This window comes from Ranitomeya variabilis, chromosome 7 (assembly GCF_051348905.1).
Source record: "Ranitomeya variabilis isolate aRanVar5 chromosome 7, aRanVar5.hap1, whole genome shotgun sequence".
NCBI lineage: Eukaryota > Metazoa > Chordata > Amphibia > Anura > Dendrobatidae > Ranitomeya > Ranitomeya variabilis.
This window is the reverse complement of record NC_135238.1, coordinates 160356326-160426987: the sequence shown is the minus strand read 5'-3', so window position 1 is coordinate 160426987 and position 70662 is coordinate 160356326. Positions and strand designations below refer to the sequence as shown.

Here is a 70662-nt window from a genome sequence, read left to right as displayed (position 1 = left end):
AGGGGCCTAACCTCTCTAACTCGCAGCTCTCTCTTTCTGACTACAACCTACTTATATTCTCTACCTTCTCTCCTTGTCCACAATCCTCACTCCACAAACTTGCACACCTTTGCAGAAATATCAAACACCTCGATCCACAGTTACTCTCTGAATCCCTTCTACCTCTTATAGACATAAGTTCCTTACACAATGTGGATGCCGCTGACGCTTTATGTAACACCACAATAGCTGTTGCTCTTGAATCGGTCCAAAACCCACTTCTCCACCATTACAGAAGATCGACTCTCCCCTCTACTCTCAAGATCGCATCTCATAACCTGTGCACTTGACCCAATTCCATCCCACTTCTTCCCAAACCTCACCACAGTCTTCATCCCAACCCTAACCCATCTCTTCAACCTATCACTAACAACTAGTGTCTTCCCCTCATGCTTCAAACATGCCTCAATCACACCCATCCTTAAAAACCCTCTCTTTACATTTTCACAAGGGGAAATGCCACCAAAATTTGTCCCACAATTTCTGCTGAATGTAGAAATACCTCATATGTGGCTGTACAGTACTGCCTAGCCACGCGGCAAGACTCAGGAGGGACGGAGCGCTACTTGCCTCCTGGAGCACAAATTTTCCTAGAATAGTTTGCGGACTGAATATACAGAGCCCCTACGTGCTAGTAGAGCAAAATCCCCCGTCAAGTGACCCCATTTTGGAAATTATAACCCTTTGAGAATTTATCTACAGGTGTAGTGACGATTTTGACTCCATGTGTGTTTTCCAGAAACAAGCAGCAGGGCATGTTGCTGATTGAAAATTGCGAACTGCTGTTGTAGTGACTAGTGATGAGCAAATAGCATTGTTGCTCGGGTGATCTCCGAGTATTTTTTAGTGCTCGGGTGATTAAGTTTTCCTCACCTCAGCTGCATGATTTACAGCTGCTAGCCAGGCTGAATACATGTAAGGATTGCCTGTTTGTTAGGGAATTCCCATGTATTCAGGCTGTCTAACAAAACTATATCAATGCGGTATCCAAGTAATCGTACTAAAGTTGTCATCAATTTTACAATACGAGGAATGTTATAAAAATACCTCACAAAAAAAATTCCTGAATTACTGGCATTTGCGCATCTTGCCTCCCAAAAATCAGAATAGAAAGAAATGTAAAAATATCATCTTCCCGAAAATGGTACCAATAAAAATTTCAACTCGTACTGCAAAAAACAAGCCCTTACAGGACTCTGATGGCAGAATAAGGAAAAATTATAGCTCTCAAAATATGGCGATGCAAAAACTTGATTTTGCAAAAAAAAAGCATCTTTTAGTGTGTGACAGCAGCCAGACATAAAAACTGATATAAATCTGGCATCGCTGTAATCACACCGACCCAAAGAATAAAGTAATCTAATCACTTATACTGCACCAGGAATGGCATAAAAAAACAATACTTCACCTGCTGTTGATTTATTCATTCTGCCTCCCAAAGATCGCAGTAAGGCTCGCCTCACATCCTGCGCTCTGCGCTTACACCGGGGTTTCCATGTAAATCTCTGAAATACGTTATTCAGATAGAAGCCCCAAAGAAAGATTCCCTATAATGAGGCAGATGGAGGCACTGTGGACGCTGTCTGGCCTACGATCTGGTGGTGTCCATCTTTTAAGGCGTACATAAAAGTGCCATCGGTCAGTTTTGTGCACCTCTGAAAAGAAGGACAACAGTGAACAGAAGCTAGATGGAGACAAGAGTAACTCTGCTGCCTCCTTATAGTGAATGGATCTCTCAGGGGTTTCATCTGAATCACATAACTCAGAGATTTAGATAGAGACCCAGATCTAAGTGCTCAGTGTAGAGCACCAGATAAATGTGATGCCAAATGTTATGTTAAATGTTTCTAACAAAAGCTTCAAATCAATCCACAAAAAAGCAAGTCCCCACTCAAGTCCATCGTTTGTCAATGGAAATATAAGTTATATAAATATATAGTTTTGTTTTGTGTTTATTTTTGCAAAAAAAAGTATTTTAGTGAGTGACAGCAGCCAAACATAAATACAATTCTTCACCTGCTGTTGATTTGTTCATTCTGCCTCCCAAAGATCCCAGTCAGGGTATGTGCACACGTTGCGGATTCTTCTGCGGATTTTTCCGCAGCGGTTTTTGAAAATCCGCAGTGAAAAACCGCTGCGGTTTTCACTGCGGATTTTCATGCGGTTTCTTCTGCGGATTCTTCTGCGGGTTTTCAACTGCACTTTCCTATTGGTGCATGTTGAAAACCGCTGCGGAATCCGCAGAAAGAAGTGACATGCTCCTTTTTTTCCGCAGCGGTTCCGCAATGAATTTTCCGCATCGTGGGCACAGCGGTTTTTGTTTTCCATAGGGTAACATTGTACTGTACCCTGCATGGAAAACTGCTGCGGATGCGCAGCGTCGAATCCGCTGCGGATCCGCAGCAAAAACCGCAAAGTGTGCACGAAGCCTCAGGCTTGGCTCACATTTATCCTGCCCTGAGCTCTTACACTAGGGTTTCCGTGTAAATCTGTGAAATATATGATTCAGATGGAACCCCCAACATAAGATTCCCTATAATGAGGCAGATGGAAGCGCGGTCCGCCACAGTTTTGTGCACTCCTGAAAATAAGCACAAGGCTGAACAGAGGCCAGACGCAGTCCAGATTAACTCTGCTGCCTTATTACAGTGAACAGATCCCCTGGGGTTTTATCTGAATAGCGTCACTCTGAGATTTAGAAGGAAACCCAAAAGTAAGTGCTCAGCGTAGAAATGTGAACCCAATCGTTATGTAAAATGTTTCCAATAAAATCTTCAACTCAATCCACAAAAAAATCCCCAATCGGGCGTCATCTGTTAACAGAAATATAGGGGTTTCCACCTTAATGGTAACACAAAAGTTCTGCAGAAGCGCAATGGCTCCCCTCAAAAGAAATCCAGCGAATTCTGCGCTCCGAAATCTAAATTCCCCTCCCTTCTGAGTCCCAGTGTGCCTAAACCACATTTAGAGTCCATGTTTGGCATTCTTGTAGCGATGAAAGCCAGGATCACACACAGTGAGATACGGCCGAGTCTCGCAGGTTAAAACCAAGCTCTGGCACCGGCACTCCAGAGCGGAGCGTGCGGCCGCATAGCAATACATGGAGCCGCACGCTCCGCCCTGGAGTGCCGGTGCCAGAGCTTGTTTTCAACCTGCGAGACTCGGCCGTATCTCGCTGTAGTGCGACTCCGGCCATATACGGGTTGTATGTTTTTAGAAACACGAGCTGGGCATAATGTACTGGGTACTACAACGTAATGAGGGTAAAAAATGCTCACTACACCCCTAGATGAATTCCTCAAGAAGTATAGTTTCCAAAATGGGTCACTTGTGGTGGTTTCTCCTGTTTTGGCATGTCAGGGCTCATCAAACGTGACATGACATCTCTATAGAATTCAATTGGCACTCCTTCACTTCTGAGTTCTGCCATGCGTCCAAACAGTAGTTTTCCACCACATATGGGAAGGTATTAGTGTACTCAGAATCGTACAACAGATTTCAGGTTCCATTTTCTCCTGTTACCTTTGTAAAAAGAATTTGAGGCTAAAGCAACATTTTTACTATTCAATATAAAATTCTGTGAAGCACCTGAGGGTTCAAGGTGCTCACCACACATCTAGATACGTTTTTTGAGGGGTCATGTTTCTAAAATGCAGTCACTTGTGTGGGGGGTTTCCACTATTTAGGAACATCAGGGGCTATGCAAACGCAACATGGCATCTGCTATCCCAGCCAGTTTTGCGCTCCAAAAGTCAAATGGTGCTCCTTCCCTTCTGAGCCCTGACATGCACCCAAATAGTAGGTTTCCCCCACATATGGAATATCTGTGTACCTAGAAGAAATTGCACAACAAATTGTGCAGTTCTTTTTCTCCTCTTATCCTTTTGAAAATGAAAAATTTGCGATGAAAGCAATATTTTTGTGGGAAAAAGTAAAGTTTTAATTCTTTCCTTGTACGTTGCTTTAATTCTGTTAAAGCCCCTAAAGGGTTAACAAACTTCTTGAATGTCGTTTTGAGCATTTTCAGGGGTGTAGTTTTTAAAATGTCCCTTTTGGGTGTTTTCTGTCACAAAGTCCCCTCAATTCACATCTAATGGGATGAGGTCCCTAAAAAAAAATTGGTTTTGGAAATTTTATTAGAAAAATGAGAAATTGCTGATAAACTTACTTTTGTTTTACATCCTAACAAAAAAATGGTGTTTAAAAAATGATGTAGATGTGAAGTAGACATGTAGTAAATGTCATTTTTTAAATGTTTTGTGTGGTATAACTATCTGGTTTTGAGGGCATAAAAATTCAAAGTTTAAAAATTACAAAATTATCAAATTTTGTGTTTTTTTTCACATTTTCAACATTTTCATAAAAAACACAAAATTTACAGCATATCATCAAAAAACATTCTCAGAATTACTGGGATACATTGAAGCATCCAGAGTTATTATCACATAAAGTGACAGTGGTCAGAATTGAAAACAAATTGGCCCGGTCAGGAAAGTGAAAACAGGCTGGGGGTGAAGAGGTTACAAATTGAAGGAGGTAAACTGAACCTTTTTTTTTTTTCTATTGATACTTCACACTGGTTAGTTAAATCGGATGCGGACAAGACCTCAAAGGCCAAATCTAATCTGCAAATAGAGATGAGAATTGAGTATAAGGGTACCGTCACACAGTGCCATTTTGATCGCTACGACGGTACGATTCGTGACGTTCTAGCGATATCGTTACGATATCGCAGTGTCTGACACGCAGCAGCGATCAGGGACCCTGCTGAGAATCGTACGTCGTAGCAGATCGTTGGAACTTTCTTTCGTCGCTTGATCACCCGCTGACATCGCTGGATCGTTGTGTGTGACAGCGATCCAGCGATGTGTTCGCTTGTAACCAGGGTAAACATCGGGTAACTAAGCGCAGGGCCGCGCTTAGTAACCCGATGTTTACCCTGGTTACCAGCGTAAACGTAAAAAAAACAAACAGTACATACTTACATTCCGGTGTCTGTCCTCCGGCGTCTCAGCTTCTCTGCACTGTGAGCGCCTGCCGGCCGGAAAGCGAGCACAGCGGTGACGCGGTGACGTCACCGCTCTGCTTTCCGGCTATGGTGCTTACACAGTGGAGAGAAGCAGAACGCCGGGGGACAGACACCGGAATGTAAGTATGTACTGTTTGGTTTTTTTACGTTTACGCTGGTAACCAGGGTAAACATCGGGTTACTAAGCGCAGCCCTGCGCTTAGTAACCCGATGTTTACCCTGGTTACCCGGGGACTTCGGCATCGCTCCAGCGCCGTGATTGCACCGTGTGACCGCAGTCTACGACGCTGGAGCGATAATCATACGACGCTGCGACGTCACGGATCGTGCGATCAAAATTGCACTGTGTGACAGTACCCTAAGACATGCACAGAGTTTAAAGGAAGAGAGATGGGCAGAACCGTTCAGAACACGGATAGGTGAATTAATCCATTTAACTATAAAAGTCAATGTGCAACGCTCGAATGAGAAAACCAGATGTGTGAATGTAGCTTAAAGGGGTATTCTCAAGTTTGGAAGTTGTCTATAGACTAATTCCCTGATTGCTCGGGATCCAACCGCTTATACCCCTGCTGATAAAGAGAACCGGGGCTCTGAACTGCCCAGTGTGGTGGTCGATCGTATACACCACTGCTACATTCATACTTACGGCTAGCTCCTGTGGTCCCATTAAGAATGAATAGAGTAGTGGCAGTGCACACGAAGAACAGCCACCCCATTTACTCCCAATTCTTGGGATCGGTGAGGAACCCAGCAGTTGGGAAGTTATTCCCTATTTATATCCAACTTCCACAATGTGAGAATATCCCTTTAAGGCTGATCCTGATTTAGTGCATAGCTTCCCGAAGATATTTGAATAGCTTAACAGCTCCTCCTAGTGGATGAACTGAAAATATACACATTTTACACTGCAACTCTCCAGAGTTATGAGTGACACTTGTTTCTTGGATATAGTTGATGGTAGAAAATTTCTTCTATTACAAAACTCTACAGATCTATCTCAGCACAATATTCGGGGGTGCGGGTTATGTCTTTTCTTCTGCTGATAGGCAGGTATTTTGGTTTCGGGCAACAAAACAGTAAAGGCGCTGCAATGCTTTTCTTTGTTTTTGTACTTTTACATAATCAACTTGGTGACCATTTTGCCGATGGCTTTTCCTATTGTATCTTGGAAAGTTCATCGATCCCATTCTTGAACATATTTCCTCTTGTTCGTACTAGCTGACGTAACCTCATCCTCAATGGCCAATCCTTCCCAAATATGGGACTAGAGATGAGCGTCCAGTGTGGCCCTCCATGGCTTCACGTCGACATCCGGGGTACCTCTGATTCCTGCTAGGCCCTGTGACCTCATGATGTACATGGCAGGGCTTAGAAGAGCCCATGGCTGCCCCGGAGGACCAGATGGGTTGCCACATTAGGGAGAACAAATACAATTGCTCAGTGTGGCCACTGTCTTGGAGACATAGTCATGCCATCCGCCCTGTACTCAGTGTGGTAATGGCCAAAGTTCTTCCTCTTAGTAATGCTTATAGAGGCCCATTTCAGACAAGCGTATGATACAGACGTGACGTTCGAGTAATAATCAGACAGGAACTCAATAGGGCTTCTCAGATGAGACTTGCCCATTCAAGTCTATGGTTGCAGAAGAGAAAATCAGATTCCGCCCAGATCATTTGTATTTTACCCAACTTTTTACAGATACATTTCCATTATTAACCTAAGAAACTATTTTGATCATGTAGTTTTAAATGTGTAGCAGGAAAAGATTTTTCATATACTTGTCTATACCCGACCTAAGGCCAAGTTCACACGTCGCAGATATGTGGTGTGGATTCCATGCTGCAAATCCACAGCGATTTTCAGTACAATCCAAGTAAAGTGTTCTTACAAAATCCCATTTACCCATTACTGGGAAAAAAATGTGCATGAAAATAAAAGCATGGGATAGCTTCATATCTGCAGCCTGCTCATTATTTTGAGGATTGTTGTTGATCATTTTACCCTGTATAATTCTTAGTAAATGGAGTAGGGTGAAAGCCGCAGTTAAATCTGCAACAGAAATATGCAAGTATAATTGAATTTTTCTACATGTGAACACGGGCTTAAAGCAGATTTCAGGTACTTCAATATTGATGCAAAAAATGAAAGAAAAGTCAGCTCACCTGAATACGGGCTACTCCACATCCGACCCCACACGGAAAAGAGCTGAGCAACTAGTCCAAGCTAATCCACATACGAAAGGTAATCCAGCAGGGAACATGTACTTCCATTAAAATGTTGCTATAATGCAATATGCTGTGATGTGTATTGATGTTCATTCCATTTTTGTGGTACACCATAGTAACATTTTTTTATATATGGATTAATACATTTTGCATCTTAATAGAAGTACATGTTCCCCGCTGGATCACCTTTGATATGTGGATCTTCATATTGATGGTCTATCCTTAGGAGGTTATCAACATCAGATCGAGTCCTCACCCCCGCCTATCAGCTGTCCTCGTGCCATCCAGATGTGCTTCGTTACGGCGTGAATAGCCTTCATTCACAAAATAGAAGTGGAAGGGGAGCATCCGGCCGCAGACACTATACGAATGACGAACTGTGCAGCTCCAAAACTGATTGCTTCCCACCAATCAGCGGTCTGGTCCTGGTGCCGGCGCTATGTAGAGTGCCGCACCTCCACTGATCTGAGGTTGATGACCTATCCTAAAGAAAGGGGTGTTATCAGTGAGCGATATGTATTTCAGGAGAACAGATAGTCAGCCATTACATGTTTCACATTGAAAAGGCACCTTTCATTTAAAATAAGCTCTGGAGGCAGATTCTCAGAGAGATCTATGTCCGGACCATAGTTCCGAACAGCTCATTTTCATGTAAGAAAAAGATGGATTTCTCTGAAATAAGACTTCAGATCTCAGGTTTAATTTTATTCAGCTTTCTATGATCTCCATGTAGGAGGGTTGATTTTACTGTTAGGGTATGTTTCCACGTTCAGGCTTGCTTCAGGCTTTGGTCAGGATTTTATGCAGGTAAAATCCTGACCAAAACTGCCCCTGAGGTCACTGGCAGGTCACCTGCGGTGTACCTGCGTGTTTTGCTCATAGTAGCAACATGCTGCATTTAGAAAAAACGCACCACACATGCGTTTTCGCGGCAAAAACGCATGCGTTTTTTAACGCATAGTGGAGTCTGGATTTCATGAAATCCCATCCACTATGCTGTAACATCTGGACGCTGCGTTTTTGACGCTGCGGAAAAACGCAGCGTCAAAAACGCAGCGTTTCCTGAACGTGGAAACATACCCTTAGATGTCCTTTAAATGCCGTGTAGAATGATGGGGAGCATGTCCTTGGGCTGCTCTGTATAATTGTCCTATAAGCCAAGCCCCTTGGTAAAGATCATAAGAAATTAGCATCATATAAAAGTACCATATCTCAGGAACCGCAGCAGGGATCAAGAAAGCGCAAAATCCATCCACTTATGACAGGTTCAGCCAATTGTTAAAAAAAAATAAAAATTCAGGTTCGGGATTCAGAACAGAACCCGAACATGGATCCCATTCACTTGAATGGGGGGCCCGGACGTCCATTGTTTGCCATGCTGTCATGTGCATGACTGCACGGAAAACACTACTTCCGATCGGCGGTAAAATCATTACCAGAGGTCAGACAGCCATGGTTCCCATGATGTCAAATGACAGCGTGAGCCTGCAGCTGTGATTGCAGGTATCAAGTTTACCTCTGGTCACTGGCATCAGCTGATGGGACTACTGCTCCCATCAGCCGGCGCCTGCTGTCGCTAATAACAGTGAGCAATCGGTGCCTGCGCTCAAAACAATAAAAAAAATAACCCAGTGTGGGTTCCTCTGTATTTTTGATAACCAGCAAGGCAAAACTGACAGCTAGGGGCTGCTGGTAATCAATATTAGGAGGAATCCACACGCTTTTTTTTTTTAAATTCTTTAATTAAATAATACGGTGTATGTCCCCCCAGTTTTGAAAACCAGCCTTGCTAAAGCAGATAACAGGGGGCTGGTATTCTCAGGCTGGTAAATGGGGGTTCATATTTGTGGGGTTGATGTCACCTTTATACAAAAGGTATTGCCTGGTGACGACAAGCTCACTGCATGGCCTCCCTCCGGTGAGATCACCGCTAACACAGTGAGAAAAGGTTTCACGGTGTAGAAGTGAGTTCACCGGGATAATTTCACTCTGAACTCGCCTCTGCACTGAGACTTTCTCACTGTGTTAGCGGTGATCTCACTGGAGGGAGGTCATCGCAGTTTATTGGGCCGGCTGGGAACACAGCCTCAGTGTTTGCACATGACAGAGCGACAAACACCTTGGGCCGAACCCAAACAGTAACACGGACTTCCTGGTGAAGTCTGTTTGGTGTCCGTGCCAAAAAGTAGGTGTTCGGTGTGGACGCCAAACTTTACTATTCGGGTTCACCCATCTCTAGTAATGAGTTCACATATAGCAGGAAAGTACATGATGTAAAATCCCTTTCAGTTTTGGGATATTGTGTTGTGTTTGGTTGTGAGGGATCTGCAATAAATACACTGGTCATGATCTTAAAGGGGTTCGGTCGGCACAGATTGACTGTTCATACCAAGTCTCATCGCTTGATGCTTCATGGCGGAGCCAATCACTTCTAAACACCTTCCCACCTGCTTGTTGACCCTCAATGTCCACCCACTCTTATTTGATTGACAGCTCTGGTTTCATAGAGCCAGAGAAGGGTGAAGATAAATGGAAACCAAGCAGGTGGGAAGGGGTATGTAATTGGTTTCGCTGTGAAGCACCGAACAGCAGGACTTAGTTTCAACGGTCATTCTGTGCTTACAGAGTCCCTTTAACCCACACGTTAATGACCGGGCCAATTTTTACAATTCTAACCAAAGTCAATTTATGAGGTAATAACTCTGGAATGCTTAAACGAATCCCAGTGATTTTGAGATTGTTTTCTCGTGACATATTGTACTTCATGATAGTGGTAAAGTTTCTTTGATATAACTTGAGTTTATTTGTGAAAAAAAACGGAAATTTGGGTGAAAATATTAAAAATTTCACAATAGTGCTATATAATATGATGACTGCAATATATTAAGACAATAAACTTTGATTGGAGGAGGAGTGCTTCTTTAATATCAAATTGTTACGTTTTGGACAACTGCTTTAAGTTCATCTCAATCCATCAAGAGCTAGGGAGTTGGCCCAATATGCTAGTTGGAAAACAGATAACCTGAGCTAATTAACAAGGTGGCTCTTTTAGTTTTTGGTGCATGTATTCCCAAAATAATCTCACTGCGCCTGCACCAGACAGTACTACACAGCGCAAGCGCCGGATTTCATGCGAACACAGCGCGGAGGGGGCGGCGCCCAGCGCCCCTGAAGATTTGAGTGACTGCAGTGTGGCGTTTCAAGCAGGGGGGTGAGGACCTGCCTCCCTGGCGAAAGGCAGGTATTTTGGAGAATTTATAAAACACATTATTTTGGGAATACATGCACCAAAAACTAAAAGAGCCACCTTGTTAGAATGCAGCATTACTGCTGCACAAGGTGGCTCTTTTAGTTTATAACGGCTGGAGGGGGTGACAGAGTCCCTTTAAATGTTAAGTGTGAAAAAAAAGTGGAGACTGCACTACTGCAAGATTCTGCTGATCATACACCAGGATCTCCAAGCTTGATTAGCGTCATTGACAAACCTACACACGATAACAAGGCAGGAGGCAACTGGTCGGCAAAATCTGATTGTCCAAGCTCAGGCTTTGGACTTTTAACTTTGCGTGACTATATGTAACCTTTAAGAACATTAAAGACTGTTCAGGAACATCACAAGAAGGTAAGGCTATGTTCACATGTCCACTTAGAACAGATCCAGCAGTAATCAATTGGCAGAAAAATCGTGCAGACTACTTTCAACTAGATCAGTTTTTCTAACATTGAAGTCTATGGAGAACTGAGCTGATAAACATCCATCCGCTTTCTTCCATTTGTAACTGATCCAGTAAGCAAAAAAACAGATTTTTTCCAAATGAAAGAAAAACGGATGGCCATTTTACTGATACATTTTTCATAGACTTCAATGTAAAGAGCAAAAAAAAAAAAACCCGCATCCAGTTGAAGTCAGCTTTTTTTTAGCCAGACAAAAAAGTGGTGTCTGCACAACTTTTTTTTTCCCTCACAGGATTGCTGCTGGATCCATTCTGATGATTACTGGATATGTGAACATAGCCTAAATCCAATATTGGCGAGTGCAGGCATCCAAAGGGTTAACAGGTAGCAGGTAGCTTAGAATAAACCATTTTCAATGTACCCTTTGTAAAATATCTTGTGGTTCACCAAACCGATGTCTCCAATGTAGAAACCTTCAAAAACACAGATACATAATTTGACTACATTCTAAAGATAGGCACAAAACGCAAAGCCACGCTTCAGTTTCTCCTTGCTTTAATGTTACGTTAAAAATCAGTATTTTAGGATTCAAGTAAAACATTATCTGAAGGTGCAAATACAAAAGTTCCGTTCAGAGCACATTCGATCACTTTGTTGTTCTCCTTACGATGAGAGAATAATGTACACTTGTGTTGGTGAGGGAAGGGCGAGGAGGCTGAAAAATCGGTGTTTTCAGGATAAATACAAATGGATGGAAGGTAAAGTGCAAAGAGGTCCACAGTGTTTTGTTCTTCTGCAGAGGAGGAGGGGGCGACCACATGAAAGTAACAGAACAGCCATAGTGGGATGAGAAGTGCTGAGAGGCAGTAAGTGTCCTGATCGGCTGAGGCCAGTCATACACGCAGCGTCTAGGTTTTTATTTGTAAAACTGTACATACCATCAGCTGCTCAGAAACCTCATTAGTGCTGAATAGGCCATCAGCGTCATAACTGTCCAGGTCCAGCTACATGCAGATCGCGGATGATTTCCTTAAGTGCTTGCAGAATATTGCTTCAGACATGTAATTCTTGATGCAGACAGCAGAGCTCGGGGTGCACAGGTCTGTGTCCTCTAAAGACTCCAGATTGTGACAGCAGGTTATTAACAGTCAACTGGACATGCTTAGAGAAAAGCATAGAATACGTCACACCGTCAGTCGTCCGGCAAGGATCGTGACTAGAGTAGAAAACCAGCACTGGATTCCCGCAGAATTTTGCATTTCGGAAATTGAGCCGGTTTTCTTTTTAACTCTTTTTTACAGTTTTGTGGTTTTTTACTTTTAACACTATGATAAAAAGGAAAAAAAAAAAAAAACAAGAGCCAAATTCCCTCCAGCTGTAAAGATACAGAGGCGGCGTCCTAAACTGTGTTCACAAGAATTTGCGTAGAAAATGCATACTGGAGAGGCTTTATCTTGGTAGTCGTGGGATCAATTGCTGCAGCACCCGCTTCTTGGCTGTTGGTCCGATCCCTGCAGATTTACACCTCTATTACGGGCAGCATGAGTTGGGTTTTGGGCATCCGATTTGGGCATTTTCTTTGCTGCATGAGAAGAAAAAAAATATATAGTTAGGAAAAGGTTAAAAATATTTCTCGTACAAATATACTATAGGGCTGATCACACAGATAAACCCTGCCTCAAATCACATATATGGGATGTAGATGCAGATCTTTGAAAGCTAAATCCATCAACACCTTTATTATCTTCTATCTGTTGCAGCATTCGCAAGAGTGTTATCATTCATATGAAAATGAGCTGTTACAGAATCCGAGTGTGACAAAACACTTCCCAAGTCTCAGGCTAATGAGGTTATTTCCCCTCTCAGCACTAGTCCCTCAAGGGACTTATCAAGATGTTTGTTGAGCACCCAGAACCCCCAAGTGCTTCACATAAGTTTATAACGTTGAGCCGTGAAAATTAAAAATCAAATTTTATTCCACAAAAATCATCTTTTAGCACCAAATTTTTTTATTTTAACAAAAGGTAGCAGGAGAAAATGGACCCCAAAAATTGTTGTGCAATATCTCCTGAGTACGCCGATACCCCGTGTGTGGAGTAAACCACTGTTTGGGCGCATGGAAGAGCTCGGAAGGGAAGGAGCACCGTTTCAGGTTTTGAAAGCAAAACTGGCTGGAATTGAGAGCGGATGTTTGGAGAGCCCCTGATGTGTCTAAACAGTGGAAACCCCCCACAAGTGACACCATTTTGGAAACCAGACCCGTCAAAAAACTTATCTAGATGTGTGGTGAGCATCTTGAACCACCAAGTGCTTTACAGTAGTTTATAACAAGCTAAGAAAATTACAAACAAAAACATAAAAACACCTTTTTTCTCGCAACATTTTTCTTTCAGCCCCAAATTTTATTTTCTCAAGGGTAACTTTTTTGTGGATCCAGTTGAAGCTTTTATTGACATTTTTCATAACGTTTGGGATCACATTTATCCGGCGCTTTACGCTGAGCACTGACTTTGGGGTTTCCATCTAAACCTCTGAGTGACGTGACAGATGGAACCCCCGAGGGATCCAATCACTATAATGAGGCAGGAGAGTCACTCTTGACTCAGTCTGGCCTTTGTACAGCGGTGACCTTCCTTTCACAGGTGCAGAAAACTATGGTGGATTGCGTTTTTATGCCTCTCCAACATGTTTCACCTTGTGGTGTCATCAGGGGAATGAAGCTCCAAGTATAGCCTCATTTTCCTGATGATGAAGTATGGCGAAACATGTTGGGGTGGCTAATTGCTGCTAAATATTCTGATTGTGGGAACGTACCCCAAGACGCAGGTCTATATACTCATCACATCAGCGGTGTTAGAAGATGAAAAATAGTATCTTTTCCCATGACCTTTTAGTAGGCCTCGCTTCTCTCTAGTCCTACACAAGGGCATGTGTGACGTGATGCTCTCCTATCTGATGGTGGTATGTTAGAGATGAACATACCTTATGAAAGGATTGTGCTCGTGACGGTATATTCTGTGTATAATCGCAGAGTATAGTGAACCTGAAGAAGGAGCTAGCTCAGCTCTGAAACGCGTTGGATTTTTATTGGAATAAATATTTTACATTATGTTTCGTGAAGAGCATAACCTGCATGGACATCACTGGATGACACCCTGCCTCCTGGCATGCACTTGGGCATTCATTCATTTGGAAACTGGAATCATAGATGTAAAAACAAGCAGAATCACTCAACTTACCAATTGCTAGAAACAATTCGTTTACATTCATCGCGGTTTTTGCTGACGTTTCCATGAATAATAGTCCAGTGTCTTCAGCATATGTCTGCGCTTCCTGTTGGGAAAACGTATATAATTTTATTATGAGAAATGAAAGAGGAAGCACCAGGATAAATTCCCATATACAATCTATCCATAGGTGCTATATGGAGGATCACCGTGGGTCCAACCAGTGAGGCTCCTACCAAGCTTGAGAATGGGGGTCCCCTGTTTGAGTCAATTAGTAATGCATATTTACAACTACTGCTCCATTCATTGTCTGTCTAAGATAGCTACGGAGGGAGCTCTCCCATAGAAGTGGATGTACACTAAAGCTCTATTCAAATAGCCTCTTTACAGAAGACAAGGACAATAATGCCACTTTTTGGAGATAGACATCATAAAAGTACTGTATATACTCGAGTATAAGCCGACCCGAGTATAAGCCGACCCCCCTAATTTTGCCACAAAAACCTGGGAAAACGTAATTACTCGAGTATAAGCCTAGGGTGGAAAATGCAGCAGCTACCGGTAAATGTCAAAAATAAAAAATAGATACCAATAAAAGTAAAATTAATTGAGATATCAGTAGGTTAAGTGTTTTTGAATATCCATATTGAATCGGGAGCACCATATAATGCTCCATACAGTTCATGATGGGCCCCATATAATGCTCCATACAAAATAAGCCCCATATAATGCTCCATACAGTTTTTGATGGGCCCCATAAGGTGCTCCATATTAAAATATGCCCCATATAATGCTGCACAAATGTTGATTATGGCCCTATAAGATGCTCCATAGAGATATGTGCCCCATATAATGCTGCATATGGCCCCAAAAGATGCTCCATACAGATATTTGCCCCATACAATGCTGCACAAATGCTGGTTATGGCCCCATAAGATGCTCCATAGACACATTTTCCCCATATAAGGCTAGGGTCACATTGCGTTAGGGCAATCCGTTTAGCGCCAAGCGCTAGCGGATTGCGCTAACGCAATGTCTTTTTCGGGGTCGCGTTAAACGTCCCCACTAGCGCAGATCCCCGATCTGCGAGAGCGGGGAACGGACCTCGGGCGCGCCGCAGACGCTGCAAGCAGCGTCCGAGGCGCGCTACAAAAGAACGGCACATCGCTAGCGCGTGCTGAAAATGACACGCGCTAGCAATGCGCTTTAACATTGCGGGCAATGGGAGCGCTAACGGACGCGTTGCACGGCGTTAATTTCTCCGTGCAACGCTGTCCGTTAGCGCTCAGCCATAAACACAATGTGACCCTAGCCTAATGCTGCAGAAATGCTGCACATGGCCCCATAAGATGCTCCATAGAGATATTTGCCCCATGTGCTGTTACTGCGATTTAAAAAAAAAAAAAAAATCACATACTCCCCTCTCGTCGCTCTGGCCCCCGGCACTTGCTATTTTCACCTGTCCCACATTCCACCGTCGGCGCCGCTGTGTCTTCCGCATCCTCTGCACTGACTGTTCAGGCAGAGGGCGACGCACACACTAATCGCGTCATCGCGCCCCATGACCTGAATGTCACTGCAGAGGACGCAGAAGACACAGCAGCAACAATGGTGGAACGTGGGACAGGTGAATATGCCCCCGTTATACTTGCCTGCTCCTGGGGTGGTCCCTGCAGGTCCCTGGTTCTCCGGGCGCCGGCAGCTTCTTCCTGTATTGAGTGGTCACATGGTACCGCTCATTACTGTAATGAATATGTGGCTCCACCCCTATGGGAGTGGAGTCGGGTCCATATTCATTACTGTAATGAGCGGTACCATGTGACCACTCAATACAGGAAGAAGCTGTCAGCGCCTGGAGAACCAGGGATCTGCAGGGACTGCGCCAGGAGCAGGTGAGTATTATTAGACAGCTGCCGCTCTCCCTTCCCTGCCGACCCCTGGGAGTGACTCGAGTATAAGCCGAGAGGGGCAATTTCAGCCTGAAAAAATGGCCTGAAATTCTAGGCTTATACTCTAGTATATACTGACCCTTAAAGCGCCATTCCAATGTTGATGGGTTTTTTTAGCACTAGAGCGGCGCTTTAAATTTAAGTCCCCTACAACTGGTCCTGCGTCTTCCCCATTATCGGACACAGCTCTAGTTCTGCGATGCAAGTCTCTGAGAACCAAAACAAGGCCAGCACGAGGCTCTCATAGACTTACACTGAAAAGTGACCTCCGAGCTCCATGAAACACTGGAGCAGCCAGCAGGTAATTTTTCGCTGGAGGCAGAGGGGAGTGACACTAGAAAATGATGAAGGCAATGGCAGGCGAGTATCAGACAGGGGGCAGAGAAATTACATTTAAAGCGCCACTCCAGCGATGCAATGAAGAAAAAAAATGCTGGAAAGGGGCTTTAACAGCCTTGCCACACTATTTAGGATTTAAATCCAAACCAGAATATTCTGAAAAACTCAACTTGCAGGCAGTTGTAAGGAGGAGTCTCACCTCTCACAGGTTTGTTCACTGACAAGAACAAGAACCACCAGGTAGATATAAGCTCCACTTAGAGTAAATGGCCATAGAGGACAATACATGACACGGACATGCTTCCCTTGGATGGGCTCTTGGCATAACTGTGTGATATTTTGCCCATAGTATGTCTTTAAAGGGAACCTGTCAGCAGGATTGTGCACAGTAACCTGCAGACAGTGTCAGGTCGGCGCTGTTATACTGATTACAATGATACCTGGTGATGAAATCCGTCCTGTGGTTGTTGTTTAATCTTTATTTTCAGTTTTGAGTTAATGATGTGCCGCCATCTTGGAGGAGGAATTTTTTTCTTCTCCAGTAAGATGGCACCGCCGGAGCTTGCGCAGTAGCAGCTATCGGTCACAGCTAGACACCAATAGCAGCTACTGCGCGGGCGCAGCGGGTGACATTTTCAAATTGATTTTTTTTTTCCTTAGCTGAATAATGTGAATAGAATTGTATTATTGGCACATAAAACAAGCGATTATGCTGCAGAGCAGGAGCCATGACCGGCACCTGCCTGCAGAAGGGTTTTTTTTATTTATTTTTTTAAAATATGTACAGATATTCATTATGTAACCTAGGGGGCAGGACAGTGAGGGATCAGTGACCTATCAGCAGTCTGCATTATGGATACCTAATCAGAGCACCACATGGAGACCCCCACAGACTGCCCCGGGCATATCATTAACTCAAAACTGAAAATAAAGGTTAAACAACAACCACAGGACGGATTTCATCACCAGGTATCATTGTAATCAGTATAACAGCGCCAACCTGACAATGTCTGTAGGTTACTGTGCACAATCCTGCTTTTACTGGTTTCTTGGTTATTCAGACAAGAGTCATTGACAAAGTAACCTACCTCAAATTCCACCATCCGCTTCTCGGATAAATCGGACTTATTACCAGCCAACGCTATCACAATGTTAGGACTGGCTTGCCGTTGTAATTCTTTAACCCATGCTTTTGCCCGGTCAAACGTTTCCTAGAAATAAAGACAAAGATCTAAGAAATGATGGAAAAGGTATTAAGTAAATTGTATGATATTCACAATTCTGTGCTGTTGACCTATTACAGAACATCTCTCTCCATTCATTCTCCGCTGGCACGCGGTGGCACATAGATGCAGATCCCAAAGGTCGGACGCCCCATCTAGGGGACATGTATGGCATATCATGTTGTTATGAAACACCAGTCAGAGTTTGGGTCTGCAGATCATATTTCCTTCTTGAAGGAATCAGCTGCTTTGTAGACCTTGGTCAGACCAGCTCCATTATGTTAGTCAAGCACGATTTTTTTCATGGACCCATACACTTGCATTTCTAATTTAGATCTAATACTCGGATAAAAATCAGACGTGTTTCCAATTTTTTTTTTTCACTCTGTCCGAGGAAATTGAAAAAAAAAATAAAAAAATCAATAAATAAAATCAGACATGTGCGCAGCCCCATAGAATATCTTACAAGGTATGAGTGCGATCCTTGAAAAACCATGGATAGCACTCGCACGAGAAAATCAGTCATGTGCACAAGACCCAAGACTGCTAATTTCTTCATTGTTCTGGAGCTTCTATATAGTATTATCGACATTTGTTTGGTGTCCTATGATGTTTTTCCATGAACAAATAAATGTGACCTTTTATTATGCACTTCCATTGATTCAAGGCAGCATATCCTGTGGATATGTAATATATGGCCAAGACAGGAATACCTTGCTATAAATGCTTTGCTTTTAGAGTGCGCTGTACATAATAACACATTTTTACTCTATTTTCACTCCTTACTTTATCTAGGCATAAAACTGGATGGCAAGAATCATTTTATAAACAATACAATTTCATTGATTTGTGTGTTGTGACATGTGCAGAGGTCCTGTGCAGAGAGCACAGGACTATATTGTTCCCTTTCAGTAAAAAACAAACATACAAAAAAAAACAAACTAAAACTGCGCTTAACTCATCCTCCCAGGGTCCAGAACTGAGTCTCTGCTGATGCCTCTGGTGTCTGCAGAGCTGACAAGTCAACAAAGCCAAATTGGCGAGCTCCTTGTTCAAAGTTTTTTTTGTTTGTTTTTTTTTTTAAAGAGTTTGATTTTTTTAAAAAATTTTCAATAAATATGTGCTGCCAAAACCATCGCTACTAATATCGGTCCCTTATGAAAAATTTTTTAAAATTAGTTTGGTGACATGGCAATCTCCAACCCTTGAATGATTAAACTTTTTTTTTTGTTATTAATAACCAGGTTTCTATTGAGACACACAGTATTTAGGGAGTCACCAGCCACACCTGGCTCAAGAATAACCTCAACTGACTCCAGAAAAACAAAAGGATTATTATGTATCAAAGCAATAAACAGCCAGAACAGACAGAGGACCGCGATGGCTGCTGACTCACCGCTTCCACTTCCCATTAACTAGAAGCGTACGGTATTTACTTCAAGACAACGTTGTATTCTTAGGGCCCATTAGACAGCAAAGCAACTGGCGTTTGTTTTATGCCTTGTTTAGACACACTGACTGCACTTCCATGAACACAGAACAATCGTTAACACAAATGTTCTATGCACATAGACATAGATCATCGCGGTCTCGGCAGCCCACAGATCATCGGCAGCCCATAGATCATCGCGGTCTCGGCAGCCCATAGATCATCGCGGTCTCGGCAGCCCATAGATCATCGCGGTCTCGGCAGCCCATAGATCATCGCGGTCTCGGCAGCACATCTCATTTACACAGAAAGAGGTGTTGCCAAAAATGATGATTTTGGAAGACAGTTTAAAAATCATCTCATTTAACTAAGGAACATTTTGATTGTTCGTTGGTCGAATCCTGGCCTGTATAGACGAGCATTCCTACAAACTCTCATTATCAATTATCGGCCTTTAGAGTTGACAAACGCTTACAAATTCCATTGTATTTAATAGAAATGTATGAAATAAAATAATCCTTAAAAAAGAATAGGTAATACATAAATGATCGCTGGGGGGCCAATTTCTGAGACCCTTAATCCTGAGAAAAAAGGTCCCAAAGTCTACTGTGAATGGAGCAGTAGTGCACATGTGTGAGACTGATCCAGTCACTATTACGGAAATGGTAGTCATACGTTCCATAGATCCAGAGCAGTCACTCACATTGGAAACTTTGGGACCATCTTTCTCAAGATCAGAAGGTTCCCAACAATCATACATTTATCACCTAGCCTGTGCATAGCTGATAAATTTATATTATTGAGAAAACGGTTTTTAAAACACTCCCAAGAAACTATAGCCTAAATCTGTCAAAATTTGTGTGTGCTTTAAGTGCGTTAATATAGTCACCGACCACCATCTTCCCCAGCTTCCAGCACAGCTCTGCTCCTCTTCTAACTCACGTGATGGCTATTCCATCTTCCCAGATCACACTGGGGTCTTTTGTGAGAGCTAATGTAAGGCTATGGAGTCTTGTACTGAAGCTCCATAGGTTTACACTGGATAAGATACTTCCGAGTCACACATAGACCCCCCAGTAAGTCGGACCAGCTATCACGTGTCCCAGAAGAGGAGCGGGGCTGTGCTGGACATGGGAAGACTGCAATTGGTGAGTATATTACTGCACTTATAGTACATATACTCTACACCGGTTTAGGCAATCATTTTTGTGAGTATGCCGATTTAAACCTGTCCTTTATAGAAGATCTGCAGTCTCTTCAAAGACTTCTCTTTCCAATTTCAACTTTTTAGTGCTGCATGAACTTAAAACCGGTTTTTACGTACCGGTAATAGGATTTTACAGAGTCCACGACAGCACCCACAACGAGAGAGGGGATCCGCCCACCTTCCGGACAGGAACCTACAGGTTAAAAAAGGGCGGTCTCCCCTCGCCCTCCAGTTTGTGTTCCAGAGTACAAGGGATACCGCCAATGAATCAGTACATGACAATATTATCTTAAACATTACTAAATACCACCACCTCTAAAGAGTGATTTCTAAGGCACACCTTACAACAGAGTGCAGGAATAAGCAACTAAATACGGGGGGGAATGTATGGGTGCTGTCGTGGACTCTGTAAAATCCTATTACCGGTACGTAAAAACCGGTTTTCCTATCGCCACGACAGCACCCACAACGAGAGACTTTCAAAGACTATTAACTGGGAGGGACCACAGCACTAAGTACTGAACGGCCAAACTGCAAGCTGGAATTAGCAGATAGATCAAGGCGATAGTGTTTATAAAAGGTGGAAGGTGATGACCAAACTGCCGCCTTACATATCATTTCAATGGGGACATCTGCCTTCTCCGCCCAGGATGATGCTATGGCCCGAGTGGAGTGCGCCCTGATGCCTTCGGGTGGTGTTACTCCCCTGGCAGAGTAGGCAAGACATATCGCTTCTCTAATCCACCTAGCGATAGAGCTCTTCGTGACACTGGAACCTTTTTTCCGATTCTGGAAAGAAATAAACAGAGCCCTACTCTGTCTCCAGCTTTGTGTCCTATCCAGGTATTCTAATATTGTCCTCTTTACGTCTAGGGTATGATATTTTTTCTCTTCATCTGAACCCGGATTTTCATAGAAAGATGGTAAATAAATCTCCTGACTTCTATGAAATTTAGTTGCCACTTTGGCAAGTATGCAGGATCAGGTTTCAAGACAATCTTATCTTGGAGAATTATCAAGTAAGGAGGATCTACTGACAAAGCATGTATATCACTGACCCTCCTGGCAGATGTTAACGCTAAGAGTAGGGCTGTTTTCAATGTTAGATTTTTAATCGAAATAGATTCTAATGGTTCAAAGGGGGGTTCGGTCAACGCCTCAAGCACCAAGTTGAGGTCCCAAGGAGGTACCCTGGCAATATGGATTGGGTTAGAACGCTGACATGCCTTAATAAATCTAGCAACCCATCTATTACCAGCTATGTCACTGTTGTACAGAGCTCCTAAGGCTGATACATGAACCCTTAGAGTGTTGACCGCTAGACCCAACTCCCAGCCCTTCTGAAGGAATTCTAAAATGGCTGAGATCGGAGCATTATTTCCCAATGGTTTCTGGTAGAACATAAGGAATCTTTTCCAAATCTTTGAATAGATTTTTGTTGTAACCTCCTTCCTGCTTTTCAATAAGGTATTTACTAAAGCTTCGGAGAACCCCCTCTCCTTCAGAAGCTCCCTCTCAAGTTCCACGCTGTTAAGTGAAGAGTCTCCAAATCTGGATGACGGAATGGACCTTGAGAGAGGAGATCTGGAACCACTGGCAACACCCAAGGATCGGTGACAGACATTGCTTTGAGGAGAGAAAACCAAGGCCTCCTGGGCCAGAAGGGGGCGATTAAGATTATTCTGGCTCCTTCCTCCCGGATCTTCCTGAGAACTATCGGAATTAGACACATAGGAGGGAATGCATACGCTAGTCGGAAGTTCCAACGGACACGAAGGGAGTCTACTATGAGAGGTTGGTCTGCCCTGTGTAAGGATGCGAACCTCCTGGTCTTCTTGTTCTCCCTCGTAGCAAACAAATCTATTGTCGGTAATCCCCACAGATTGACTATCTGATTGAATATCTGCTGGTCTAGGGACCACTCTCCCCGACGAAGGGAATGGCGACTGAGGTAGTCTGCTTCTATATTGAGTTTCCCTTCTATGTGAACCGCTGTCAGAGATTGTAAGTGATCCTCGGCCAGAGACAATATCTGTGCTGCAGTGGTCATTAGAGAACGTGACCTTGTCCCTCCCTGATGATTGATGTAGGACACCACAGTCATATTGTCTGACTGTATTTGAACGTGCGAACTCTTCAGGGAAGGTAGCAGAGAAAGAAGAGCCTGGTTGACTGCTGTCAGCTCTCTTAGATTTGAGGAGTTCTGGGACTCTAGACTTGACCAACGCCCCTGGGTTAGAATGTCTCCCATATGGGCTCCCCAACCGAACGGACTGGCATCTGTCGTGACCACGTTGTCCGGGGTGATGGTCCAGAGGACTCCTTTTGACAAATTTACTGGATTGAGCCACCATCTGAGATCGTGAAGAGTGGCAGGCGATATACTGAACTTCCTGCTTAGAGCTCCCTGAAGATCTTTCTCTGCTTGAAGCACCTCGTATTGAAGCATTCGGGTGTGAGATTGAGCCCATCTCACCGCCGATATGCATGCCGTCAAAGAACCTAGAAGAGACATTGCGTCTCTTAAACTTAAGTTTGGAGCTTTCCTTACGGCCCTGATCTTCTGAATGATCCTTTGTTTCTTTTCTTCTGGTAGGAAGGATGACTGATTTTCTGAGTCTAAGAGAACTCCTAAGAATGCTTGATGTCTTGTGGGCTCTAGCCTTGACTTTTTCCAGTTGATTATCCACCCGAGACCCTGTAAGGATGATATTATGGCATTTACCCTAGATGTACACTGAGCGATAGAATTTCCAATTATTAAAAAATCGTCTAGATAGGGCACCACCAGGGTTTCTCTTTCCCTGACATGGGCCATTGCTTCTGACACAACCTTTGTAAAAATTCTAGGAGCCATGGATAGGCCAAAGGGCATTGCTAAGAACTGGAAATGCTTAATCTGATGGTTTACCCATACAGCCATCCTGAGGAATTGCCGATGATCCCGGTGAACTGGAAGATGGTAATACGCATCTTTTAGATCCAACACTGACATGTAGCACCTAGGAAACAAAAGCTTAGTTGTTGATCTGATGGATTCCATCTTAAAGGCGCGGTACTGAAGATATTCATTCAATCTGCGTAAATTTATAATAGTCCTAAAGGACCCATCAGGCTTAGAGATTAAGAACAGCGGAGAATAAAAGCCAGTCTTCTCCTGATCTCTTGGTACTTCTTCAATAACTCGCTTTGTCAGTAATTGTTGAATCTCTAACTCTAAGGCCTGTTGTTGGGCCGGAGTATCCAGTGATGTTACAATAAAACGATTTGGGGGAGTTTTCAAAAATTCTAATTTTAAACCTGCCCCGACTACCCCCATTATCCAGGCACTAGATGTTATCTTCTGCCATTCTGCTGAGAAGAACTTTAATCTTCCACCTACTGGCAGACCTGCTTTATCTGCGTCTCCGTCTTGAGAAAGATGAAGGGTTTTTATAGTATCCACCTTTCTTTTTCTGATCCGACGACTCCCAATCTCGATTATATGCCTGCTGGTCTGACTGGAACTTCCTGAAGGGCATGCGTCTCCGGAAGGCGTTCCTAAAAGTGGAATTAAATGCTTTAGGAAATCCCTTCTTTCTATCTTCTGCCTTTGCAAGTATGTCATCCAGCACCGGGCCGAACAGGTACTCACCCCTACACGGAATAGAGCACAACTTGGCTTTTGCCTGGGCATCTCCCTTCCAAGTCTTTAGCCAAAGCGCCCGTCGGGCTGCGTTTGAGAGCCCCGCCGATCTTGCAGCTAATTTCAGGGAGTCAATTGAGGCATCTGCGAGATAAGCCGCTCCTTCTCTGACCTGAGACAGGGAATTTAGTAACTTATCCCTAGGTGTTTTGGCTTTAAGCTGCTCTTCCAGCTGCGTCACCCAGACCATGATTGACCTTGCCGTACAGGTGCCTGCAATTGCAGGCTTAAAGGCTCCTGATGATGCTTCCCACACTTTCTTAAGGAGCATGTCCGCCTTTCTGTCTGAGGGATCCTTAAGGAGTCCTACATCCTCTAATGGTAGTGAGGCAGTTTTTGAAGTAGAGGCTACTGCCGCATCCACTTTCGGGATCTTCACCCACTGAGATAAGGTGTCATCCTCAAAGGGGTACCTTCTTTTTGCGGCCGAAGGTAAAAACCCCTTATCCAGTTTGTCCCATTCTCGTCTGACCAGATCTTTAATGGTCTCAACTACGGGAAAAGCTCTACGATTCCTCTGGTTCAGTCCTGCAAACATGATTTCCTGGGTGGTTTTTGGCTCTTTGCTCTCTGCCACCCCCATCGTTGTACGGACTGCTTTAATTAAAGTGTCCATATTTTCCATGGAGAAACAAGGCCTTCCTTCCTCATCCGAGGAGGCCGATGATGAAGTGTCCGAGCACTCGCCCTCTTGCAATGAAGGGCTGGAATCGGATATCACCTCCATGCTACTTTTCTCATGCCGCTTGGTTTTAAGGGATGATTTTATTTCCTCCCTAATTACTTCCCTTAAATCTGATACACGAAGGGGAGCTTCTTCCTCTAACGTGCGGCATATACACAACTGACATAACTTTTTTAGGTAGGTGTCAGGTAGTGGCTCCGTGCATAACGCACACTGCTTATGTTTAGACTTTGAGGTCTTTTTTCCCTATAAGAAAACATAGTACAGGGGACAATCTGTATCAGTCAATGGTTCAAATATAAAACTCACCACTGCTGATGAAACAATAAAGTACCGGTTTTTGAGGGGGTGAGGTACGACGTGACGTGCCAGGGTCCTGCTGCCCGCGTGCCACATCTCCAGTGTGCGATCTGCTGCTGCTCCTCTGCTCACCTAACGGTCGGTGTTCGGCGTCTCCTGTAGAAGACATGCTGCCGCACACTACTCACCAAGCGCTGCCTTCTTTTCAAAGGTCCCGCGCTCTTCCTCCCGGCCTCCTCCGGAAGTCGTTCCTCTACTTCCGGGTCATAAGCGCCGACATCTCTCAGGCGTCCTGCGCGCGTGGTCGACCCGGGGCGGCGCGCCTTCCCCCGGGAACGCCACCACGACCGCTCAGCTATTTTCCACCGAGCCGGTCCTTGCCAGACGAGGGGGGAGGCTGAAAACAGAACCTCCCCCGACGCTGCTTCCAGGCCCCCGACTCTGCCGTTCTCACCCAGACACCGCACAGAGGCTTGGCGGACCTGGGTAAGCAAAACCTGTAGGCTCCCGCCGTCCGGACAGGAACCCAAACTGGAGGGCGAGGGGAGACCGCCCTTTTTTAACCTGTAGGTTCCTGTCCGGAAGGTGGGCGGATCCCCTCTCTCGTTGTGGGTGCTGTCGTGGCGATAGGAAAACACTGAATACCATGTATACTCCGCCAGACACCACTGAACATTCTACACAAAGAATGAAACGCAAAGAGGACTGTGTACATTTGTAAATGTAATAGTTCACTTATATTATACGAGTCCCTATCTACAGCCTTTATAATACTCCAGAGCTATATTCACAATGCTTCAGAGCTGAAGTCTCCCAGCATTATTTGCAACTGCATGGCTGACATTTTTTGAAGGTCTATGCATCCTAAAAATATGTATTAATATTTTGAATGGTCTTAAAAGTCAGAAAATCTACTCCTGTGAAATTTTAGATCTTGTTTGCTTCCAATAAGCCAATGGTTGTACCACCATTTATGACAAATTATTTATTTATTTTTGCTTGCTTTTTTTTTTTTGGGGGGGGGGGGGGGGAGATAATTAATACAATTGGGTCCATGTCTTCACAAACCTTGCTAAAATCCATAAGCCAGATGCTGTATTACAAGACCTAAGTCAGGGTTGTTGATGGTTTCCTGTGACAATCAGCAGAACTGGACTATAATACAAGCCGTAACCAGGGAACGTATAAGTAAAGCCATGTATCTACAAATAGCTAACAATTTATCCAGAATGAACATACAGCACCAGCAGAGAAAACCGAGGAGGCAAATTAGCCACATTAGCCTAAAAGACGGCAGATCCTTACCGGTTTAGTGATGTCAAACACCACGATAGCGGCCTGCGCTCCTCTATAGTACATGGGTGCGAGACTGTGATACCGCTCCTGTCCGGCAGTGTCCCAGATTTCAAACTTCACTGTTGTATCGTCCAGACATACAGACTGAGCCAAGAAGGCAGCTGGTGACATGGGGAAAGGAAACATGGTCAACTCATTACTATGCCAAAGGAAAAAAAAATAAAGGGAACATGTCAGCAGGCTTTTGCCACCTTCTGTAATATTAGAGCAGCATAATGTAGGGACAGAGACACTGATTCCAGTAATGTATCACTTACTGGGCTACCTGCTGCTGCTTTACCAGCAGGAAATTATCACTAAAGGACTAGTAAACCTGATACCAGGTAGTCCAATTGCACCCCCAAAACTGTAGTTTTCTGCCTATGCACAATGTACACAGCAGTCTGGCAATCAGTGGTGGGGGTGGGATTATACACAGAGCTCAGCATTCAGTACTGCTACATCTGCAGCAGATAGAATCAATTTTATTAAAAATGCAACTTGCTGCCGAGTAAGTGATAGAATCAAGGTCTCTGGCTCTACATTATGCGGCATTAAGATGAGGTAGAATAAACCTGGTGACAGATTCCCTTCAAGTTAGTGATAGAATGAGAAATACACAATTAATTATTTAATTCAAAATTAACTCAAGCCCCAGATGTCAGAACTAAAAAAAGTTTTGCTCCCATCTCAGACAATGAACGCCTGGTAGATGCCATATCACCATACAGTGGGGAAAATATAAGTACCGTATTTGATATGCTGGCGATTTTTGCAAGTTTTCCCACCTACAAATAATGGAGAGTTCTGTAATTTTTATTATAGGTACACTTCACCTGTGAGACAGAATCTAAAAAAAAATCCAGTAAAATCACATTGTATGATATTTACATAATTAATTTGCATTTTATTGCATGAAATAAATATTTGATACAATAGAAAAACAGAACGTAATATTTGGTTTTGGGCAGTCGCTGGGCAACATTGAGTTTCAGCTCCCTCCAAACATTTTCTATTGGGTTCAGGCCTAGAGACTGGCTAGGCCACTCCATAACCTGGAAATGCTTCTTACGGAGCCATTCATTGGTTGCCCTGGCCGTATGTTCCAGGTCACTGTCATGCTGGAAGACCCAGTCACGACACATCTTCAATGCTCTTGCTGAGGGAAGGAGGTTGTTGGCCAAAATCTTACAATACATGACCCCATCCATTCTCCCTTCACTACGGTGCAGTCGTCCTGTCCCCTTTGCAGAAAAGCACCCCCAAAGTATGAAGTTCCCCCACCATGCTTCACGGTTGGGGTAGTGTTCTTGGAGTTGTACTCTTCCTTCCTTCCTTCATTTTTAATCACTTACCGTTTGCATTTAGGATTAATACAGGAATCATTAAAGAGGGTATTAAGGAACTGATAAAGCGCTAATACCTTCCAGGGATAAACTCTGGTGACATTAAAAAGTTGGTTGGGGACCCTGTGTCTTGGATGACTAGTAGTGATGAGCGAGTAAACTCGTTGCTCTGGTTTTTCCGAGCACGCTCGGGTGGTCTCCGAGTATTTGTAACTGCTCGGAGATTTAGTTTTTGTTGACGCAGTTGCATGATTTACAGCTATTAGCCAGCCTGAGTACATGTGGGGGTAGCCTGGGAATCCCCACATGTAATCAAGCTGTCTAGCAGCTGTAAATCATGCAGCTGAGGCAAACGAAAACTAAATCTCCGTGCATTTACAAATACTCAGAGGACACCCGAGCAACGAGTATACTCGCTCATCACTAATGACTAGTAAAAGAGGAAGGTCTCAGGCACGTATCCAGACTCTACTGGGCTGACAGGTATTTCCCTATACAGTCACATAGGGAGAAACATGTCAGTTAGGGGAGAAGCCACCAGGTACCGGCCTCTAGGGCCACAAATCCAAAATGCATAGTCCCCAGCCAGCTTTTCAAAGTGTTTTCTCTGAAACGAGGCAGCATTTCCAGGTAGGGATAGGGCAGGTGTCGCATCACCTTTAATGATTTCCTACGGTGTACGGCACAGCTTATGTTTACATGTTGCGGTTTTGGTGTGTTTCTTTATGCAAATTTTAAGCAGAGTTTAAGCTGCTTACAAAAAGCAGGTTCGGCTGTACCCATTGTTTCCGATGGGTGAAAAAACGCTGCAAATACGCTGAAAAAATGCTGAAAGAAGAAGTGACATGCTGCAGTTTTCAAAACGTAACTGTTTTATAAATCAGTCAGGAAAATAAAACCAATGTGTGCAAGAGATTTCTGAAAACTCAGAATTCTCTGATACTGTAAAATGCAGCTTAAAATTTGCCTTAAAAAAAAGGAAAAAAAAAAACAAAACAAAAAAAACCAGTATGTGCACATAGCCTAAAATGCTTTCAAACGTATTAGATTTACACACTTGCCATAGATTTCAAAGCAAATTACGTTTAACAGTGACTTGTCTGCGATTTGGTGGTGTTTCTACAGAATAATTGCAGCTCTAAAATAGCCATGCAACAGCAAGTCACACAACTGTTATACTGCCTGATGACGGCTGGCGGCTTCTCCTACCAACCAATCGGTGAAAAATGGACCGTGCACGTCACATCTTTTTTTGGGGGGATCCAATCACTTGAATGGGCGAGTTTGATCAGCATATCATAGGGTCCCCCTTTAAAATCTAACCAGCAAAGGCTAGGGAGACAGCTGCGGGCTCATATTTATAGCCTAGGAAGGGGCCATGAATATTGTCCCCTCCCAGACCAAAACATCAGCTCTCAGCCGCCCCAGAAAAGGTGCATCTATGAGATGCGCCAAATCTAGCGCTTAGCCTCGATCTTCCCACTTGCCCTGTAGAGGTGGCAAGTGGTTCATATTACATTTGTCTTGTCAGGTGACATCAAGCCCACAGGTTAGTAATGGAGAGGCGTCTATAAGACACCCCATTGTGATATTGTATAAAAACACAGACACCCAGAATAAAGTCCTTTATTTGAAATAATGACAGACTCCTTTAATGAACCTTAATTAACCCCTTTCTGACCTCGGACGGGATAGTACGTCCGAGGTCAGAAGCCCCGCTTTGATGTGGGCTCCGGCGGTGAGCCCGCATCAAAGCCAGGACATGTCAGCTGTTTTGAACAGCTGACATGTGCCCGTAATAGGCGCAGGCAGAATCGCGATCTGCCCGCGCCTATTAACTAGTTACATGCCGCTGTCAAATGCAGACAGCGGCATTTAACTACCGCTTCTGGCCGAGTGGCCGGAAATGAGCGCATCGCCGACCCCCGTCACATGATTGGAGGTCGGCGATGCTTCTCCATTGTAACCATAGAGGTCCTTGAGACCTCTATGGTTACTGATCGCCGGTAGCTGTGAGCGCGACACTGTGGTCGGCGCTCACAGCACACCTGATTTTCTGCTACACAGCAGCGAACATCAGATCGCTGCTATGTAGCAGAGGCGATCGGGTTGTGCCTGCTTCTAGCCTCCCATGGAGGCTATTGAAGCATGGCAAAAATAAAAGTAAAAAAAAGGTGAAAAAAATAAAAAAAATATAAAAGTTTAAATCACCCCCCCTTTCGCCCCATTCAAAATAAATCAATAAAAAAAATACCAAATCTACACGTTTGGTATCGCCGCGTTCAGAATCGCCCGATCTATCAATAAAAAAAAAGCATTAACCTGATCGCTAAACAGCGTAGCGATAAAAAAAATTTAAAACACCAGAATTACCTTTTTTTGGTCGCCGCGACATTGCATTAAAATGCAATAATGGGCGATCAAAAGAACGTATCTGCACCGAAATGGTATCATTAAAAAAGCCAGCTAGGCACGCAAAAAATAAGCCCTCAACCGACCCCAGATCATGAAAAATGGAGACGCTACGGATATCTGAAAATGGCGCAATTTTGTTATTTATTTTTTTTTAGCAAAGTTTGGAATTTTTTTTCACCACTTAGATAAAAAATAACCTAGTCATGTTAGGTGTCTATGAACTCGTAGTAACCTGTAGAATCATAATGGCAGGTCAGTTTTAGCATTTAGTGAACCTAGCAAAAAAGCCAAACAAAAAACAAGTGTGGGATTGCACTTTTTTTGCAATTTCACCGCACTTGGAATTTTTTTCCCGTTTTCTAGTACACGACATGCTAAAATCAATGATGTCGTTCAAAAGTACAACTCGTCCCGCAAAAAATAAGCCCTCACATGGCCATATGGACGGAGAAATAAAAAAGTTATGGCTCTGGGAAGGAGGGGAGCGAAAAACGAACACGGAAAAATGGAAAATCCCAAGGTCATGAAGGGGTTAAACCATACTTACCGAATGCCTAATCCACAGATGACAGCTTGGGAAACACCATAGGAAGTAAAATGCAAACAAACACTCAGAAAATCCGTAAACATTTTTATACCTGCGTTTTTGCTGTGGATTTGACTGACAATTGAAGTTCATGGGTGAAAAATGCTGCAGAAATGCACAAAATTGACATGCTGAAGAAAACAAAACAAAAAAAAAAAAAAACACTGCAAATACTCAAAGGAAATTTACTGATCATGTGCTCAACACTTCAGGACTGTCACTGAATAAGATCGCCAAGGATTCCATAGCGTTTTTGGCCCATTTCCGCGAGGAGAAAAAGCATAAAAAACACCGGATTACGTACCGGTAATGCTCTTTTATAGAGCCATGACAGCACCCACTGAGAGAGGGGATACGCCCCTAGGAACAGGAAACCCTACGGAGAGATAAAAGGGGCGGTCCCCCCTCGCTCCCAGTTTGGGTTACAGAGATTGCGAGGAACCGCCCACCAGTTTTAGTAGGTCATTCTATATTAACATTTTATCATAACTTAATTACGTATATTTACAAGAACCAATCACCCTTAATAGTGCTCATATGCAAACTAATATATATAAGGGAGGGAAGTGAAGGGGTGCTGTCGTGGCTCTATAAAAGAGCATTACCGGTACGTAATCCGGTGTTTTCTCTTCGCCACGACAGCACCCACTGAGAGACTTTCAGAGATAGTTATTTGGGGGGGGATTATCGTGTTAAGAACTGATCTACCGAAACACAAGTCAGTGGAGGTAGATAAATCTAGTCTATAGTGACTATAGAAGGTAGTAGGAGACGACCAGGTTGCGGCCTTACATATGAGATCTATTGGAATCTCTGCTCGTTCAGCCCAGGATGATGCTATCGCCCGGGTGGAATGTGCCTTTACAGTCTCAGGTGGATTCTCCCCTTTAGACGAATATGCCAGGTATATTGCCTCCCGAATCCATCGGGATAATGTGCCTTTTGTAACACCAGCTCCTTTCCTTTGACCCTGGAAGGAAACAAAAAAAGAGACCTGCTCTTCCTCCAGGCCCTAGTCCTGTCTAGATAGGTTATTATAGCCCTTCTCACATCTAAAGTATGGTATTTTTCCTCTTCCTGATTGGTAGGGTTATCATAGAAGGAAGGAAGAAGGATTTCTTGAGATCTATGAAATTTTGTACACACTTTAGGTAGGTAGGAAGGGTCTGTTTTTAGGACAATCCTATCTGGCAATATTGACATAAATGGAGGATCTACTGATAGCGCCTGTATGTCACTTACCCTTCTTGCCGATACTAAGGCGACAAGAAGAGCAGTCTTGAGGGAGACGTGTTTAATGTGAGCAGAGTGTAGAGGCTCAAATGGGTGATCTGTTAAGGCTTCAAGGACTAGATTAACATCCCAAGGAGGTAAGTGGGGAATTTGAACTGGTTCTGATCTCTGGCAGGCTGAAATGAATCTGGCTATCCACCTATTGCCCGCAATGTTGTGACTATATAAAGCCCCTAGTGCAGAAACTTGCACTTTTAAGGTATTAACTGAAAGGCCTAAATCACGTCCTTTTTGGAGAAATTCAAGAATAATAGAGACTGGAATTTCCTTTGACAGGGTTGAGGGATAGAGGCTTAAATATTTTTTCCATACTTTTACATAGATCGATGTAGTGGATCTTTTCCTACTCAGCAATAGGGTATCAATTACTTTATCAGAGAAGCCCCTTAGTTTTAACAGCTGCCTCTCAAATTCCAGGCTGTCAACCGTAGACCCTTCACATGAGGGTGGTTGAAGGGCCCCTGGAAGAGAAGATCCTGATTCTCTGGGAGGATCCATGGATCCGAGATGGACATGGCTCTGAGCAGGGAAAACCATGGTCTCTTTGGCCAGAATGGGGCAATTAAGATTACATTCGCTCTGTCCTCCCTTATTTTCCTGATCACCGTTGGAAGAAGAATCATCGGGGGAAAGGCATATGCTTTCTGAAATGTCCATGGAATCTGGAGGGCGTCGAGAACATCGGGGTTGTCGCTTCGGAACATTGAGGCAAATGTTTTTACTTTCCTGTTGTCTCTTGTAGCAAAGAGATCTATGTCGGGTATACCCCATTTTATAGTTATCATTTTGAATATCCGATGATTTAACACCCACTCCCCCTGATGGAGGGTATGGCGACTGAGAAAGTCTGCTTTTGAGTTGTCTATTCCTCGGACATGTAGTGCTGTTAAGGACAGAAGATGATTTTCGGCTATAGTCAAGATGTCTTCGGTTAGAGACATGAGAGTGCCTGATCTTGTTCCTCCTTGATGATTGACGTAAGCCACTGATGTCATGTTGTCTGAGAGTACCCTGGTATGTGTTCCGTGTAGCTGTGGGAGGAATTCACATAGGGCATGATAGATGGCTTTTAGTTCTTTTTTATTAAACGAGTCGTCTGATTCCGTAACCGACCATAGCCCCTGGACAATTTGGTCCCCTAAGTGTGCCCCCAACCATCAGGACTGGCATCTGTAAATATTATGTTTGAGGGTTTAACCACCCAGGGAACCCCGCTAACTAGATGGTCTGGTTGTAGCCACCAGGTTAGAGATTGAATTACGTCACTGGAAAGGGAAATTTTACCGTCTAATTGCCCTTGTAATTTTATTTCCTCATGTAAAATTGCATACTGTAAGCACCTCGAGTGGAACTGGGCCCATGGAACCGCTGGAATACATGACGTGAAGGAGCCAAGCAAGGACATGCCTTCTCGGAGGGAAATTATAGGTTTATCTAGTATAGACTGAACCTTATTCCTAACCGTTATCTGTTTAGATTCTGGGAGAAAACATTTCTGGCTCATAGAATCTAATATAATTCCCAAAAATGTTTGCCGAGTTGTTGGGATCAGCCTAGATTTTTCCCAATTTATTAACCATCCTAAGTTCTGCAGGGATGAAATCATATCACTTAGTCTTTGCTGACATTGTGAGGGGGAATTTCCCACTACCAGAAGGTCGTCTAGGTATGGGATTATGAGGGTGTCTTTTAATCTTAGATATGACATTACCTCTGACATTAGTTTAGTGAATACCCTTGGAGCAATTGATAGTCCAAAGGGCATTGCTGTATACTGAAAGTGCCGTATACATCCATTCAACACAACCGCTACGCGGAGAAACTGTTGATGTTCTTTAAAGATTGGTAGATGGTAATACGCATCTTTCAAGTCCAGAACCGCCATAAAGCAATGGGGAAACAGGAGTTTTACGGTGGATCGAATAGATTCCATTTTAAAGGTTTGATTTTCTAAGAACGTGTTCAGTTTTTTAAGATTTATGATGGTTCTGAATGATCCATCAGGTTTTGTAATCAGAAATAGCGGGGAATAGAACCCTTTCCCCTCCTGAAGAAATGGAACCTCCACCAAAACTCCTTTGGATAGAAGATTCATTACTTCTTGCTTTAATGCCTCCTGTTGAGACTGCGACTTTAAAGAAGTCAATAGAAATGAGTCCGGAGGGACTCGGGCAAATTTTAACTTTAAGCCAGAGGTGACGAGACTATTTGCCCAAACGTTTGATGTTATTCTTCTCCATTGGTTTGAGAAGGAGGATAATCTACCTCCCACAGGTAGATCTGCTCTAACGGGGCTTGTCTTCAGTTTTAAAAGGGCGCTTCCCAAAGAATGCACCTCTTTGTTTGGCGTCTCTAGGGGTCCAGCGATCTTGGTTTTTAAAATCTTTCCTTTTATTAAATATGGGCTTCCGGAACGCTCTCCTATAGGACGGAAGGTAATTATTATTAGGGAAGCCCTTCTTTCTTTCTCCCGCTTTAGTTAAGATTTCGTCCAGTTTGGTATTAAACAGGTACTCACCCTGACATGGGAGGCCACATAATTTGGACTTCGTCTGGGGATCGCCTTTCCAGCCCTTAAGCCATAGGGCTCTACGTGCCGCATTTGTGAGACCTGCCGATTTGGCCGCCAAGCGTATAGAGTCGGCAGATGAATCCGCCAGGAAAGCTGTAGCCCCTCTAATTAAGGGTATAGAGGACAACAGTTTGTCTCTAGAAAGACCACCTTTAAGTCCTTCCTCTAAGTCACTCAGCCAGACCAACATGGACCTAGCAGTGCATGTAGCGGAGATAGACGGCCTGAAGGCTCCCGTACACGACTCCCAGGCTCTTTTTAAAAGTGAGTCGGCTTTACGGTCTAACGGGTCCTGTAATGAGCCTGAATCCTCTACAGGTAGCAAAGATTTTTTGGATGTGGATGCTACCGCAGCGTCCACCTTTGGCGCTTTTGTCCATGTCGAAAACTCTTCATCATTGAAGGGATAACGTCTTTTTGAGGATGGAGGTAATCCTCTTTGGCCCTGGCTTTCCCACTCTTTTTTGACTAAAGTTTTTATTGCTGCTATCACCGGAAAAGAAGGCCTTTTCTTTTCCGATAAACCGGCAAACATAATATCCTGCTGTGTTCTGGGGACTTTAGAATCCTCGATGCCCATGGTATTACAAACGGACCTGACAAGGTTGTCAATACTGTCGGTGGGAAAGCATGTATCCTGGTCCTCATCTGAGGAAACATATTTGTGGGAAATATCAGAGTCTGCTTTCTCCATGTCAGAAGATGGATTAGATATAGGGGATTCGTATCCTCTTTTACCCTTGGCACGCGGTTCTTTATCTGAACTATGTAAGGCCTGTAACTCTTGCCTAATTATAAGTCTGATGTCCTCTGATTTAACTGAGGCTTCCTCCCGCAAGGTGGAATCAATACATGATTTACAAAGTCTCTTTTTGTAACTATCTGGGAGGGGCTGGAGACATAACGCACACTGTTTGTGCTTCGTTTTTTCAGTTTTCTTTCCCTAGGGTGTATAGAAGGAGAGGGAACAATAGTCAGCCTATGAGGGTAGATGCACACTCACCCCAGTGAAGCTTTAACGGTACCGATTGACGAGGAGGAGACCGGGGTGGAGAACCGGCTTGGTCCGACTTTTTCCTAGAGGATCCGCTCTGCTTAGAGCGATTGCTGCTGCCACGTGTACGTGGGGTAGATGCGGTGTCTTCTACAGAAAGCATCGCAGGGTTCTGCGATTAATCCATTGTGGACGCCGGAGCAATTGCGCCGGCGTCCTTTTCATATGGGGGCCGCCATCTTCTTCCGGTTGAACCCGGAAGTGCTAACCATTTCCAGGTCGCGGCTCTGCATTATGCGCCTGCGCTGCCACCGGAATCAGCGCAGGTGCCGTCTGTCTCCTCCTTCACCCCGGAGGATACCGCAATCCTCCCGGGGAAACAGTGGACCTCCACGCTGCCAGAGCGCTCACCTAGGCGGTCATCATATCTCGCGCTTGGTCCCGCAGACGACTCCGGGTGGATTTCCATGAGCCAGTAACTCCAACAGTTCTGGCCTCACGGCGCCTGCCAGCAGAGGGGGGAAGCTGAGAAGAGAACCCCCGACGCTGCATCCAGCTCTGGAGCCCTTGCCGTCCTCTCAGGTAAACTGCGCAAGCGGCATCCAGGCTAGGCATCCTCTTCTCCGTGGATTCCCATAGGAACAGGAAACCAAACTGTGGGAGCGAGGGGGACCGCCCCTTTTATCTCTCCGTAGGGTTTCCTGTTCCTAGGGGCGGATCCCCTCTCTCAGTGGGTGCTGTCGTGGCGAAGAGAAAACGCACTGTGTGCACACAGCCTAAAGGGTATGTGTTTATGTGCAAAATTAACAGGTACCTAAAATTGGACAAGTGAATGAACCCTTACACAAGTAGTTATTGGGGTTGTTCACCTACGGGACCATTTTCTTACCTGGGTGATTTTTTTTTTTTTTTTTAATGCTAAAAGTCATTTCTGTAATTGGGCTTTCAAAAAAAAACAAAAAAAAAAACGTTTGCACCATTTCTTTTCTATTGCCTCTGTTGGATACGGTTTATTGCTGGCTGCAGAATGGAGTAAATGAGGATTTGTCAGTGAGCTCATTCTGACAGTCCAATATGGGAAAGTTTCTAGCTTTTATCTATCTTTTTAAATTCCTTTTTGCCGATTTATGACCATCGAGCACAACAGTATTGAATGTGCAGGGACATAAAAGGAGCCTGTAAAAGCAAAATGGTGCAAAATGGTTAATGAAGCCGATTGCAAAAATTATTTTTTTATCCCCAGATACATGCATTTAAGAAAGCAAAAACAGAACACTGGTCACATTAGACACATGCAACTTTGTATGACAATGTAAGTTTCTGCTCCACTTTGGGTTTGCAAAAAGTAGAGGTGACAACCCTGGGGCCATTGCCACAACCCCTGGGGGGAGGTCACTGCCACTAGTGCACGGCCCCCAGCATATTGCTCAGAAGTTCTTTGTACAAGTATATGCTCAGCTAATAGAACGGAGCCCGTGTCGCAGAAGAGTCAATGATATTTTGTAATTCCATTAGCAATTCCTTTACATTCATCTTCAAAACATGATCAGCAAATATGGCACCGAGTAGGAGTGTAAGGACGGCACTTGTGTGTTGCAAAATACAAAGCAGTATGATCCAGCGGAGGTGAACGCAGCCGCCCTGGTCTGCAATCAGGACATCTGCCAAGCTTATTTCTGTCTGGAACATGTGATGTTTTGCAACAGTAGTGACGTCTGGGCCAGCGTTCCCCTCCATCCTTCGATGGTGACAAGGTGAAATGCCGTCTCAGGACCATTATGTAAAACATATTTTTTTTGCCAAGACAGCTAATCTAGAATATCTCTGTGAGCTCCGATCCTAGGCTGTTGCCTGGCAACACCAGCGTCACCAGGGTCAGCCCTGATTGGTGCGATCAATGTGATCATTGATCGCACCAATGACAGAGGCACAGCAGCGGTTTGACCGCGCTTGCAGGACCTCACACAAGCTGGGGATTCCTGCAGAGTGGTCATGCTACAGGATTTCCTGCTGTGCTGGGCCTTGTGGTGCCACAGAAGCCTGTGACACCACAATTCCTGCTGAACAAAGAACAGAGAAGAAAAAAGACAAGACAAAAAGAAAAGACCAAGTTTAAATGTTTTGATCCCTGTCCGATCTCTCTTCATTCACCCCAATCCCCCTCTTCCTCCTCTTTTTACACCCCCCTTTGTGCCACCTCGGTGCGCACATTCAGCAGCTGCCAAGCATTTATTGGTGACTCAGTTCACCGATCAGCACTTGTGCTCGCTGTTTTCCGCTTTTCTTTTTCACCCTACTTTGCGCCACCCCTGTGTAGCCGCCAAGCTTTGATTAGTGTCACAGTTCACTCAGACCTTGTGCCTGCTGTTTTCCACTTTTCTTTATCACCCTCCTTTTGCGCCACCCCTGTGCATACATCCAGCAGCCGCTGAGCTTTGATTAGTGGACGCAGTTCACTCAAAGCTCGTGTCTGCTGCTTTACACTTTTCTTTCACTGACTGTTTTCTCCCTGGTTGCTGCTTTTTTCTTTTAGCTTTTTCTTTTCAGACAAATAAGTTTACACCAAGCACTCTCTCTCTCTCACACAGTTAAATAAAGTACTGACAAAATCACCACATTCATAAAAAAAAAATGTCGTCCCAACAACACTATTCAGTGGAGGAGGCATATGCTTTCCTTACCTCCGACACTGATATCGAGGATGGGTTCCACATTTCTTTATTTTTCAGATTCGTTCTCCTCGTCCACTTCATCCTCATCTTCCTCCTCAGGTCCTGCTGAGCCGCCACGCAGACGTCCCAGGACAAAAGATGAAGCAGCGCCCACCATTCCAGAAGATGAACCAGCGCCACCCATTGCTGACCCCGTATGGACCTCGCCGCCCCCCAAAATTATGAGCCACCGATTCCTTATTTTGTGGCAGAATCAGAAATCAAGTTTGACACCACCAGACTCACAGAACTAGACTTTAAACTTTTTTTTTCTCTGAGGATTCTGTTAACCTCATGGTGGGCCAAACTAATTTGTACGCTTATCAATTTTTTGCACAAAGCCCCGGTTCATCATTTACTAACTGGACTCCTGTAGACGCAGTTGAAAAGATGCAGTCTTGGGACTGGGTCCTTCACATGGGGATCCTGAAGAAACCAGAACTTCGGCAATATTGGAGTGTTGATGTTTTATACAACACTCAAGTTTTCCGAATGGTCATGGCCCGGACACGTTTTGAGGCCATCCACAAGTTCCTGCATTATACCGATAATGCACAGTGTCCCCCACGAGATGACTCCAACTTTGACCGTCTGTTCAAAGTTTGTCCGGTCATCGAACACTTCAACAAAATGTTTGCTTAAAGGGCCACTGTCACCCCCTCCAGCCGTTATAAACTAAAAGAGCCACCTTGTGCAGCAGTAATGCTGCATTCTAACAAGGTGGCTCTTTTAGTTTTAGGTTCAAGCATACCCCAAATAAAACGTTTTTATACTTAGCCACAATTCCTGTCTCTAGCCAGGTAGGCGGGTCCTCACTCCGCAGCTTGGCCAGCTCCTCTGCCGTCACTCACATCTTCCTGCGCTTTCGGCGCCGCCCCCTCAGCGCTGTTATCGTTTCAAATCCGGCGCCTGCGCTGTGTACTGGTGTCCTGCGCAGACGCAGTAAGCTCTGGCCGTCTGATGTAATGGCTGATACCAGAGAACAAAAGACATCCACAGAACACCAGGATGGATCTGCTGCACAGCAAATAGCTGTAGGACCTGCGATGATGTCACTGCCATGTGATTAGGGCAATCACATGGCAGTGACGTCATCGCAGGTCCTACAGCTATTTGCTGTGCAGCAGATCCATCCTGGTGTTCTGTGGATGTCTTTTGTTCTCTGGTATCAGCCATTACATCAGACGGCCAGAGCTTACTGCGTCTGCGCAGGACACCAGTACACAGCGCAGGCGCCGGATTTGAAACGATAACAGCGCTGAGGGGGCGGCGCCGAAAGCGCAGGAAGATGTGAGTGACGGCAGAGGAGCTGGCCAAGCTGGGGAGTGAGGACCCGCCTACCTGGCTAGAGACAGGAATTGTGGCTAAGTATAAAAACGTTTTATTTGGGGTATGCTTGAACCTAAAACTAAAAGAGCCACCTTGTTAGAATGCAGCATTACTGCTGCACAAGGTGGCTCTTTTAGTTTATAACGGCTGGAGGGGGTGACAGTGGCCCTTTAAGTGTACGTGCCCCAAAGGGACATCTGCGTGGATGAGTCCTAAATTCATTTTAAGGGAAGGCTCAGATTACTTCAGTACCGGCCCAGCTAGAGGGCCAGGTACTGAATCAAAACTCCATAAGCTGTGTGAGAGTACCTCAGGGTACACCCACAGGTTTAGAGTTTATGAAGGGAAGGACACCCGGATTGAACCCCCTGAATGCCCCACTGTCCTGGGAGTGAGTGGGAAAATTGTGTGGGATTTGGTGCTCCCACTGCTGGATAAAGGTTATTACCTAATTCGACTTAATTCCTCGTCTCCTGTAATAAAACAAAAATGAAAAACAAACAACAATATCCCTCATCTCGCCATCGTTCTGTCCCACGCTGTAATCCATGTCAGGGGGATAAATAGTTTTCAACCTAGACGGAGTCAAGATGCGACAGTCCAGGCTGAGAACCAATGGTGAATGAGCAGCTGTGAGCAGCATCATTGACCAGCGGTGACGTCATTGAGGTTACCTCCGGTCACTGAGGCTGCTTCCCATCAGGGCTGAACTGCTGTGACCTTAGCACCGTGGGAAAAAGTCAGTGATGAGGTCACCCCAGTTCAGCTCAGTGCCTTCACAGCAGATCACAGTGAGAAATTTTCATTCTTCTAGGTGATGAATGTTTTGCTGGCAATACCCCTAGTTTACACTATTTACCTGTGTGTAAGGCATTGCCAATCTGCTCCAGGTTCCAGTGATTTCCAAGTGCAGATAGGGAATAGAGAGGGCTGTGCAGCTTTAATTAGGGAGGGGCGATTAATCAAGTTAATTTGATTAATACACCATAAAATATTGACACGATTCAAGGTTTTATAGAATCGAAAAATGTATTTTTATCCTCGGACATTCTCCTCCCGCTAGCGCAGTTTTTTGCTATTGGTGGAGCGTGCACTGTAAGGCTATGTGCACACGTTAGGAATGTCAGCAGAATTTTCCTTAACAAAACCAGACTTTCTGCAGGAAATCCGCTTGCGTTTTTTGTGAATTTTTCCAGAGCTTCCCAATGAAATAATATAGCGGCAAAAACGCAAAAAATCTGCAAAATTAATGAACATGTTGCGTTTACCACGACGCTTTTTTTTTTTTTTTTCGGAGAAAAACGCAGCATGTGCACAAAAACTGTGGAATGCATTAAAATGATGGAATGCTTAAGGTAAGCGTTTTTTAGCGTTTTTTTCCCACGGAATGCGGCCGAAAAATGATAATTACTTACGGGTAATTTGATTTTCCAGATCCATGACAGCACCGGTACATGAGAGATGGTCCCGCCCCCAAGAACAGGAAACCTGCATAGGAGATAAAAGATGGGGGCGGCACCTCTCTCCTCAGTTTGCTTACAGAGAATGTAAGGTAACCGCTATGTTAGTTTTAGGCATATATAAATTATACTTAACTCTAAGACTATTTATCTATTGTTATGTTAAGTGGTTATTACCCCATCTTCCGTTTGTGGGTTGTTTTTTTTTTTAAGATTTTTTTTTTGTTGTTTTTCTTTTGTGAATCACACACCATCACCAAGATAGGGCGGGAACTAGAGCGGTGCTGTCATGGATCTGGAAAATCAAATTACCCGTAAGTAATTATCATTTTTTCCCTTCCCCATGACAGCACCGGTACATGAGAGGAAGAAATAGAAAGAACCTCTAGGGTGGGACAACGGCAGATAGAACTTTCCTACCAAAGGCAAGATCTGATAGCCCCAGATTTAATCTATAATGGCGGAAGAAAGTAGAGGGTGAAGACCATACTGCTGCATTACAGATTTGCTCTATCGATGCATTTGCCCTCTCTGCCCAAGATGTGGAAATAGCCCTCGTAGAGTGGGCCGTAACACCAGGTGGAGGGACCTGACCCGAAGAGGAATAGGAAAGTGATATAGCCATACGGAGCCAACGTGCAATAGTTGATTTTGTGGCCTTTTTTCCCCTGTTTGCCCCCTGAAAGGAAACAAAAAGGGCTGAAGACTGTCGCCATGGTTTTGTCACTTCTATATATTGAAGAAGGCAACGTCTAACGTCCAAGCAATGGAAGGTTTCTTCTCCCTGGGATTTTGGATTGGCACAAAATGAAGGCAAGACTATCTCCTTGTCCCTGTGAAATTTCGAGTTGACCTTTGGTAAGAAGGCCGGATCAGATTTTATAATTACCCTATCCTCCAGAATTGTAGTATAAGGAGGGTCAATAGATATAGCCTGAAGCTCACTAATGCGTCTGGCAGAGGTAAGGGCAATCAGGAGAACTGTTTTTAAAGTTAGCGCTTTTTCCGATATGGAGGAAAGAGGCTCGAAGGGAGAGGAGGTCAAGGCGTTTAAAACTAAATTTAAATCCCAGGGAGCGACCTTTGGACGAGGTTTGAATGGTCTGGCTGTAAAAGAGGCCCGAATAAACCTACACACCCAAGGGTGATCAGCCAATTTTTGGTCAAACAAGGCGCTAAGCGCCGAGACTTGCACTTTTAGAGTGCTGGTAGATAATCCCCTCTCCAGACCCTTTTGGAGAAACTCTAGGATTTCAGATATAGGGACTTTCTGAACGGTATCAGTTATCCCTCGGCCTGAGAATTCTAAAAATTTTCCCCATACCTTTTGGTATTTATCAGTTGTGACTTTTTTTCTACTGGACAGTAGAGTAGTAATTAACGGATCCGAGAACCCCTTTGCTAGCAGAAGTCCCCTCTCAAGTTCCAAGCAGTGAGGTGTAGGCTGTGAACCTGAGGATGTGTCACCGGACCCTGGTGCAGAAGGTTTGGAACCTCTGGAAGTATCCACGGGTCCGAGATGGACATACGTCTGAGCCAAGTGAACCAAGCTCTCTTTGGCCAGAAGGGTGCGATTAAGATTATGCGTGATTTCTCTTCTCGGATCTTATTCAGGACTGTAGGGATCAATGGGATCGGGGGAAACGCATAGGCTAGATGGAATCTCCACTGGTGTAGTAACGCATCTACTCCTTCCGGGTTCTCTTTCGGGTTTAGAGAGTAGAACCTTTCTACTTTTCGATTCTGCCTTGTGGAAAAAAGATCCACTTGAGGAAGACCCCAGATTGCACAGATTTCTCCAAATATTCTTTGATTTAGTGACCACTCGCCCTGGTGCAGGACGTGACGACTCAGAAAATCTGCGACAAAGTTGTCCGACCCCTTTAAGTGTGTACTCGTGAGGGATAAAAGGTGGTTTTCGGCCCAAAGAAATAGTCTTCCTGCTTCTTCCATTAGGGAACTTGATCTGGTTCCTCCCTGTCGATTTATATACGACACCGTTGTGCTGTTGTCGGACAACACTACTAAATGTTTTCCTTTGAGATCTTCTTCTGTTTGAAGAATTGCTTGCCTTACTGCTGTCAATTCCTTCAGGTTTGAGGAGGCTAATTGCATCTGTGGATCCCATAGACCCTGTAGGATCCGATCTGATAGGTGTGCTCCCCAACCTAACGGGCTCGCATCTGTGGTCAGTATCACCGGATTCTGGATTGACCATGGGACCCCTTTTTTTAGATTCCCGGAATCTAGCCACCAGCTTAGAGAGTCCCGAACATGTTGTGACAATACGATTTTCCGGTTTAGTTTGTAGGGTATTCTTGTTTGTTTTGACAGGATCTCCCACTGTAGGTCCCTTGAATGAAGTTGTGCCCATTGGACTGCCGGAATTGTTGCAGTAAGCATGCCTAGGAGGGACATGGCTTCCCTCACCGAGACGTATTGGGCCACCTGTATTTGTGTTATACGTTGTTTTATGGCCTCGATTTTTCTGTCTGGAAGGATACAGACCTGTTTGATTGAATTTAATTGGATCCCCAGGAACTCCTGTATCTGGGCTGGAATCAATCTTGATTTTTTTTAAGTTTATTATCCACCCTAGTTTGGTTAGTAGCTCTCGTACTGTTGTAACTGCTTTTATGCAATCTTCTTGATTGTCCGCTATCAGGAGGAAATCGTCTAAATAGGGCACTAGCAGAATGTTCTCTCTCCTTATGAAGGATGCTACTTCCGAAATTATTTTTGTAAAAATACGAGGAGCTACCGATACCCCAAAGGGGAGACATTGGTATTGTAGATGGGTGTAGACCTGCCCCAGCTGCACAACCAACCTCAGGAATTGTTGATGCTCTCTGCTGATCGGCACATGATAATAGGCATCGGTAAGGTCTATCACTGCCATATAACATCCTGGATACAACAGTTTTACCGCCGTTCTCAGAGTCTCCATTTTGAATTTTTCTACCCGGATGAATTTGTTTAATTCTTTTAGGTTGAAAATAGTTCTTAAAGATCCATCCGGTTTTGGAGTGAGGAAAAGGGTGCTGTAAAATCCCCTCCCTATTTCCTGTGGAGGTACCCTTACCAGGACTTTTTTGTCTAAAAGAAGACGAACTTCTTTTTCGAGAACTAACTGGTTCTTTTTGGCCACACGAGTAACTTTTATTCGGTGTGGAGGCAGGGAGATGAAATTTAGTCGTAGGCCGTCTGATAACAAGTTGATTATCCATTGGGACGGCTGTAAGGTTACCCACTGATGGACAAAAAAACGTAACCTTCCTCCCACCTGGAATATGGCGTCATTGTTTGGGATCCGGTTTTGGGGGTTTATTGAAAAGAAACCCTCTTTCTCTTTTCTCCCCCCAGGGTTTTCCCCGTGTGGTTCTATCCGTGGGGCGGCCTCGGCCCCTACCTGATCCTCGAAAGGATCGACGATTGTCATACCAACGTCGTTTAAAGAAGGGAGGTGGAGGGAAGTGTTTTTTCTTGTCCGCCGCTTTTTCTAAGATCTCATCTAAAGCGCTGCCGAATAAATATTGGCCCTCACAGGGGACCGCACAGAGCTTCACTTTAGATTGGAAATCAGCATTCCAATTTTTTAACCACAACGCCCTTCTTCCTGAATTAGAAAGGGCACCCGCCCGGGCAGAAAACCGAACAGAATCAATGGCAGCGACCGCCAGGAATCCTGCTGCATTTTGAAGTGGAGGGATGACTTCTAGAAGTCTGTCTCTTGGACATTTGTTTTTTATTTGGTCGCTTAGTTGCTCCAGCCATTTAACCATGGCACGGGCAGTACAAGTAGCCGCTACTCCAGGTTTAAACGCCCAAGTTGAGGCTTCCCAGGCTGATTTTAGAAAGGCATCCGCCTTTTTATCTAGGGGGTCTTTTAGGGCCCCCATGTCCTCGAAGGGAAGTGCTATGCCCCTGGAGGTACTTGCGATAGCCGCGTCCAACTTAGGCGCCTTTTCCCATTTCTCGCAAATTTCCTCACTAAAGGGATATTTACGTTTCAAGGCCTGGGGAACTGAAATCCTTTTATTCGGTTTTTTCCATTCTTTTTTAATGAGATTTAGTATGTTATCATGAAATGGGAAAACTTTCCGTTTCTTATCCTCCAAATTACTGAACATAGAGTCCTGAACTGTTTGCTTCTCTTTTGGCGTCTCAACCCCCAGGGTGGACCTGACCAGTTTTAGCAACTTCCCCACATCTTCTGATAAGACATAAGGCCGGCCACACTCTTCATCTGAAGAGTCCAGGTCCGAAACCTCCTCGGGCGGAAGCTCACCCAGTTCACCCTCGGATTCTACATCAGATGTCTGGGCAGACATAGAGGTCGGGTTTACGGAGCTCTGCAACCCATGTTGTTTTAACTGCTCCTTTACCGTACATTGTACTTCGCTTCTAACAATATCTTTTATATTCCGAAGCAATGATGATGACTCTTCAGACACAGTTTTTTCTATGCACGAGCGGCACATACGCTTTTCATACGTTTTGGGAAGGCTTCTATCACAGAGTGCACATACTTTATGCTTTTGTTTAGAGGCAACTTTCTTTCCCTGCATATATACAAAAAACACAATGTCACTGACATGTCTTTGCCTTACAAAGGCACTCACCCACCGGACCCTCAGTACCACGACAGGCTGTGGGATGTCTGCTGGGATCGCTGATTCCTTCAGATCTGCCATCTTGCAGGAGACTGTTCCCAGCGCCAGCTTGCCGCCTTGTAGATTTAAATATAGGCGGGCAGGAAGCGGTGTGTGCGTCCCTGAACTTCCTCCCCCCCGGGGAGTGTCAGCACACCGCTTCTACAGCGTGTAGCGTCACTTCCGGTTATACCCGGAAGTTCCCCATTCAGCGCCAGCGTCGTGATGGGCACGCTCATTTTCCTCCCCCGGCCCAGCCTCCGGCCAGGAGCGGACGCCGGGGAGTCCGCAGTGGGAAGGACGCACCTGCAGCTCCAGGTATGGAGGCGACGCGCGCACGCCGCCGCCGCTGCTCCCACCGCGGACCTCGGCTCAGAGACCGGCTTAGCGAGGGAGACCTCTCCCCATGCAGCACCGCAGGTTCCCCGCAAGAACAGGAAACCAAACTGAGGAGAGAGGTGCCGCCCCCATCTTTTATCTCCTATGCAGGTTTCCTGTTCTTGGGGGCGGGACCATCTCTCATGTACCGATGCCGTCATGGGGAAGGGAAAAAAAATGCAAAAAAAACTTGAAAAATGCTGAACGTGTGCACATAGCCTAAAAAGAAGAGGAGAACTGCTGAGCTCTGTGGCTGGTCATAGCAGCTCAAGCGCGCCGGAGCTGTGGTGTTCTGCCACATCGCACCAATACTTTCTGCATTAATCACCTTCATGCCAAAGCACTGCTGGAACAACTGTTTAACTGCAGGGAGTGAGAGCAGCAACTAAGTAGACGCTGCGCCTCCCTGCAACTTCTCTTGACAGCTCAGGCTGGTTAAATAGAACACCACTCCTGGAGTCAGCCACATGCTTTCCAGGTTAAAAATAAAAATAAATATATATATATTTTTTTTTTTTGGTGCATGTTGTGGTAAATTTGCTGTGATTGCCCAATCCTTTCCATTCCCTCCACAATGAAAAAAAAAAAAGAAAATCAAGATTGCACACAAAGTTCAGATAAAATAAAAAATATCAATGAGATTTTATTTTTTGCAAATCGCACAAACAGCCCTGGCTCTAACTGATCATCCAAATGGCTGTCAGTGTGGAAAATGGAGCAGAATACATCATCTGCGCTGTGCCTGATCTATAATGAAAGGACTCTCGTGTATTGCGGGAGTAGCGATTATAAATCATGTAAAGCAGTCTTAGAAGAGATACAGATGCCTAGTAAATTCCCCATAGGTGAGTAGTAAACAGGTTTATGTCGGCGTGCTTTCATCAGTGGTGCAGAACATCTCTTCACTCCACCTATAACTGTAACCCAACCTGTTATTACTCAGAGTGACTCCCAAGCAAAGATGACATTGGCCAGTCATGTAGCAAAGATACAAACCTTTATAGGGTGACGGCACCCATCAGTGAGGACAGCATCGCCAGAGAGCAAATGACTAAACAATCCGGTGTAACATGAGGACGCATCGCTTCTTACCTCCAATGGTGGTCTCTTGAAACTCATCAAATTGACCCTTGACGAACCTCAGCACAAGACTGGACTTTCCTACAGCCATATCTCCAAGCAGCACCAGTTTGAACTGGCAGATTTTCGTCTGGCCCACTCCATTAGCCCTTGTACTTCCCCGGTTAGCCATGGTGCCGTCTGTCTCCAGTAATCAGTCTCTTCCAGTCTTCTGAAGGATAATATTGGCCGTTCAGTTACGTGAAATCCAAAGTAACCTTCAGAAAGCACTCTGCCAGGGAAAAAAAAAATAAAAAAAATTAACAAGTTGTGCTTTCTGGTTAGCTCATATGTTAAATTACCTAAATACGTAAGTACCTGGGAGCCAGCGGCACTGCGCGCCCGAAAGCTGTGTTTGGATAACCTGTTTGATTAGCAAATACAGTTAGGTCCATATATATTTGGACAGAGACAACATTTTTTCTAATTTTGGTTATAGACATTACCACAATGAATTTTAAACAAAACAATTTAGATGCAGTTGAAGTTCAGACTTTCAGCTTTCATTTGAGGGTATCCACATTAAAATTGGATGAAGGGTTTAGGAGTTTCAGCTCCTTAACATGTGCCACCCTGTTTTTGAAGGGACCAAAAGTAATTGGACAATTGACTCCAAGGCTATTTCATGGACAGGTGTGGGCAATTCCTTCATTATGTCATTCTCAATTAAGCAGATAAAAGGCCTGGAGTTGATTTGAGGTGTGGTGCTTGCATTTGGAAGGTTTTGTTGTGAAGTAAACATGCGGTCAAAGGAGCTCTCCATGCAGGTGAAACAAGCCATCCTTGAGCTGCGAAAACAGAAAAAACCCATCCGAGAAATTGCTACAATATTAGGAGTGGCAAAATCTACAGTTTGGTACATCCCGAGAGAGAAAGAAAGCACTGGTGAACTCATTAATGCAAAAAGACCTGGGCGCCCAAGGGAGACAACAGTGGTGGATGGTCGCAGAATAATCTCCATGGTGAAGAGAAACCCCTTCACAACAGCCAACCAAGTGAACAACACTCTCCAGGAGGTCGGCATATCAATATCCAAATCTACCATAAAGAGAAGACTGCATGAAAGTAAATACAGATGGTTCACTGCACGGTGCAAGCCACTCATAAGCATCAAGAATAAAAAGGCTAGACTGGACTTTGCTATAAAACATCTAAAAAAGCCAGCACAGTTCTGGAAGAACATTCTTTGGACAGATGAAACCAAGATCAACCTCTACCAGAATGATGGAAAGAGAAAAGTATGGCGAAGGCGTGGTACAGCTCATGATCCAAAGCATACCAAATCATCTGTAAAACACGGCGGAGGCAGTGTGATGGCTTGGGCATGCATGGCTGCCAGTGGCACTGGGTCACTAGTGTTTATTGATGATGTGACACAGGACAGAAGCAGCCGAATGAATTCTGAGGTATTCAGAGACATACTGTGTGCTCAGATCCAGCCAAATGCAGTCAAACTGATTGGTCGTCGTTTCATACTACAGATGGACAATGACCCAAAACATAAAGCCAAAGCAACCCAGGAGTTTATTAAAGCAAAGAAGTGGCATATTCTTGAATGGCCAAGTCAGTCACCTGATCTCAACCCAATTGAGCATGCATTTCACTTGTTAAAGACTAAACTTCAGACAGAAAGCCCCACAAACAAACATCAACTGAAAACCACCGCAGTGAAGGCCTGGCAGAGCATCAAAAAGGAGGAAACACAGCATCTGGTGATGTCCATGAGTTCAAGACTTCAGGCCGCCATTGCCAACAAAGGGTTTTCAACCAAGTACTAGAAATGAACATTTTATTTAAAATTATTTAATCTGTCCAATTACTTTTGGTCTCTTTTAAAAACAGGGTGGCACATGTTAAGGATCTGAAACTCCTAAACCTTTCATCCAATTTTAATGTGGATACCCTCAAATGAAAACTGAAAGTCTGAACTTCAACTGCATCTGAATTGTTTTGTTTAAAATTCATTGTGGTAATGTCTATAACCAAAATTAGAAAAACGTTGTCTCTGTCCAAATATATATGGACCTAACTGTATGTATGAAGTGGAATTTCCTAATGTTACAGTGGTAAGAAGCCAATGCAAGGAAAGGCATAAAGATAGCTGGAATTCACAGCCATCCGGAAAACATTAACCCCTTTCCCCCTGGGGCATTTTCCATTTTTTTTCCCCTTCTTCCAAGCGCCATCATTGTTATTTTTCCATTAACAAAGCGGAGTTCTTTTTTTTTGCAGGACAAGTTGTACATTTGAATGACACCATTTATATTACAGATAGTGTATGGGAAAACAAAATTCCATAAAATTGCATTAAAAAAGTGCAATTCCACAATTATTTTTTAGGTTTTTTATATTTACTAACCATGTTCACTAATGGCAAAACCAACCTGGCAGTATGATTCTCCAGGTCAGTACGATTACGCAGATACCAACATGTACATGACAGAAATCATGGTTTCATATTAACGCTGTAAAGACAGGCAGTCATGGGGGTTATGAGCAGACCCCCAGCTGTCATGGAAACCCATCAGTGCCCCATGATCCCGTCAAAGGCGCGTGCAGAAGGGAGCGTGAAATGCGTGTTTCCTGCAAGTGTGTGCGAAATGCCGCTGTCAGATTGACAGAGAACATGTTAATGGCACATGATGGCGGATTAAATCATCCATCATGTGCGGGAGAAAAATGCAGGCTCAGCATGCAAGCCAACATATATGTCACATGTCGTGAAGGTGTTAATCTATACGACCTAGTATGATCCGGACCAGTAACAATTTATGGCAATATGACAAGAGTCGCTTTCAGACCATAAATGTACACCATGTTGTGTCATTGTCACATCGTGGACACATTATTAAGTCGTTTCAGTAGACAGAGGGTCCAGACTCCAAACAATTGGCAGAGATAAGGGATGTCAGCACCTGCTGGCCGACTGTGGTTCCTTTAAAGGGTATATACATTTTTTTAAATGTATCTAAGCACTATTAGGCAGGTAATTGCAACTTCCCTGCCTGTTGTGTCCGGCGCCTTTTCTTCCACGGTACAGAGAGGTCACAGACCGCTCCTGCCGAGAATTCAGGATTATAATCTAGTAATTTGTCAAGCTGTGGAAAGTCCTACTGAACCCTTATAAACATTGTGTGACATCCCCTACAACCTGCCACTATTGGGTCACGTTCAACCAAACATTTTGACACATCTGACCAACTATTCAGCAACGTGAGTAACATGAAAGCTGAGCTGATGGTCTGCTATGGACAACAATGGACATTCATACCGTAAGACAGAAGTCTCCCCAATACCGGACTCCATTGTGTGGCACATCTAGAGCAGTGCTGTCATTATTAAAGTTCCAACCTTCGTAAATTACCAGTATTTTTTTACCCTCGAATTAAAATGCACGGACCTTTCTTTTTGAAGAAACTCCAGGCTATTATAGCTGGCACGCAAAACATTGATGTCTTCACTTGCAAGTAATCTGGACTGCGAAAAATGCAGTCAACCTCTATGTTGGAGCGCTCAATGTCAATGTCCTGATGGGTACTTTCGGAAGTGTATTAACAAAAACTGTGAATCATCGTGGGGATTTATCAGAAAGAGAACCTTCTTTGAAAAGTCACACGTCTCTGAAAAAGTGGCCTGCTCATCTCTGGTGTATGGAAAACTCTGAAAACCAAGCTACACAAGTGACTGGAATATCTGAACGCACCTCAGTTGACTTTTAAGACTTTAATTGTGATGTAAAGTTTATGTTTGGGCTCTAGGGAAGATCATATTGAACATTTGTAAGTTTAGATAGTTGGTTAACTATCTTCATGAAAAACACCAAGGTTACTTACCGGTAGCCGTTTTTTCCGGAGCAGCACACCTGAGAGAGGGATCCGCCCAGCCAGGACAGGAAATCTACTGAAATAAAAGAAAGGTGCCTCTCCCTCGCTTCAGTTAGTTTTCAGAGCATGAGAGGCCCCCCTGCTTAGTTCACATGGCAAACTACCACTACATCATAATAATAAACAAAAAACAGCCAGCTACAAGTGCACACCAAAGAGTGAAAAGGGGGGGGGGGGGGGGGGGAATATACAGGTGCTGTCATGGGCTCCGGAAAAACCGGCTACCGGTCAGTAACCTTGGTGTTTTCCCTTCCCCCATGACCGCACACCTGAGAGATTTTTGGAGAAAGGAGCACCTTAGGGAGGGACCACCGCTTGCAGCACCCTTCTACCAAAGGTAAGGTCAGTCGAGGAGGATAGGCTAGGTTCACATTGCGTTAATGGTTTAACGCTAACGGACTGCGTTGCACGGTGAAATTGTTACAATTAACGCCGTGCAACGGGTCCGTTAGCGCACCCATTGACAGCAATGTGATTTGTCTCTGTAGCGCATCGCTAGGGCATGCCATTTTCGGCATGCGCTAGCGATGTGCCGTTCTTTTGTGACGGACCTCGGACGCTGCTTGCAGCGTCCCAAGTGCGTCCGAGGTCCGGTCCTCGCTAGCGCAGATCGGGGATCTGCGCTAGCGGGAACGATGAACGCGAACCTTAAAGAAACATTGCGTTAGCGCAATCCGCTAGTGCTATGTGCTTAACGGATTGCCCTAACGCAATGTGAACCTAGCCATAGATTCAGTCGGTAGTGTTTAAAGAAGGTAGATGGTGAGGACCAGGTAGCGGCCTTACATATCTGATCAATCGATACCTCTGCTTTCTCAGCCCAGGAAGTAGCCACAGCTCTGGTGGAGTGAGCCTTGATGCCTTCAGGGACCGGGGCGCCACATGCAGCATAGGATAAGCTAATGGCCTCCCTAATCCAGCTAGCAATAGTACTTTTGGACACACCATATCCTTTCCTGCTACCCTGGAAAGCTACAAATAGAGACTGATCCTTCCTCCACTGACTGGTCAAGATATGTACTGTAACATAGACCTTCTTGCATCAAGAGTATGAAACTTTTCCTCTCCTGGATTTCTAGGATTATCAAAAAACGAGGGTAATACAATCTCCTGACTCCTATGGAATTTAAGAACTACCTTAGGTAGATAAGCCGGATCTGGTCTTAGAACCACCCTATCGTCATATATCTGTGTGTATGGAGGGCAAATTGGCAGGGCTTGCAAGTCACTCACCCTACGTGCAGATGTCAAAGCTACCAGTAGCACTGTTTTGAGAGTGAGAAAGTTTGCTGATAATTCTTGCAAAGGCTCAAAAGGATTTCTAGTTAGAGCTTCTAAAACCAGATTCAAATCCCAAGGGGGAATTTTCTGAATTACCACAGGTCTAGACCTACTACACGATTTAATAACATGGGACACCCACCTATTGGAGGCTAAATTACAATTATATAAGGCTCCTAAAGCCGATACTTGCACTTTGAGCGTATTGGTTGCCAACCCTAGTTGTAAGCCTGCTTGTAGAAACTCTAAAATAGCACCAACAGGAGCCTCATCCCCCAAAGGTTGTCCCAAATACTCTAGGAATCTCTTCCATGTCCTACCATAAATTCTTGATGTAATCGGTTTTCTACTTTTCAACAGGGTGGAGACTAGCCCTGGTGAGAATCCCTGCCGGCTTAGTAATGCCCTCAAATTCCAGGCTGCCAGATGGAAGCCCTTCACTTGAGAGTGGAAAATTGGTCTCTGGGTAAGCAGGTCCAGAACCTCTGGTAGAATCCATGGATCGATTACCGACATCTGTCTTAGGAGGGAGAACCACGGTCTTTTCGGCCACAATGGAGCAATCAGAATCCCTCTCGCTTGCTCCATTCTGATCTTTCTTACTACTACTACCGGTATTAATGCTATTGGTGGAAACACGTAAGCGAGGCTGAATTTCCACGGTATTTGAAGGGCATCTAACGCAAACGGGTTCCCTCTCGGGTCCAACGAGCAGAGCCTCTCTACCTTCCTGTTGTGAAGAGTGGCAAATAAGTCTATTACCGGTTTGCCCCAGGCCTGTACTATCTGTTGGAATACCCAGGGATTCAGGGACCATTCTCCCTGTCTTAGCCTTTTGCGACTCAGGTTAGTCTGCTTTCGTGTTTTCGACCCCCTTTATGTGCAGAGCTGTGAGGGACAGTAGGTGACGTTCTGCTAACTGGAGAAGGACAGATGTTGCCCCCATAAGGGAAAAGGACCTTGTTCCCCCCTGGTGGTTGATATAGGCTACCACTGCATAATTGTCGGCCATAATTCTGGTATGACGACCCTGAAGGACAGGGGGGAAATGTTTTACCGCTCTTTCTACAGCCCATAGCTCTTTTACATTGGACGTCTGATGTCTTTCTGGTTGGGACCAGGACCCCTCTATCGAGAGGGTCCCTAGATGTGCACCCCCATCCCGTACCGCTCGCGTCCGTTGTGATCACGTCCTCTATCGGAGTTAGCCACTGAACCCCTGACGTCAAATGATCCCTTACAGACCACCAGATTAGGGAAATCTCTCACGCCTACTGAAAGGTATACTTTTCCCTCTAAATGCCCTTTTAATAATTTTTGTGTTGACAGGACCTCCCACTGTAATTGTCTCAGGTGAAATTGTGCCCATTTTACAGCGGGTATACAGGATGTTAGTGATCGTAACAGGGACATTGCCTTTCTTAATGTCATTACAGGCTGCTGTATTGCCAATTCCACAAGACTCTGTATTTGGATTACTTTGTTCTCCGGTAGGAGACAGAGCTGGCGTGTGGAATCTAGAACCAACCCCAGGAAGGACTGAACTTTCTCTGGTGTTAATCTCGACTTGATGACATTTATTTTCCAGCCCAATACTGCTAGGGTTGTAGTTACCTCCTCTATTTGTGCAAGACAGTGATCCACCGATCTCCCTATTATAAAGAAGTCGTCTAGGTACAGGACAATGACTGTCTCGAGAACAGAGGAAGGAAAAGACATCTGACATTAATTTGGTGAATATTCTTGGTGCCATCGACAGACCGAACGGGAGGGCAGCATACTGGTAGTTCCCGAGTTGCCCCTGGACAAATACTGCTACTCTCAGAAATTTTTGATAGTCCCGATGGATTGGGACATGATAATAAGCGTCTTTTAAGTCTATAGCTGCCATGAAGCAGTTCAGGAACAACATTTTTATCGCTGTTTACCGACTCCATTTTGAAGGAGTAATTTATCACTGACCGATTGAGTTTCCTTAAGTTGACAATAGTCCTTAGCAAACCGTCTTGTTTCCGTATCAAAAAGAGACGGGAATAAAAACCTCTTCCTTCCTCTTCCCTCAGAACTTCTACTAGAATCTGTTTTAGTACTAGCTCCAATACCTCTGCTTCCAAAGTTAGTTGTTCCTCCGGGAATTTTCTGTGAGGTGTCAACACAAAAGTCTGTCGAGGTGGATGAATAAAGTCTATCTTTAGGCAGTCTTTGACGACACTCAATGCCCAACGACTGGCGGAAATATTTACCCAGGCGGGGAAAAAGATAGAGTCTTCCCCCTACCTCTGGCCTGGCGTCATTGGGAGGGCTTTTTTGCTGATGTGGAGAGTCCCTTAAACATGTACCCAGATCCTTTTCTGTCTCTTAAGTCCCAGTTTCATCTATCTCCCTGGGGGCGACCTCTATTAAATTTTCCTCTCCGAAAATAAGGCCTTCTGATATCCACTGGGAAGCGAGGGAAACCCTTTTTCCCATCGCCTGCCTTCTTTAAAATGTCTTCCAGCTTCTGACCAAAGAGGAATTTGCCGTCACACGGGATGGAACAAAGTCTATTTTTTGAGGGCAAGTCACACGGGAACCCCTTTAACGACAAGACGCGTCTAGCTGCATTAGACAATCCTGCTGCCCTAGCAGCTAGTCTTACAGAGTCTGCTGAGGAATCTGCTATTAAAGCTGCCGCTCCTTGTACCATTGCCATATTGGCTAGGACCTCTTCTCTTGGCACCTTAGATTTCAATTGATCCTCCATTTGTTGCAGCCAGACTATAAGGGAGCGGGCAACACATGTCCCGGCTATTGCCGGTTTTAGACCTCATGCAGCCGCCTCCCAGGTGTGTTTTAAGAACGCATCCGCTTTCTTGTCTAATGGGTCTCTTAATATGCCCGAGTCCTCTAAGGGTAGGGATGACTTTTTGGATGACCTAGCAACCGCACCATCAATTTTAGGGACTTTATCTCACACTTCTGAATCCTTTTCCTCGAAGGGATACCATCTTTTAGAAGATGAGGGGAGGCTACCAGACTTCCCAGGCTTCTTCCACTCCTTCTCTATAAGGGCTTTTACTTTAGCATTGACAGGGAAAGTACGCTTCCTTTTCTCCTCCAAACATAACGTCCTCTACAGATCTAGTCGCTTTCTCATCCTTTATTCCCATTGTAGCCCTGACTGATTTTACCAGTTTATCTGTGTTTTCAGTTAGAAAGCATGGTCGGTCCCCAACATCGCTATCTGAAGAGGAGCCAGAGGACATGGAAGAGGAGGGAAAGGGAGACAGAGGTTCCTCCTGATATTCCTCGCCAGACTGAGAGGCATCAGAATCCGTAATAGGCTCTAGGCTTTTGCTACTCCTCTTTTTAAGGACTGATTTTAAAGGACCCTTTAACTTTGGCCCTAATGGCCCTGAGGCAAGAGGCAAAGTCAGTGGTTTCATCCTGAATAGTCTTTTGGATACAGTCTGCGCAGAGGTTTTTCTGCCACGGGACTGCTAGCAGGATTTTACAGAGGGCACATTCTTTGTTTTGACTTGGTACTAGCCTTCCTCGGCACCTGGCAAGTAAGCAGATAATGTAGCCCATTTCCACCAAGGTGACATTCACGAAGATCACTCACCACCCGCTGACAAACAAGGGTACCGGATTTTGAGGCTGATCAGGAGCATGGACAACGTCCCTCCTAGAAGCTGAGGAGTCGTGCGACCTCCAGTCAGGGCGACTGCCGCTTCTTCCACTTGAGCGGCTACTCCTCTTAGTATTCTGGTGACCAGGCATAGCACCTGGTAAGGGCTCTTGCTGCTGCTGTTGCTGCTGCTGCTCCATACAATCCTCCATAATGGAGAGCTCTATAGATGTGAGCGCTTACTCCATTGATCCACCACCTTTTAATGGGTGATCCACGCTGCTCACCGCCTCTTCTGGTAAACATTTCGCTCCTCCCCCGCCTCCGCACCACACCGGGAACCACCAAAAGGCCCTGTATCCCGGCCGGTGTCCGTCCATGGGCGCCATCTTGGATCCGGCGCGCAGCACTGACGTCACGCGGGCATGCCCATTCCCAGCATGCTTAGCGCGCGACGCCCGCCGCGCACCCGGAAGCCATGCCCAGAGCCGAAGGCGGCCGGCAGAGGGGGGAGAGAGCGGCGTGGCAGCCGCAGAAGAGCCTCAGGACCCCGGATTGCGCTGGACCGACGCCCGCAAGTGCGCGAAAGCCCCACGGGACCTGCGAACGGCGCTTCCACAGCCTGAAGGCCGACATATAGGCGCCCTTGCCTGTTCTTCCAGTGCCGGGACAGGAGTGGGTGAGTGGAAATCATAAAAAAAAAAAAAAACCCACCGTGATTTCAGCACTAGGGCTCCTATCAGGACAGGAAACCCAACTGAAGCGAGGGAGAGGTACCGCCCTTTTATGTCAGTAGGTTTCCTGTCCTGGCTGGGCGGATCCCTCTCTCAGGTGTGCTATCATGGGGGAAGGGAAAATGTCCCATTATCTCGCTGCTTTAGAGCCACTGTAAAGGCCCTCTATACAGATTAGACAAATGTTGGACGAAGCCACCGACATGTTCAGCTGGCAGTGTAATGTGTATGGGGGTTCTGGCCAACTGATGGTCGGAGGAAATCAGGATCATTCATGCCCAATTTCGGACAGCCAAACTCATTGTTTTCATGGAGACAAGCTACTGGCCAATATTTCAGCAGGCTGCTTTCTCATAGAGAACACAGGAACACTCAATGGAACGCATGTTTCTATGTATGGCAGAGTCGGCTGAAGCATCTTTCAACCGACTTCCATGTTTTGTGTATGGCTGGCGCAAGTCTTTCACCTAGTCTGCCGGTCTACAACTTCACTAGAGATCTGTGCAGGAGCTATTTGCCACTTGCACATTGACAAACATTGGTGAGAGTCCAGTCCGTGTATAGCCCCTTTTGCACACAGAACACTGACCCAAAAACACACCAACCTTAGAGATAGCAGAAGAGAAGATGAAGGTTATTGTACATGGCAGATCAAAAGAACAAGGATGGAAATCTTTCAAGTTAGATAGGGCAGCTCACACAAGCTGTAGATTGGGATAAATCCTTCATGAGTTGTAGAAGAGGAAATCACTCCAGAAATGAAGCTGTGCTGACACGAGAGCAAACAAAGCAACAGCATTCTGGACACACAGCTCTCACATTCAGCATGTATTACTGGGAGGATCACATCCACATGACAAAAGCCTGAAGCTAAGAGTAGGCTGCATATCAGAGGCTATGCCATTTTTTTAAAACTAAAAGTTAAATACCGTAATTAAAAATTACCAGTACAGAGCTGTACGCTATGGAATTTAGCCTAGTGCTAATGATGAACTCTTCTGCGCTTGGAATTTACAAGTCTACTGTCATATAAACACGGCACATTTCTAGGAGACTTTACACCTCCTGAGCATTTTACATAAGAATCTAGTGAGGATAAGTGGGCTGACATTGCGGGAAAAAATCCATCATGTGATATGAAAGCGTAAAGTCAGGCTTGTGCTGTGACAACAATTACTGATTGATTTGTTTGCTCATGCACTAGGCAGCCCTTTCCTATTCTCCACACTCATCAAACATTACTAATCTGATTGCACTGCTTTCAAGAAGGGAAAAGAAAGCAAAGTACAGATAAATATCTCCCAGTAACTTGTTCTCAAGGACTTTGCAAGAAGACTCCAAGAAAAACTGATCCGTTGTGTTAAGGTACCTTCACACGAAGCGACGCTGCAGCGATAGCGACAACGATGCCGATCGCTGCAGCGTCGCTGTTTGGTCGCTAGAGAGCTGTCACACAGACCGCTCTCCAGCGACCAACGATGCCGAGGTCCCCGGGTAACCAGGGTAAACATCGGGTTGCTAAGCACAGGGCCGCGCTTAGTAACCCGATGTTTACCCTGGTTACCAGCGTAAAAGTAAAAATAACAAACAGTACATGCTCACCTGCGCGTCCCCCGGCGTCCGCTTCCTGCACTGACTGAGTGCCGGCCCTAACAGCAGAGCGGTGACGTCACCGCTGTGCTTTTACTTTCACTTTAGGGCCGGCGCTCAGTCAGAGCAGGAAGCAGACGGCAGGGGACGCGCAGGTGAGTATGTACCGTTTGTTTTTTTTACGCTGGTAACCAGGGTAAACATCGGGTTACTAAGCGCGGCCCTGCGCTTAGTAACCCGATATTTACCCTGGTTACCAGCGTAAAACATCGCTGGTATCGTTGCTTTTGGTGTCAAACCTGACGATACACGGCGATCGGACGACCAAATAAAGTTCTGAACTTTATTCAACGACCAGCGATATCACAGCAGGATCCAGATCGCTGCTGCGTGTCAAACACAACGATATCGCTAGCCAGGACGCTGCAACGTCACGGATCGTTGTCGTTCTCGTTGTAAAGTCGTTTCGTGTGAAGGTACCTTTACACCTTGTACAAGGCCTGAGCAGTGACTTCTGTGTAATTCAATGAAATCAAACATTTTTTCTTTTTATCTCGCATGGTGAATGCCATTAACAGAAGCACCAAATAAGTATACCGCTGTCCCTGGAGAGTGACGTGACATGGCTTCATCACGTGCAGGCTGCAGCCAAACAGCGGCCACCGTCAGCTGCAGTTCATCAATATTCCGTCATGGCGGACATCTGCTCTGACGAAACTGTAAAGGCTGCAGCCAAATAGGGTCCTACACAGACAAAGTTGGGCTTCCTGGTATATTCATTTCCAAAAACTAAGCCTCACTCAGATGGACGGGACGCGTTTCAACTACATGTTCGGTGTTTATCACAGACAGGACATGTGCCCGTTATATTCTATGGAGCTGATCACATGTGCCTTAGTTCTTATGCGACTGCTCTCTATACTTTTACTATGTCCCTACCACATCTCTCCACCATAAGCGCTTGATTTTGTGGGACATATACCATGTAACTTTCTGATCACTTATGAGTTTGTTTTTCAGCCAGAGAGAAACAATGCAATCATTTTTGAGTTCCCCATTGATATGGATGCGGCAACACCAAATGTGTGTGGTTCTTTTAACCCAACCAGTGTAAAATTGACAGGCAGCTAGATATGCTTTGGTACATTACAGGCCTGGGGAGCATTGTTGGATCCCTAACTGCCAGAGCAATCGCACTGTCTACCTATGTAACAATGTAGATGCCACAGTGAGCATTGACAGCAGAATCTAAGGGGTTAAACAGAATCAGAGATACCTCTGATCTTGGGATCAAACGGTCGGGTGTTAGCCGTAAAAACAGACATCACAATTCCTCCGTACTATAATGACGCCATCGTGGCCACATATACATGATCTGGCACAAAGGGAAGTGGTAACCATGCTGGACACAGAGAAGCCGTCCATGAACAACCAAGGCAGACATGGAACATTAGTAAAAGGGGTATTCTGGTTTCAGATTATTTCATGATTAAATGCTATGAGTTCAGTTTTCAAGGTCTCTATTTGCTGCCATCTTATACAATACAAAGATAAGAAACACTGGAAAAAGGCGGCAGAATCCGAAATTGGAAGGATTTCCCAGTGTAATGCAAAAAAGCCATAATCAGGTTGTGATGAGAAGTTCTAAGACTTAATTTTCATTTCCGCATGTCTGCTTACTGACCACGCTTCCATCTCTATAGGCTGTAAAGCTGTGCTGATCATTAATGGAAAGGCCCAGATACATCTACATAAACAAAGCAAGGCTCCATTCAATTAAATGATAGCAAGCTAACACCGCACAATACTTCATATTAAACCTTGATCCTGATAGTACCCATCACCAAGTAACAGGCGGGATATCTGTATACATGGCAGGTAATGTTGGTATACACCACTGCTGGGAACCAGTCACTGCACCTGAAGCTATGGCAAGAATAGAAAGGAAAAATCTTTATCTTTAAGGAGGGTGTACTACATAATATTAAGCAGAAGAAAACATTCTACTACATATGATGTATCCTAAAGGTCAGAGACAACTGGAGGCAGAAGTCAAGGCCATAACATGTGTGTCACCTGTGTGATCAGGAGCCGTGTATGTAACATAGATGTGTCACCTGTACAATCAGGAAAAGTGTATGTAACAGAGGTGTCACCTGTACAATCAGGAGCCGTGTATGTAACATACATGTGTCACCTGTACGATCAGGAGCCGTGTATGTAACATAGATGTGTCACCTGTACGATCAGGAGCCGTGTATGTAACATAGATGTGTCACCTGTACAATCAGGAAAAGTGTATGTAACAGAGGTGTCACCTGTACAATCAGGAGCCGTGTATGTAACATACATGTGTCACCTGTACGATCAGGAGCCGTGTATGTAACATAGATGTGTCACCTGTACGATCAGGAGCCGTGTATGTAACATACATGTGTCACCTGTACGATCAGGAATGGTGTATGTAACATAAATATGTCACCTGTACGATCAGGAGCCGTGTATGCAACATAGATGTGTCACCTGCACGATCAGGAGCCGTGTATGTAACAGAGGTGTCACCTGTACTATCAGGAGCCGTGTATGTAACATAGATGTGTCACCTGCACGATCAGGAGCCGTGTATGTAACATAGATGTGTCACCTGCACGATCAGGAGCCGTGTATGTAACATAGATGTGTCACCTGTACTATCAGGAATGGTGTATGTAACATAAATATGTCACCTGCACGATCAGGAGCCGTGTATGTAACAGAGGTGTCACCTGTACTATCAGGAGCCGTGTATGCAACATAGATGTGTCACCTGCACGATCAGTGATGGTGTATGTAACATAGATGTGTCACCTGTACGATTAGGAGCTGTGTGTAACACAGATGTGTCAGCTATACGATCAGAAGCTGTGTATGTAACAGAAGGGCAGCTCAGTGGTTAGCACTGCCGCCTTGCAGTGATGGAGACCTGGGTTCTAATCTCCCCAAGGATATCAGCAAGGAGTTTGTATGTTCTCCCAGTGTTTGCGTGGGTTTCCTCTGGGTTCTCCGGTTTTCTCCCATATGCCAGATATACACTGATAGGAAGTCTAGATTGTGAGCGTCAATGGGGACAGTGATGAAGATGTCTGTAAAGTGCTGTGGAATTACAAAGAATCTATCAGTAGGATCAGTCCTCCTAAGGCTACTTTCACACACCCGACGGACGTTGTGCTAAATTAATCACAACGTGGGCAGCGGATGCAGTCATACGACGCATCCGCTGCCCAGTGTGATGAGCGGGGAGGAGGGGGCGGAGCTCCGGCCGCACATACGCGGTCGAAAATGGCGGACGCGTCACACACAAAAAAGTTATGAACTTTTTTTGTGCGTCGCGGCCGTCAAAATCACGACGCATCCGTCGCACGACGGATGCGACGTGTGGCAATCTGTCGCTAATGCAAGTCTATGGAGAAAAAACGCATCCTTCGGGCAACTTTGCAGGATGCGTTTTTTCTCCAAAAAGACGCATTGCGATGTGCGTCACACGACGCAAGTGTGAAAGTAGCCTAAGCCGTCTATATGGGAATTCATCGGAAGCTGAATAAAATTATACCTTGATATCCGAGATCCAGACGCAGCCCCCCGCCCCCCCCCCCCCCTAACAGCGGCGGCACCGTCACACACGCAGCCCCCCGCCCCCTCCCCTTCCCCCCTAACACCGGCGGCACCATTGCACGCACAGCCCCCCCCCCGACAGAGCCGCACACACAGCCCCCCTCCTGACACCGGCGGCACCATCACACGCACAGCGCCCCCCTCCTGACACCGGTGGCACCACCGCACAGGCAGCCCCCCCTCCTGACACCGGCGGCACCACCACACGGGCAGCCCCCCCCTCCTGACACCGGCGGCACCACTGCACGGGCAGCCCCCCCCTCCCCCCTGACACCGCCGCACGCGCAGCCCCCCGACACTGCCGTACGGAAAGCCCCCCCGACAGTCGTACGAGCAGCCGCCCCTCCCCCGACACCGCCGCATACGCAGCCCCCCTGACACCGCTGTACGCACAGCTCCCCCACAGTCATACGTGCAGCCCCCCCCCCGACTCAGTCATACGCAGTCCCCCCTCCCCAACACCGCCGCACACGCAGCCCCCCTGACACCGCTGTACGCACAGCCCCCCCACACAGTCATACGCACAGTCCCCCCTCCCCAACACCGCCGCACACGCAGCCCCCCTGACACCGCTGTACGCACAGCCCCCCCACACAGTCGTACGCTCAGTCCCCCCTCCCCAACACCGCCGCACACGCAGCCCCCGACACCGCTGTACGCACAGCCCCCCCACAGTCGTACGCAGTCCCCCCTCCCCAACACCGCCGCACACGCAGCCCCCCTGACACCGCTGTACGCACAGCCCCCCCACACAGTCGTACGCACAGTCCCCCCTCCCCAACACCGCCGCACACGCAGCCCCCGACACCGCTGTACGCACAGCCCCCCCACACAGTCGTACGCACAGTCCCCCCTCCCCAACACCGCCGCACACGCAGCCCCCGACACCGCTGTACGCACAGCCCCCCCACACAGTCATACGCACAGTCCCCCCTCCCCAACACCGCCGCACACGCAGCCCCCGACACCGCTGTACGCACAGCCCCCCCACACAGTCATACGCACAGTCCCCCCTCCCCAACACCGCCGCACACGCAGCCCCCCTGACACCGCTGTACGCACAGCCCCCCCACACAGTCGTACGCTCAGTCCCCCCTCCCCAACACCGCCGCACACGCAGCCCCCGACACCGCTGTACGCACAGCCCCCCCACAGTCGTACGCAGTCCCCCCTCCCCAACACCGCCGCACACGCAGCCCCCCTGACACCGCTGTACGCACAGCCCCCCCACACAGTCGTACGCACAGTCCCCCCTCCCCAACACCGCCGCACACGCAGCCCCCGACACCGCTGTACGCACAGCCCCCCCACACAGTCGTACGCACAGTCCCCCCTCCCCAACACCGCCGCACACGCAGCCCCCGACACCGCTGTACGCACAGCCCCCCCACACAGTCATACGCACAGTCCCCCCTCCCCAACACCGCCGCACACGCAGCCCCCGACACCGCTGTACGCACAGCCCCCCCACACAGTCATACGCACAGTCCCCCCTCCCCAACACCGCCGCACACGCAGCCCCCCTGACACCGCTGTACGCACAGCCCCCCCACACAGTCGTACGCTCAGTCCCCCCTCCCCAACACCGCCGCACACGCAGCCCCCGACACCGCTGTACGCACAGCCCCCCCACAGTCGTACGCAGTCCCCCCTCCCCAACACCGCCGCACACGCAGCCCCCCTGACACCGCTGTACGCACAGCCCCCCCACACAGTCGTACGCACAGTCCCCCCTCCCCAACACCGCCGCACACGCAGCCCCCGACACCGCTGTACGCACAGCCCCCCCACACAGTCGTACGCACAGTCCCCCCTCCCCAACACCGCCGCACACGCAGCCCCCGACACCGCTGTACGCACAGCCCCCCCACACAGTCATACGCACAGTCCCCCCTCCCCAACACCGCCGCACACGCAGCCCCCGACACCGCTGTACGCACAGCCCCCCCACACAGTCATACGCACAGTCCCCCCTCCCCAACACCGCCGCACACGCAGCCCCCGACACCGCTGTACGCACAGCCCCCCCACACAGTCGTACGCACAGTCCCCCCTCCCCAACACCGCCGCACACGCAGCCCCCGACACCGCTGTACGCACAGCCCCCCCACACAGTCATACGCACAGTCCCCCCTCCCCAACACCGCCGCACACGCAGCCCCCCTGACACCGCTGTACGCACAGCCCCCCCCCACACAGTCGTACGCACAGTCCCCCCTCCCCAACACCGCCGCACACGCAGCCCCCGACACCGCTGTACGCACAGCCCCCCCACACAGTCATACGCACAGTCCCCCCTCCCCAACACCGCCGCACACGCAGCCCCCCTGACACCGCTGTACGCACAGCCCCCCCACACAGTCATACGCGCAGTCCCCCCCCCCCAACACCGCCACACACGCAGCCCCCCCACGACACCACCGTACAGCAGCCCCCCCTGACACAGGCATTGGGTGGTCCCTGTACAAGATAGTGAGGCATAATGGGGGCTCAGGTACTACAGATGTGGCACCACAGGATAGGAGAGGGGTCGGTGCCGCTGTTGGGGCTCTGCCACCTGTCCCCATTACAGCAGACGCTGTGCACACAGAACACTGCAGTGTAGTCACGTCCCGGACTGTAGCAGCCGAGCACTCAGCCGCACGGACCCCCCGAGCAGGGTGCATGGGCCGGTGACCGGCAGCGCAGATTGTGTACACTACCAGTCCCCGGCACGTACTAGTCACGTGTGACAGCAGGGAGCGGCGCAGACACAGGACAGTAGAGATCCGCGCTGCGCAGCTGGTGACGGGCAGGACGGCTAGTTACCGGGCATCAGGCGGGGATCACTGACAGCTCCGCTCTCTGCCTGCTGGGGCCTCTGACTCTCCGGAGGGGGAGAACTCCCTCCGCACACCAGAAATGCTGGAAGCCACAGCTGAGTGGTGGACGGGAGGTCACGTGATAGGACAGGAAAAGGCGGGGCTTATACAAAATACACAACAATACAGCGCTGTGTCAGGAGGCTGCGCGGGCCGCGCGAGCAGCCTGGGAGGGGCCGGGTGTACAGTATAGGGAATAGTGATGGGTAAAATGCGATTTTTGGGTGAGCCGACTCTTTTGGATCGGCTCACCAAAAAGAACCGGTTCTTTTGGCTCCCAAAATGGCTCTTCATTTTTTACCTTTGCATTTTAATTTACAGCCAAATTCTGGAATGTTTTAATCCATCATTTTAGCAAAAATCTTCACACATGGCCATTTATGACATAAAAGAGTATAATTTCCAGAATAACCAGATTTTATATTATTTGCTGTAAAAAGTAACAAACACAAAATCAACCTGCAAATCAGCAACAGAATACGACTTTGCACGTAGCCTTACAGTGACACATTTTAGGCCATGTTCACACTGGGCGGAATTGATGGTCTCAAGATGTGATAGCAACTTTAAGAATTGACACATACACTAATTCCAACAGTCTGTCACATAGAGTACAGTTTGTTTTTGTGAACTTTAATGTGAATGGGCAGGCAGGCTTGAGGGCAATGGGGGAGGCTAGGCTGTGAGTACTGCATGCATGCAGCAGGTGGCCGCAACGGGCAGGAGGATGCATTGTCAGTCTCCGCTTTGGGGTTGTGGCTAAATAGGATCAGTGACTGTCTGTGGAACTGGCAAGGAGCCGTTTAAAATTTATATGGCTCCTTGCCAGGAGCCGACTCATATGGTTCACTATAAAGAGCCGGCTCTTTGAGCCGGCTCATTCAGGAGCTACCCATCACTAATAGGGAATGATGTGGTGGGGTGTCACTGTCTGCATCTGCACACGGTCAGTCAACGCTGCTGCTTGGGGACGCTGCTTACATCCGCAGCGGCCAGATGTGACAGCATAGTGGATGGGATTTCAAGAAAACCCATGCCCACTATGCATGCACAGTCACCCGCAGAGACGGACATGCAGTGCATCTTTCTAGACTGCAGCATATCTATTTATCTTTGAAGAGACACTAGCCTCCTGTACAATATATTGGTTGTGGTGATTCTGCACAGGTCAGTGATCACATGCGGAATCACCTGTATGCAGGGGACTTGCTGCTATTTACGGATTGTGTGCACCTGGCCTTAGGGTACGTGCAGACGATCAGTAATTGGCAGCGCTTTGGTTGCAGCACACGTCCGCTGCCGGCTATTGAACGCTGGTGAGTCCACATGTGACCACTAAACCGTGCGGATTCACTGTGTCCAATACATTGCACGCAGAGGCGTAGCTAGGGTTTTGGTCCAGGGGGGGCCAAGCTTCTGAATGGGCCCCTAACCAGGTAACCTTGATTACAACTGGGTGATGAGCCCTAATAGTGGAGGAGGACCTCAGCAGATGACCGCGCTGTTATTGAAAATAATCTCTATATAACGACCAACATGGATATTACCGCCATATGGTCATTGGTAGATACCAGTCCTACAGAACATATAAGAGATCACTGCACAGTTACAGATAATCACTTACCGCTGACTTCCTTTCTGATGGAATAGTTCACTTTTCCATCTGGCCCAGACCGACATGACAACTTCTTCCAGCCAGGATTCGTCTGCAGAGAATACAACAAAGACACATTTCATTTCTCACATTCCAGCCCCATCGCATCTATTCCCAACCTGCACAAACTGCTGCTGCTGCCGTATGTGACCCTATTACTGCCCCTGATACCACAATACTGAGCCACTGCTGCCGTACAGTGGGGCAAAAAAGTATTTAGTCAGTCAGCAATAGTGCAAGTTCCACCACTTAAAAAGATGAGAGGCGTCTGTAATTTACATCATAGGTAGACCTCAACTATGGGAGACAAACTGGGGAAAAAAAATCCGGAAAATCACATTGTCTGTTTTTTTATCATTTTATTGGCATATTCTGGTGGAAAATAAGTATTTGGTCAGAAACAAACAATCAAGATTTCTGGCTCTCACAGACCTGTAACTTCTTCTTTAAGAGTCTCCTCTTTCCTCCACTCATTACCTGTAGTAATGGCACCTGTTTAAACTTGTTATCAGTATAAAAAGACACCTGTGCACACCCTCAAACAGTCTGACTCCAAACTCCACTATGGTGAAGACCAAAGAGCTGTCAAAGGACACCAGAAACAAAATTGTAGCCCTGCACCAGGCTGGGAAGACTGAATCAGCAATAGCCAACCAGCTTGGAGTGAAGAAATCAACAGTGGGAGCAATAATTAGAAAATGGAAGACATTCAAGACCACTGATAATCTCCCTCGATCTGGGGCTCCACGCAAAATCCCACCCCGTGAGGTCAGAATGATCACAAGAACGGTGAGCAAAAATCCCAGAACCACGCGGGGGGACCTTGTGAATGAACTGCAGAGAGCTGGGACCAATGTAACAAGGCCTACCATAAGTAACACACTACGCCACCATGGACTCAGATCCTGCAGTGCCAGACGTGTCCCACTGCTTAAGCCAGTACATGTCCGGGCCCGTCTGAAGTTTGCTAGAGAGCATTTGGATGATCCAGAGGAGTTTTGGGAGAATGTCCTATGGTCTGATGAAACCAAACTGGAACTGTTTGGTAGAAACACAACTTGTCGTGTTTGGAGGAAAAAGAATACTGAGTTGCATCCATCAAACACCATACCTACTGTAAAGCATGGTGGTGGAAACATCATGCTTTGGGGCTGTTTCTCTGCAAAGGGGCCAGGACGACTGATCCGGGTACATGAAAGAATGAATGGGGCCATGTATGGTGAGATTTTGAGTGCAAACCTTCTTCCATCAGCAAGGGCATTGAAGATGAAACGTGGGGGGTCTTTCAACATGACAATGATCCAAAGCACACCGCCAGGGCAACGAAGGAGTGGCTTCGTAAAAAGCATTTCAAGGTCCTGGAGTGGCCTAGCCAGTCTCCAGATCTCAACCCTATAGAAAACCTTTGGAGGGAGTTGAAAGTCCGTGTTGCCAAGCGAAAAGCCAAAAACATCACTGCTCTAGAGGAGATCTGCATGGAGGAATGGGCCAACATACCAACAACAGTGTGTGGCAACCTTGTGAAGACTTACAGAAAACGTTTGACCTCTGTCATTGCCAACAAAGGATATATTACAAAGTATTGAGATGAAATTTTGTTTCTGACCAAATACTTATTTTCCACCTGAATATGCAAATAAAATGATAAAAAAACAGACAATGTGATTTTCTGGATTTTTTTTTCTCAGTTTGTCTCCCATAGTTGAGGTCTACCTATGATGTAAATTACAGACGCCTCTCATCTTTTTAAGTGGTGGAACTTGCACTATTGCTGACTGACTAAATACTTTTTTGCCCCACTGTATGTGTCCCTATTACTGCACCTGATACCCCAATACTGAGCCACTGCTGCTTTACATTTAATAATGTCCCGAGTCTCCCCCCTGTACAGCTTCCCTATACACAGTATGATGCTCTCTTATACACAGTATAATGCCCCCTCACTGTATAGTACCACCCACACAGTATACTGACCCCTTAGTAGCCTCCAAACTGATGGCTCCAACACTGTATGATGGCCCCTTCACTGTAATCTCCACACTGTATGATGGCCCCCATCGCTAACCTCCATATAGTATAATGTGCCAGATAGTCCTCAATATAATACAAGGCAGCACCCCCATAGGCAGACCCTGTAGTGTAAGGCAGCACCCCCCCATAGGCAGATCCTGTATATAAGGCAGCACCCCCCCATAGGCAGATCCTGTATATAAGGCAGCACCACCCCAAAGGCAGATCCTGTATATAAGGCACCACCCCCAGAGGCAGATCCTGTATATTTGGCAGCACCCCCATAGGCAGATCCTGTGTATAAGGCAGCACCCCCCATAGGCAGATCCTGTATATAAGGCAGCACCCCCTCATAGGCAGATCCAGTATATAAGACAGCAGCCCCATAAAAAAAACAATAAATACTCACCTCTCTTCCTCCTTGTTCCAGTGGCGCTCCCTGCTCCCGCTCATCTCCTGACAGCGGGCGCCGGGCGGTGACGTCATCGCGCCCGCTGTCAGACGATGTGGGGGATGATGGGAGAAGGAGCGTAGCATAGCGCTCCTTCCCTCATCCCCGTGGTCAGCTGTATCAGCTAGATGCCGATACAGCTGACCATGCGATGACGGGCGGGGGGCCCACTGCTGGCACCGGGCCCCCCCAGCTTGCTCAGGGGCCCCATAGCGGCAGAGCAGGGAGATCGATTCTCCCTGCTCTGCCGCAAAATGTAACTGTTACAGAAGCGTAGCTCCGGATGGGCCCCCTCAGAGCACCGGGGCGCCCGCACCCTCTGCCCCCCTCAGCAGCTATGCTACTGATTGCACGGGTGAGATTTATCTTGCAGAGGCTCATGTCTCCGCAAGAGAAATAGACGTGCTGCAGTCTGGAAAGACGCACCACATGTCCGTCTACACAGGTGATCCGCAGGTGTCTCAGGATGCATAGTGGAGATGGGATTCTTTGAAATCCCATCCACTATGCTGTAACATGTGGACGCTGCGGATGTACGCAGCATTCAACCCACAGCATTTACTGACCGTGTGCACATTCCCTAAACGCTGTGGGTTGGACGCTGCGTATTTGCAGCGGCCAGATGTTACAGTATAGTGGATGAGATTTCAAAGAATCCCATGTCCACTATGCATCCTGAGACGCCTGCAGTTTCCCTGCGGAGACAGACAAGTGGCGCGTCTTTCCAGACTGCAGCATGTTTATTTCTCTTGCGGAGGTGTGAGTCTCCACAAGGTAAATGTCCCCTGTACAATGTATTGGACACAGTGAATCCGCACGGTTCAGTGATCACGTGGAGTCACCTGTGTTCATTAGCCGGCAGCAGACATGTGCTGCATCCAAAGCGCTGCCAATTACTGATCGTCTGCACATACCCGCTATTGGTGAAATTTCTCTGGCGGAGACTAGTGTCTCTGTAAGAGGAATAGACATGCTGTGGTCTGGAAGGAGGCACCAGATGTTCATCGCAGCAGACATCTCTGGACACATACTGGGCATGTGATTTCTTGAGATCCCATCCACTATGCTGTAACATCTGGATGCTGCACAAGTACACAGCGTCCAACCCGCAGCGATTACTGATCATGTGCACCTACCCAGAATGTGCTGAATGCGGTGAATCTGACAGTTCAGTCAAAACATGCAGATTCACCAGCAACTCTGTCAGCACAGAATGACTGTTCACACAAAGTCCTGCCGCTCAGTGCCTCACAACGGGGCCGATCATTTCCATACACCTTCCAACTTGCTTTCCATCTATCTCCACCTTTATCTTCTTTGACAGCTCTGGATTCATAGAGCCAGTAAAGGGTGGAGATATACAGTGGGGAAAATAAGTATTTGATTCTTTGCCAATTTTGCACGTTGGATGGGGTCATGTGTCCTGTACCTGGGGTCATGTATATTTGGCCAACAACCTCCTCCTTCCCCTATTAAGAGCATTGAAGATGGGTCCGGTTGGGTCTTCCAACATGACAATGACCCGAAACACACAGCCAGGGCCAGAAGCATCTCAGGGTCCAGGAGTGGCCTAGCCAGTCTCCAGACCTGAACCCTATAGAAAATCTTTGGAGGGAGCTGAAACTCAATGTTGCCCAGTGACAGCCCCAAAACCTGAAAGATCTGCAGAAGATCTGTATGGAGGAGTGGGCCAAAATCCCTGCTGCAGTGTGTGCAAACTTGGTCAACAAC

At 46.2% G+C, this 70662-nt stretch overlaps 1 protein-coding gene across 1 annotated transcript; it reads right to left on the bottom strand.

The window, feature by feature from the left end:
* Positions 1-11509: 11509 nt before the first annotated feature.
* On the bottom strand, positions 11510-64901 carry LOC143784204 (ras-related protein Rab-5B-like). Its single transcript, XM_077272136.1, has 6 exons — positions 64764-64901; positions 47179-47437; positions 26321-26472; positions 17575-17697; positions 14211-14304; positions 11510-12553 (listed from the first exon to the last, which is right to left on the bottom strand). The coding sequence occupies exons 2-6, from the start codon at positions 47336-47338 to the stop codon at positions 12441-12443; spliced, it is 642 nt and encodes a 213-aa protein (XP_077128251.1). The 5' UTR covers positions 47339-47437; positions 64764-64901; the 3' UTR covers positions 11510-12440.
* Positions 64902-70662: the final 5761 nt, after the last annotated feature.

Excerpts from the sequence above, each read along its gene's own strand:
- LOC143784204 (XM_077272136.1), bottom strand. The coding sequence starts at position 47,338 with ATGGCTAACCGGGGAAGTACAAGGGCTAATGGAGTGGGCCAGACGAAA. Across the intron at positions 17,698-26,320 it reads TGTTTGACATCACTAAACCG|GAAACGTTTGACCGGGCAAA; the intron begins GTAAGGATCTGC and ends CTTTATTTCTAG. Across the intron at positions 14,305-17,574 it reads AGCGGATGGTGGAATTTGAG|GAAGCGCAGACATATGCTGA; the intron begins GTAGGTTACTTT and ends TTTTCCCAACAG.